General features: G+C 44.2%; 3 protein-coding genes and 1 long non-coding RNA gene across 8 annotated transcripts; all 4 read right to left on the reverse strand.

The window, feature by feature from the left end:
* Window positions 1-5,949: 5,949 nt before the first annotated feature.
* MTX2 (metaxin 2) lies at window positions 5,950-35,843 on the reverse strand. Its single transcript, XM_071434857.1, is given in 11 exon segments — window positions 5,950-6,439; window positions 8,421-8,497; window positions 9,095-9,220; window positions 9,621-9,659; window positions 10,317-10,409; window positions 11,143-11,219; window positions 12,496-12,568; window positions 21,690-21,736; window positions 22,729-22,776; window positions 35,707-35,770; window positions 35,772-35,843. Coding segments are annotated over 11 exon segments (909 nt in total). The 5' UTR covers window positions 35,829-35,843; the 3' UTR covers window positions 5,950-6,231.
* LOC139593418 (uncharacterized) lies at window positions 28,610-29,893 on the reverse strand. Its single transcript, XR_011680293.1, has 2 exons — window positions 29,802-29,893; window positions 28,610-28,971 (listed from the first exon to the last, which is right to left on the reverse strand). It is a non-coding gene; the product is annotated as an uncharacterized lncRNA (long non-coding RNA).
* A 13,157-nt stretch (window positions 35,844-49,000) lies between the features above and the next one.
* On the reverse strand, window positions 49,001-49,810 carry HOXD1 (homeobox D1). Its single transcript, XM_071434237.1, has 2 exons — window positions 49,384-49,810; window positions 49,001-49,263 (listed from the first exon to the last, which is right to left on the reverse strand). Exons 1-2 carry the CDS (start codon window positions 49,808-49,810, stop codon window positions 49,001-49,003), a joined length of 690 nt encoding a protein of 229 aa, XP_071290338.1.
* Window positions 49,811-58,429: 8,619 nt separating this feature from the next.
* Window positions 58,430-60,145, reverse strand: HOXD3 (homeobox D3). Of its 5 annotated transcripts, XM_071434241.1 has the most exons (3): window positions 59,860-60,097; window positions 59,650-59,766; window positions 58,430-59,227 (listed from the first exon to the last, which is right to left on the reverse strand). In XM_071434241.1, exons 1-3 carry the CDS (start codon window positions 60,095-60,097, stop codon window positions 58,476-58,478), a joined length of 1,107 nt encoding a protein of 368 aa, XP_071290342.1. In that variant the 3' UTR covers window positions 58,430-58,475. The 5 variants fall into 5 exon arrangements, with proteins under 5 accessions (XP_071290342.1, XP_071290339.1, XP_071290340.1 ...); XM_071434238.1 differs by having other exon boundaries at window positions 59,650-60,145; XM_071434239.1 differs by having other exon boundaries at window positions 58,430-59,250; window positions 59,658-60,097.
* Window positions 60,146-71,645: the final 11,500 nt, after the last annotated feature.

The following is a 71,645-nucleotide window of genomic DNA, read 5'->3' on the forward strand; positions in this document are numbered from 1 at the left end:
TTCATTCAAACACGTTCTGGTGATTCCTGCTTAGCCTCAGAAGATGCTCTATTGTTTGCAGCAAGCCGTTTGCTGCCATTTATATTTTCTATGAATGATCATCCTTTTCATTCTTGTTTCAAATCTTTCTGTGTGAACTGAGAACATAAACCCTGGAAGACTGATGATTTGAGCAGTGATTGTAGAGAAGGTGACCATTATACTCTATATTCCTAAGGTCCTTCATTTTCTTCTTAAGTGCAGAATAAACTTCCAGGTATAAAAAAAATCTGGATGAGAAAACATATATGTGACACAACACTTACATTAAAAATCTTTATTGACAAACTGGGTTACTGTCAGCCCAGTACTATCAACCCACAGCTACTGTCAGGAGAGGGGTGAGTTCATGTTGACCTCTCATGTCAGCTCATTGTTTCCAGTCAGCTTCTGAGCACACCAGCTTGTAGACAGGAGTTACTTTGGCTGCCATAGATGTCATGTGTGGCATGGATGGCAGTCCATCTGTGTCAACAATGTGAAGTTCTTTTTCTCAACTAGCACCATATTTGAGGTCTGAAGCAATAGATGGGAATGGTTGATATTCTCTATGGAAAAAGCCTGTCCTTTCTTTCTAGATAATGAATTACTTGAAGCCAAAAGGGGTCCCTAAAGCTCTCACTGTTTAAATTTTTTCTTGTAAGTCTCAACAAGCTAAGACTCAACAACCACTGCTTTCAGAGGTGAGGCATCTCCCCCAGGCTGAGTTCTTTGACCATAGTCAGGGCTAACACTCCATTTTTACATCTCATTTATGGACTCAGGAATTAGCACTTCTGTGGGCACACAGCAGCTCCTCAGCTGCCCACAATGGCCTGTCAGGGAGGGGATGTGGTGTCATGGTCATTTGGTGGCTTGGGGTTGTAGCAGCACACACAGACCTCACGCCAATGCAACCACTGCTGTGTAGGCCAACCCTTTCTGTGGGTGAGGTACATGTGAAACACACCTGATGAGGCAGCTGTCATTTGTGGGTCCCTTTAATCCCATGGGTGCCTAACGGCCCCAGTGTGGATCCAGGGTGTGAACTTCACTCCATTGATGTTGTGGATCTTGTTTCCTGCACGCCTCTTATTGCCTTCACACAATGGTATTTTACCAGGCTGGTAGCTGCTCCTGTGGCAAAACCTTCCAGCCTAGACAAGCCCTAGAAGCTTTAAGTCTTTCATTTCTTTCGAGGCAGTTACACAACAGGCCTCAAGCTCCCTGCCAAACACTGGTTTTTTACAAAGTTGGCACGGGGGATGTAAGCCAAGTATCACAAACCTGTGAAGCACGTGTTAGTCAGTGAATGACAGAGTAGATCAGCCAGGAAGTTTCAAACTGCATCAGGCTAGAGCCTGACTTTGCTAATGCTTTCTACTTCCTACTCCTACTTTTATCCTAAGATCAGATAACGAGTAGCAGTTTTTCTTTGTAACAATTCATTAATCAGAGAAATGATCCTTGCTGGTGTTTAGATGTTTTACTTAATTTGGTACTTCTGGCCTGCTGCCCCAGTAGTGCCAAAATTATTATTTCTCACCCAGCAGGTGATAAATAACAACTTCAGTCATGATTAATACCATGAATTTCTCAACCTGACTAATGCAAAAACTTCAAACCTGCAGAACAAGTGGGTGCTAATTGTTGTGAGAGCCATTGGAGCTGCACCCTGCTTATAAAGAAAGAAAGCCACAGGAAATGAAGTGTTTTTTAGCAGCACAGCTGATCCTAAGAGGCATCATTAAGTGCAGCTCAGCAGCATTCTCCATGTGTAAGGCTATGCTAGCCTCTTTTTTTCCACAACACTGAGCTTTAAGTACATTCAAGAGGCAGGAGATTGCCAGGTTGTTTTCCTTTCCCTGGGGAGGAAAAGGAGAAATAAAACAAAAGGCAGAGAAAACAGCAGTTTAATGTCTCATTAACACCATTCAGTACTAAAATTTTTATAACTGATATGTGAAAAGTGATAGGTCCTAGCAAAAACTGCTCGCACCAAAACCCTCTCACATGTCTCCCTTGAAATCTCATCACATAATAAAAGGTAGCATCAAGAGGCTACCCAGTCAAGGAGAACTTGCTTCAGAGAGGAAGAGGAAAACCAGAATATCAGGGAGGACTGTCAGCTGGAAACAAGGCTCCAATAATAGAAATCAGCCTGTGGCTGTCTGGCCACTCTCAAATCACCAGCTGGTTTGCTACAGCCTGTGGTGGAGTAGGGTGGTTGTTCCTTTTCCTGTGCTGTACTTAAGAGTGGCACAGGGCACACAGGATCCACAGTCTAGCTGTGTGTACAGAGCTGTGCTGGTCAGGCCAACGAGACCTTCACACCTGGAACTGGCACCCTGCATATTTCTGATAGGAGCAGACACCAAAATCCAACAAGAACATGAGCAGGTACCTGTGCTGAGGGGCGTCTGTGCTGAGCAAAATTAGCCCGCTCCACAGTCCCAAAGAAGCATCTAGGGAATGGAGAAGCAGTCCTGTTTTCACCAGGACTTCCCCAAATGTTTTAGCTCCATCAGGTGAAGAAAGTATCTGCTACTTTCCAACTTGAGCCTTGCCTCTGAAGCTAATTACTTGTAGAAAGAAAAGACTAGGAGAAGCAAACCACAATGGTCAGGTGATTTGTACTCAGACTCAATTATGTCTATTCACTTGTAGCTCTGAGAGCTTTTGTAACTTTGTGTGCTGTTTTGGTTGGGTAACTTCTGCACTTCCTGGTAAGGCATTTTTAGAAGGTGAATGACAATCCATGGTACAGTTGCTTCTGACATTTTTTTCTGTTGGAAACATAAATTTTGTCTTAATTTGGGGAAACTTTAGAAGTTCCACTATCTCTCTTCACTCAAAATCGCCTGTAAGAACTTTGTAATTTTGAGCCTGAAAAGCTAGGGAAGTAAACCATCATACCCACTGTCCTGCTATGTGAGACAAACCACAGGCCTTCCTGGCCTGATTCCTGTCTGGTGCAGCAGCTGTGCTTTAGGCATGGGAGATCTCCCAGAAACACCCACAACTCAAGAGTAAAATTCTCACAGACTGCACATGCACAGCCTTGTCTACCAGAGGGCCGCTCAGAGCAACAGAAAGCCCTTGCTACTACACCTGGGAGAAGGCAGCTCAGTGCCCTTGCTCAATCTCTTTGTGAGAAGGGTTCTTGGGTTTGGGTTGGTTTGGTTTCCTGCCAAACTGTGCACCCACAGAAGTGCTAATTCCTGAGTTCATAAAGGTTATTGGGTTTGGGTTGGTTTGGGGTTTTTTCTGCCTTTAATTTGTTTTATTGCTGGTGTTGTTAAAAGTTTTCATTTCCTTTCCTGAGCTGTGCCCAGCATTTCAGGAGCAATCCGCTTAAGTGTCCTTTGTAGGACTGCAGCTTCACGGAGTTAAAGCACAGCTTGCCAAGCAAGCCTTGGTCCCTGGAGCTCAGCCCAGTCTGCTCCACAGCACCAGTCATGCTACCAATGTCACTTTAAAAAGCATAATAGCTTCTTGTATTTATGAGGTACAAAGTCTGTCATTTGGCTAGGATTTTAACAGCTATTTTCAACATGGGTAGCAAAGCCAAGATTTTCCTTCTAAGTTTAGATATCACCTAGAATGAGCTGCAGCCTGAACTACAAACCAGCTCTGTAGCAAATATGCCATACAGAAAGAATCCTTTTCAGTCAAGGAAGTAAGGAATGCTCTTTTCCATTTAAATGAAATTATCAAAGTCACACACGAGGAATGAGGGGTGGTTAAACTTTCAGAAACTTCAGTGTAACTTGAGAGCTCAGTCTCTGCTTGTCCTCTCACTTCAATATTGAAAATTCGATGTGATTTGCCTGTCTCTGTATCCTTAAGTGGAGTCTGAGTAGCTCAGGTGGATTTACACAAACTTTGTTTGCAAGAGATCAGTATCTTTTGCCCAACCACTTCCACAGCATTTATTTTCTAGATGAGACATTCAAAGCAGGTTAATGCATATCGCTCTGTGGGGTTTTTTTACTACTCTGAAGTTATAAAGCTCACTGTATGCTACTGCACAAAATCTGCAATAACTTGCTGTTCAGCATTCAAGGTGTTGTATTATAAGAGCTTGCTCTGCCTCACCTTGCCAGAATACAAAAAGTTTCATTCAATGCTGTTTCAAAGCAATTGCTGAAATTCAGCTACAAGGTGGCTAATGGCCACTGAAGCCTTGAAAGAGGAGGAACACATGTCCACCTGCACTTTTTAAGACCAATAAAAATCAATAGGCAGGTTTAAATATCCATTAAGTAAATTAGTCCTGTAGTTTAGTCTACTGGTAGCAGAATTGTGAAAACAACAGAAGCTAGCTTAAAATCTTTCCTCGTGAATGGTGCTCTGCAAATAGCAAGAGGGTAAAAGACCAGTTTAATTACTCTGGATTAAGATACTTGAGTTTTCACACAGGATTTCCTCATCACCACAGCATGCTAACTTTAGTCTGAGTGCTCAAAGTAGCGTGTATCACAATATTCTCTCCAAACTTAAAAAAAAAAAAGCAAGTTTGAAAGAAATATCTGGGTTCTCAGCTACCAACTGATAGCTGATAGTGGTTTGATAGTGGAAATAGCCACTAAGCAATCAGCAGCTGATGGGGTTTAATTTCAAAAGGTATTCAACACAGAGACATGTGAAATTCTAAGACTGAAATGCAGGACAAGGGCAATCTGCCTCTCCTGGCAAGAGTGGTTTAATGAAATACCAAGACACCCTGATACACTGATACTTAGTGGATTTGGCTGCAGTAGGACTAGGACTGTTATATCAAAAAGCAGGCAGTAAGAATTCAGCTCTGTTTTCCATTCCAGCTGGCAAGAGCAATCCCCACAAAAGCAGTGAGTAAGCAGGAGTGGTTCAGGAGCCTGTCATGGGAGATGCAGCCAGTCCAAGGCATGCAGCTGCTTTCTGCTCAGTTTAAGAGAGAAGGAAATAGCAGCCAAAACCTCATGACCATTGTATAACCATTTATAACCAGTTCAAGCCATTAAGTGTTCTTACAGTGAAGCATATAGTCAAATGAACATATTTCAAAGTAAGAACACAATGGTTCCAACAAGCCAAACAGCCTGAGCTGGTTCCCAGTTGTGCCCATGACTTCCTGAATGCACAAGGTTTGTTTCTGCCACCAGCATGTTCCTGGTGGTGCTTTTGGAAAAGCATCAAGTACAACTGACACAGCAGAACAGAGCAGCACCATTTAATGCACTTGAAATAATACTAGTCAGATCAGTCCTTGCCTGCACACAAGAACTCTCCCTTGAAAAGTTCCAAGTTGCCAGGGTTTTTGGAACACCACAGTGATATTTCTTTGTTTACTCCTGTATCATTGTGGCTACATGTACCATGAATAATGTGGAGGCAGAAGGACCTAGACGTGCCAGCCACAGGCTCACAGTGACTCCTTTTTCTATGAGAACCACATCTGGTAGATAGATCAAAGTTCAGAAGCAATGTCAACATACTGGAAGTGGAAACAGTGAGGCAGACACTTACCTAGCAAATTAGTTTCTTAAACACATTGCAGGGCAAGCTGGGGATTAAAACTGGGAAACTACAGGATGAAAAAAAATTATAATCAAAAAACCAAAGGTGAATGAAAGATAAAAGCAGAGGCAAGACACACACAAGATGAAGGACTGACACCCAGAAGGTACTTTGACACAAAAACAGGAACTGACTGAATAAGATCACATTAATTGTGTGCTACAGAGCTCCAAGACATTTTTTTCACCCAATTTCTGATTAAGTTTTAGCTGAGGCAGACAAACATTAAGATCTCTAATGCATACTTTCATTCCCAGCCTAGTAATTGTAACTAGTTCACAACTTTCTTCCAAGTGTCCTGTCAAACGGATCCCATTCATGAACTACACAGAAATTAAATTTATTAAAAGAGGCATTTAGAAAGATCAGAAATCAACTTTCAGTGTTTTATTTTTTGAAACAGATATAATATTTTTCCGAGGTCACTTTACAGTAAGTGGCATACAGGCTATTAAAATGGAAACACTTGTACAGACATTTCAGCTTAAATGTGCACAGTATATTCTACAACACAAAAACTGTACTGAACATTTATTCTTGCTCCAGAATGACTTGGCAGCTTCAAAAAGCTAACACACATCTCCATTCTCAAAATCCATTTATAGAGCAATGATAAAACCAAAACTACAACATGATCCAGCCCAAGCACCACGCTTATCTCAGCAGGGACCTCTTGGAAGATCGGGCTGCAATTGCAGCGCTGTCTCTCTCCTGACCCTCAAAGTACTGCTGCTCTATTCGCCGACAAAATGCTGTGAGGTTACTGTAGTTCTTCACTTTTTCAGAGAGTTCATCAGTGATTAGCTGAGTAGTAAGGATTGTGAACAGATGTCCAAACACCAGAGCATCTAATTCAGTTGGTCTGGAAAAAAAAAAAGAAAGAAAAAAGAAGAAGAAAAAAAGAACAGGTATTTTGGAAGACAAGTCCTGATCAAGAAAAACCGTGCTGTTCTGAGTAACCTGTAGCTAGCCATACTGCCTAAGAACTGGGATGAAATCAAGCAAGGCTAAACCAAATGTATGAAATCTGTCTAAAGGGTGTATTAAGAACTCTGCTTGTTCTCAGGATGGCATTTTCCTTGCTTTAGGGAGCTTGGAAATGTGGAAATAACATCTCTTAGATCAGAGAGACTTACTGATCTAGTTTCAAACCATGCTCCACCTTTTAGTCCTGTAACAAGGGCAAGTGCTTATCAGGTGGTTTGTGCTCTTCTTTTTCTTCTGCAGATGTGTGTTGAAAAAATCCAACTATTATCTCACAAGGGGGGAAAAAAAAGGAGATGAGTGGAAGCTTATGACTCCCATTCCTTTTTTTGTGCTCTGCAACAGTTTGGAACTACTCGACCAACAAAAAAGGGAGTTCCATGGTGGCAGCTGCTGGAAACATCCCTCTTCTGAAAGGGGATTACACAGAAGAAAACAGGTGTTTTGGGAATGTTTTATGTATGATGACCTGTCTGAATTGTCACCTTGGACCTTTAAGTAGTCCATGTATGTAAGGAGTCCATTTTAAAATAATTAATTTTTTTCAAATCTATTAATAACTTCAGAGTCCCTCTCTACTAACCTTCAATGTATGCAGCATGAAGCTTTCCTAACTGGTAAAATTTTTCCCTTTTGATTTGTGGATCACTAAGCACTCTCCAGTGGAGATGTGGACCTCTGCATAACAAACTTTAATCTGTCAGAAACAGGCTGCTTTTCTTATTTACCTCCCAAAGACTCACAGAAGTCACAGACTGAAAACTACTGGACTAAAACCACAGATTTTCTTAGTAATATTTCAGACAGCTAAAAAATTTAAAGGTTGAAACTACCAAAAAAGTCTGGTTAACAACCAACCAACACAAATTCCCCAAGTTACAATTCTTTAGAAATACAGAAAGAAAAATTAATATACACTATGTTTAATAATCAAAGGAGAAGATGCACCTTAAAGTCATCTTCTGTAGGGCATATTTCTCTATACTCTGAATTAAGACTACCCAACTAGTCTCAATTTGGAATAGACTAAGGGGCAAAGCCACAATGCAGAGAAGTAACCAAATGCTGCCATTTGAAGACATCTCCCTGTTCAAATGCAGTAAACTGAAATCCAGACCTGAGCATTTCTAGACTGATCTGGGCACAGGGGACAAGGGGGAGCTAATGTGATGTTATTTAAGTGTGTAACTTAATTGCATATTGCAATTTCCAAAATTGTGAATTACTGGAGAGAAAAAAAAATTTAATGAGCATATTGCAATTAAAAGAAACTGGTGAGAACAGAGGACATTCCATGGAGGTCAGGTAATTTCTTTTTTCTCTCCTGGCAATGTGAATCCTGTTTTTTACTTTGCATTTAGTTCTTTGTGGATCAGCTAGCTTCTCCCCCAGTTGTTAGAACTCAGACACCCTCATGCTAATTCAGTTCATTCAGAACTGCTTCTCATGTTAAGCTGCCCTGATCAGGTTGGCACAACATACATTCACTCCTCTAGCAGAGAATGTTACCCAAGAAATTCAAGTAATGCTTTAAATGTATCATTCTTAATAAGAAACTAACTATATAAAAATGTACATTTGTAGCCTACATAAGTTGTGGTAGAATCTGCAGAGAAGACAAGCAGAAGTAAAATGAAATCATAAATACAACAAACTTACAGAGGCTTTCCCTTTAAAACCTTTAAATACTTATTCCTGAAATTTCATGTTTAGATTCCAGTCACACATTTGTATTTTTGCAACTACTCACACAGCATTAAAATAAAATAGGATTTTCATATAAATACATTTGTATGTATGTGGCTATATACCTATATCTCATATTGCTGGGTGCAGTATTTCAATGAAAAGTAACTTACTGCTTATTGAAGAAATATGGTTGTGTTCCTAATCTCTGGGAGAGAGCATGACAGCACTGATCTACATCTTCAAGCACCTATCAAAATACACAGGAAAGAAAGAAAAATCCATATTGTCAGGAAGTAACACCATTGCAAGAAATAACCTCCTTATTCTATTTGCACTGACAGTGGCAACAAGGAATGTAACATGTTGGAATACCAAAAGCAGTTAAAGTCAGTCAAACCTACACAGCAGGCAGGTAGCAAAGTGTTACTTAATCTAACATTTGATGTAAGGCAACTCTGATTAAGTGCTTCCCATAACATTTACAACTAAGCTTAATGAAAGGTACTGAGTTAAACCCCACAACCTGCCACGATCCCACAAAGAGTGCCTATCAGCATCATACAGGAAGCAGGGCACAGAACTCACAACCTATTTTCCAGACTATGGCCTAAACTAACACTGACAGAGTTGTACAGTCATGGCAAAACATCCTTCCTTGGACCCCATCAGGCTGCACATAATTTAAAATTTATTGCTGCTGGAGGCAAATACCTGACTCCTGATAATGTTTAAAGTACAGAACATACATTTCACTACATCTGTTTCAGAAACATACTACTCTCATATGCCTATTAAAAAAAAAAAGAAAGAAATTAAAGAAATAAGGTTCACTTTTCATAGTTACCTGTTCAAGTGTCTTCCCAGCCCATCCAATGGCTTTCATCTTCCTCCTAACCTCCCACTGCTTCTGATAGGACAAAATGCGGTTCAGAGGCCAGGGGTAAGGAGAGCCATACCTGGGGTGAGTAATCTGTGTTGAAAAACAGAAAGGTACTGTGTTATAATGCAAGAAATACAGATACCTCTTGAACAAAACAGCTGATATTTAAACATTTCTCTCAGAAAAGGAGCTGCAGAAGAGAAAAGCAGCTGTGTGTATGCTCTATTTGCACAGAACCCACTGTTTGCAGCATAACTATTTAAAGCTATTATTTCAGAAACATGAACAAAACCTGCATCTATTCTGCTGTCAGCTCCCTCCAGTAACACAGCTTCCCTAAAATGTGTATGAAAGTGAAATTAAAGTGAAAAGACTTTATCATTAATGGTATAAACCCCCATGTTTCATTTATGAGTAGGGACTTGCAGTTGTGAGCAAAAGTGTTTTCTCATTAAATTTTAATTAAGATGAATGCTGCGGAACCACTCACCTCCTCTACTGTAACATCATCACACCACTGGAGATAGAGCTAGGAAAAGAAAGAACACTTACTAAAACTCCCTAATAAAGGAGAATACAGAGACAATCATTTTTCACTAGTAGAATTTTCTTTTCTAAATTAGATTAAAACTTCCATTTCATTTCTTCTCATAGACCTTTGATGTACAAAAGAAATTAAAACTGGAAGGCAAAAGCCCAGCTGCTATTCCTTACTTTACCAGCACCAAAACTAGGCTGAGACCAAAAGTCTGTTCCTGTTGCCCACACCACACCCAGCCCCAGGCACAGGTGACCACCCCTCACTCCTCAGCCATCTGCATCCTCCCAGTGCTTCCCACACTGCTCCCACACCAGCACTGAGGCACCTGAACTGGCCACAGACAGGCAGCACAGAGGACCCCAGTGGGACAGGGGGTGGCTGGCCAGCCAGGGGATGCAGTAGGACCCCAGGAACCACTGGCATTTTCTGTCAGTTACTTCAACAGCTGTGTGCCACACTTGACATAGGGGAGGGGAAACCCACAGGAACAGGTCAGCAAGCAATCCACAGTGTAGGAGAATTTGTTCCTGTCATTTCACCTCAAAAGCTGATGACCTAATTTAGGAACAACGCTTTTTCCACTACAGGGAAAAATCCTAAAGCTTTCTTGCCTACAGTGTGTGGAGTTACTAGGGTTTGCTGTACCTCTGCTGTCAAGAGCATATTATTGACCAATTCCATATAGGCTTTCATCTCAGCTTTTTGGACTTCATCCAACCCATCACTGAGAGAATGGCCCTAATGGGGAAAGAAAAAAGACACACATGTAAGAATGGGTATTGGAATATTCAGCAACATATGACCCAAGGACCTTAAACATCAATGAGCTTTGGCTCAGATCCTATTCTCTTGCATAGTTCAATAAAAAATTACATGTAAAATTTTTACATACAGTATCCTTTACAATTAAAACCAAATCATCATTATGTAACTAATCTAATCCATAAGGAATCTAAGCTAATCTACAAAAAATTTAGACTGTTATCAGTTATAGATGAGCACACTTTGAGCACACAACCTCCTGGTTAGTGTATCCCTATAGCACAAAGTAAACACAAATTTACATCCGTGATACAGATTCAACTTCAGCATTTTTTAAAATAGAGGGGAGGGCTGGGGGTGGGAGAATAAAGGCAAAGTTGAACAGTATCTGACATTTCAGGATTTAAAACAGTCAATTCTAAGCTTAAGACCTTGAGACCCAGAGATAAAGCATGTAGGAAAACAGTCTCAGAAACTGGCACTGGAATGCAGCTATTCTGCATAGAATTTACTGGGAGAATTTGAGGAAATTACAAAGAAAAACATTTTCACCTCACAAACTCCTGTTCCATAATATCTGTCTTTTAAAAGAGTACTAGATTCCTATATTGTTTTAACAAATTTAGTAAGATTCCAGAAAAGCACACTAAATCAGTGCAATGCTAAACAGGATTAACATTCATAATTAATGAAAACAATGTACTTTTACCTTGGCTTTTACAAACTGGACTATGGGTCCAAGTTCAGATACTACTTGATTTCCCACATGAATAAATGGTACTTTGCCTGCAAAAGGAGAAATGTATTGGAGTAATGAGACAGAGGTGGTGGGGCGAGAGAAGGGAACAGATGTAAACCTTCTCTGAATTATCATTAAACCAATATAAAGAAAGGAAACAAGGTAAGTGAGTAAAAGTGAGTAAAAACAGTAAAGGACTCCAGGAGTAAAGAAAGGGCAAAAAGAATACATGTAATTCTGCCTACATTTAAAATTGAAGCAGAATCATTTTCCCTCTTGTGCTCCTTGTTTTTAGGACCTAAATTACAGCAAGTGTGGACATGAGATGTGAGTGGCAGAGAAGCCATAGCATGTAAGTGTCACCAGTCCTAGTCCTGCACATGCAAGATGTTCCTGTGTGCCTTGATTCAGCATTTCAAAGCTCTATTTACTAACAAATAATTCATATACCTGCATATTTTGCTTTTGCATGGGTTTCACTCCTCCCAAGCAACTGCTGGTTTTGGGTATTTTTTAAATCACCTAATTTCACTGCTTTAACCAAAAATATCAGTACCAGCAGTAGAACCCATATAGCTGGCAGACATATACTGACAGGCACTTCCATATGGCAGTCACAGCCAGAGCCAGGTAACCACTAAATATGGACCTCCTCACATAACAAAAATCTGGGACAGAGCGCGAGGATTTTGGCACTTGTGTTCTGTAATTCTTTCTGATTTTTAGGCAATTTTCTGAAGCTGGTGTCTGGGCATTTTTAGGCAGTCACTTCCAACAAAAACAGGCTGTGTACCCTTCTAATACTTAACTTTTTGGTGGTGGATTTGAATTTTTTTCTAGACAGTCTCATGGATCTGAGGAAGATTTAAAATCACCTGTCACCATTTACAGTGAAAATGCACCATTTGGTCTCCTGCATCCTGGCAATCAACTCCCACACAGAGAAACAAAAGAGAACCTTTCTCCTGTATTGTTCCATTCCAGCAACAGGAAAATATAACAGCATTTCCTGGAATATTCCCTGGATGCAGAATAAAGCCATTTTAGGACACATATGTCTTTCTGCTTTAGGGCATTTGAGAGAAGGTTTCCACCAGGCACTGAGCTGTGTGAACACTTTACACAGGTACTGTTACACATGGTGCCAATGTTATTTTGCATTTCACTGTTTTGATTGCTTGCAGAGGAGAAACTGCTCTGGAGAGGAGGGGGAAAGGCAACCCACACACAGCAGCACTGCCTGTTATCAGCAAGACAGGGCCTAGTTGCCATGGTATCAAAATGGAGGTGTAACACAGTAATCTAAATGAAGGCCACACTTACCAGATGGGGACATGTACTCGGCGTTTGCCCTGCAAATCACCCGGATTGGCAGATTGCACATTTGCAAAAAGGCCTGGAAACAAAGAGTCGCATTTGAAAAGCATTCATACACCAGTGGCAAACAAATGTGGTGTTCTCCATGCATTTGCCTGTGTTAGCTGGCTCCCAGCACACACTTAGGAAGTATAGCTCCTTGCATACTGTTCTTAGGAAGAAAGAAGAAGGGTAAGTAAAAGAAAAACAAAGGAATTTTGACTTCTTTAGACAACTATTTATCATTCAAATGCTGACTGGAATTCTTCTAATGCAGTTTCATCTATTTTTATTGTTTTTTCAAGATGGGCAAAGAAGCAGTATCTGACAGACACAATTAGTGCTGTGGCTGAACAAAACTGAGTGGCATTTTGCCCCTTTTAAAAACCACAATACTCATTTCTCCTGGCTAAAGCTGGCTAGTCAAGGCAATGTTATGTAACATGGCAAACACATATGGCACCTTTCCACATTATAATTACAATTTTGCTCTGTGATACTGTCAAAGCACAAGTCTGGTTTGGGACAAAGTATTATTTTTAATTTACGGGATTCATGGAGAGCATAAGTGATCAATTTGCCATTTCCTTCTATCTGTGTTCTTAGATTCAAAGCTTTCTCAGGAGGGTAACAATTTCTGTCAGCACCTGCCACTACCACAAAATCCATAGGCTGTTTCTGTTGAAATACCAAAATGTCAAGACAATTATTTGCAGTTTGGACAGAACACGGCAAATAAGGAATCTCTTACTTGCCAGAGATTCTCACAGCTCAGCTCACTCCTATCATTCATTTTGTCTCTGCAATTAGAGAAGTCACGAGTCCAGATTCCAAAATTATTCTATTAACTATTTATACAATGTGACTTGAGGTAAAAAAGGCCTAGAGCAACAAGGCTCCCACCACGAAGAAAAAGAGTGCTGTAACACAGCACTTTGTACACAAGCCTCCTCCCTGCTCTTCAGAGAGCAGGATCTGGCAGTAAACCACATTCTCACAGCTTTAGCTGCCAGACTCTAATCACACACATGAAAGCAAACTAAACCCTAACTTTAGGATTTGCTACTCTTCATAATAGAGCACAGATTCTAGTAATGTTAGAAATCATTTAGTCTACCCTCAGCTAAAAAATTAAAAATTAAAAATAAATATAAGTCCCTAAAGTAAACACCAAATCAAAAACCTGAGAAAACTTTCTTGGAATAGTCATCTTCAGTTCTGATGAATGCTTCATTAGGACTGACACTAAAAGAATGATTCGTGCTTAAAACTGGATAAACCCATCCAGATAAACCCATCTGAATTTACCAGATCAGTCTTCCTGCGAGGTTCTGAAGCAGTGACCACTGACCACTGGAGCTGCCCCTTCAGCAGCTTTACAAGGCTTCTTCCAGCACCCCCTTCAGCATCCCCATGCCAAGACCTGTTCCACTTCAGTCTTTGTCTATATTTAGGATTGGCTTTAAGATGAGTGATGAAATACACCTAAATACGTAATGTACTCTGTAATATTAATAGTATAATCTAAATATAAAATACAATCAACCCAAGAAACTAATTTTTAACAAACCCTGCTATTACATCTTTTAAAAGATAGAAACCCAGGTAATACAAAGACCAGTATATCTGTTTATTATGAGCTGTGACTTGTATCCAAAGCATGACCTGCTCAATTTTAGGTGCTCCTTACAAAATGTTCTGCAGCAAAATGAAGGAAAGGTCCACAGTATAAGACAATTTTAATCCTTATTGAATCTACACTGCTTAACTAATCATTAACTAGAGAAGTAGGCCAGTATCTACTTCTTGCTTCAGCTTAAACTAATGGTCCACTGGACACCCTTCATGTCAACTAAAATATTCATGTGAATCAGTAAAAGACAGCAGTATTATCCCAAATTAGGAGGACTCAGTCTAAGAAACAAGCCTTGCAATTTGCATTACTATGAGTACTTACATTCTTTCACTGATGTAACTGACAGGCTTTGGAAATTATTAGCTTAACAAGTCAGGTGGTTTTGACTTTTCAAGCACAGTGAATGCATTCCATATTTATGGAAATTATAGTTTCTTTTAGAAAAAAAAACATGGACAAAGATCATGACCAATGCATCCCTATAAATATTCACAGCCAGAAATTTTTTTTCTGATGCATTCAACTAGGTATGCTAGATATTAGACAATAACTGATATTAGATAGTAAGTGGCATGAACTATTACCAAAATAGTTGAAACTGGAACAGATCAAAGAAATCTTAGAGAGAGAATATAGAACAAAGCAGCAATTTCTCTGAGTCTTTATCTCATTACACGCTTTAGCCCAGTGATCAAGGGAGGATTTGTTCCCTTTTTGACCACTCACACAGAATGTCAAGAACCAGCACATTTGGTGTGCAGATGGTATGAGACCACCATGGCTTCCAACTCTGATAAAAGATGCCACGGAACACTGATTACTTCAGCTCAGAACATCTTGTTTCCCTTTGGGTATCTCACATACACAGTTTGAGCAGGCAAGTTACCCTTGCTTTTCTTGTGAGAGAAATCTTTTTGTGTGAGCAAATGGGAGTGTACTCAGCTCCTCTGAGTGCTTTTGGGCAAGAGACTGAAGGCTGAAACCACCCCAGTGCAGTTTCACTGAGATTTATGAAGATTTATGAAGATATCAACACCCCTTCAAAGACAAGGCATCAAAAGTTGAGAAATCTGAAAGACCAAGGGCCCAGGCTCATTCTAGTACATCAGAGATTATTGTTAACAACCTAAATTTGGCTGATCAACTTAAAAAAGGACTGAAAAGGGCCAACTGAATTCCAAGTAACACACAATCTAGTTAATGACACCCTTGTGAAAATTCACCAGAAAATGGCAAGCAAGACAGTAACAGCAAAACTAGAAACAAGATATTTAACTGAGCACAGCCTGTCCCACCTCACAAAGATGCCTGTAGTTCCAACAGCATTACACTTCCAGCTCCCTTCTCCTCTGGAAAAAAAAAAGTGTACTACCAAAGAACAAAGAGGGTGACCCTACAGGCCTCAAGCTGGATGTCCTCCAGCATCAGAGGAACAGAATGTATCCTTTCTTTGGATGAGGTTAATGTAAGAAACAGATAAAGCCGTTAAAAAATAAAGATTTGGCTTAATAGGGTCTGTCAGTTTCTCTCCCACACATGCTCTCTGCCTTTTTCCTGCAGTCTAACAATCTCCTCTCTCACACTCTTCCAGCCTCTCGAGCTGTAGCATTACCTAACACCCAGAAAGTGAAGGAAGAAATATGAAAAAAAAAACATTTTTAGCAATGATACCTCTCTTTTTCCAGGCTGAAACCATTGCATCTACAGTGCTGCTACTGCCCCTGTACACCTTGTTTTTAATGGGAGACTTTGCTGTAGACAGAGATGGAAGGTTTCTGCACATCCATGAGGAGAAAGGGATGAGAGCAAGGCAAACAGAAGCAACCAGATGAATAATGTCTGTCCTCCCCTATGGTCCCAATATTTACTCTTACAGAGTAGGGAAGAAAGAGTTGTGGGCAATGAATTGAAGAAAAGTATGGGGAAGCATCTCAGTGCCTTTCCTGCCCACTGCACACTGCCTGTGGTTTGTACTGAACTTGCAATCACAGAGAGGAGCATGAGCCACTCTGTTTTCAAAATACGGTGGAACAACCAAGTTGGTATTTTTGCTGTGAGAGAATGAGGTATTGGCAACTATGTGAACAGGGCTGATAGGAAGCTTTGGGATGACACTTGTTACAAAATTAATCAAATATTTTATGCCTATCATTCATTTCAATCATGGCAGGTGACACCTCCTGCCAGAATTATGAAGTATATTTACAACAGCACTGCTTAAAGGACACAATCCATGTAAAGCTTGCTTCTTATAGCCCACCCAATTTAAAATTCAAAATGTAAGTAGGATGTTTGATTTCAATTATCTAGAAAAACAATCAGAGCAATCACCTTTGCACTGATTTGGCACAGTTCAAAAGCCCAGAAACCACAGCCAGACACAGGACAACTCAGCCCACCTTTCCCTTCCTCCTGCCTCCCCACCCTCCTCTTCTCACAGGACTGACATTCTCATCTCTGCTGCTGCCACCCTCAGAACAATGCAAGAAAGGGGTTCCATTGTGTCCTCCTCTGATGACAAGTATGGGAAGTGGCTGTATGTGAAATACAATGGGAAGGCACAGGAGAAGAGAAAGAGGAGTTTTTTTAATTTCTTACTACAGTTGATTGGTTTAGGAGTGATTTTCACTCTTGCTCTCCCTTCCTCTCTGCCCTGCCAGCTAAGGACACCGTCAGCCGGGCACACGACACGCGCTGGGCAGCCAATCACCCTGTCACAGCTCCACCACAATGCTCTCCTCTTCCCCTACAGCTTCCTCCCAGAAAAACACATATGAGCAAACACATACACTCATTAAAAATGAGTTACAACTTGAAGTAAATCATATCCAGATTGCAGTTTCTGAGATCAGAGGCAAGAATGAAATTACTTATGCCAAGACTCAAATAGCTCACAATTTACGTCGCCACATGAGGAACACTATTTTCAGATGGCACAGTCCAGGCTTCATTTGAAGAAGATATATTCATGGTTAGTTTTTAATAAAGAACGAGCCATTCCAAACCATCTCTTACTCAGCAGCCCTTCTAAAGGCACTCACACAACATACTGTTAGGAAGAAGGAGTGAAATGCATTTTCTGTTTTCATTTTATGTTATTTCATGAGCATACAATGGACAGTATGTGATGACAACTAAAGAGTTATTCTCTACTTTACTGCAGGAACACATTTTAAAATTAAAACCTATGAAAAAATCTACAGAATAATTCAGTTTTCATATCAAACAGCTGCAGTCCCTGTAACTGAAATAGTGTGTCTAAGGTTATAAATGAAAACTGTTCAGTATCATTGCTTGAGTGACAGATTAAATTCCTAATCCAGTTATGGTAATGGCCACATGTGTAGTTTAACATAAATTAAGATCTTAATTATATTTGTGACTATTTTAAACAAAATAACAAATTCCTCTGTACCTGTGAGTGTAATTTATAGCAAAGCCACGTTCATTCTCCAAAACAATCTATTTTATACTGCATCATGGCACTGCCTCTAATGGTATAATGTAATTCTTGTTGTAGAATGTACAAAGAGTGGATTCACTGGTAGCACAGAGGTTTTGAAGATAAATGAAGATTCTATTCATTCAGAGGTAATTTCATCTTAGAACTATATGAAAGATGTTTCACTCACAAACAGTACCTGTATAGCTTGGGATTTAAGAATGTTTTCAGCAACAACACAATGCTGCTAGATTGATTATGTTGATACTGCATTCCTCATCATGAAAAATTCCAGCTTTTATTCTCTTTAAAAAAAAAGGGATTGGCAGATTTTCATTTCAGTATCAAGCTTTTGTTTAAGACTCAGCAACAAGTTCAAATTTCTGCTAATGTTTTGTCTAGAGAAAAACCAAACCACAATTCATAGACACACAGAGAAAAAAAATCACAAATCTGTCAAGGGCAATTAATCATGTCTGATTTACACATTTATTTGATTACTTGTTGAAGTAAATAAGCCAATTGGTCTGTGTAACACAATTTTAAATTGCTCAAACTTCCTTCTGTCCTTCAGGCCTAAGAACAGACAATTTTAAAAGCACTTTCCTGGAATATGTTAAGACCACTTACAAGGACATTGAGTGCACAAGCAATTAATACATATCTTAACCAAATGAGCTGCAGGCTCTGTAACCTCAGGACAGCTGTCAGAATTTCCAGAATTCTGAACATTTTAGACAGCCTTTTGAGCAAGACTATGAGACTAACTGCATAAAGATTCCAGAAGAACCTGTAATAAAAGAGACAGTCTCAACATCCACATTCCTCTTCTTGACAAGTTGGAACAGTGCAAAAGATGCTTTGAGCTGCCATTTGAGGCAAGAGGCCTGGCAGAGTGCAGCTGTATTAACCCCCTCCCTCCTACTTGGCCAGGCACTAAATAAAATGGCTTTACCTGCACCAGGCATCAATAAGGAGACAGAGCCTGGACAGACCCTCTGCTTCAGACTGAAATACACTCTCCTATGGTGATTCAGTTTTAATCTACTTCAAACTCCATTTTTCCCTCTTTAAAGTTGTAGCATTGTTTTGTTATGGAGATATATCTGTGTATTGCTTTTGGTGGCTTTTTTTCACTGTGATAAGCCAGATAAGCAGGAATGCTGTATAATGATAGTTGCACATGGAGAATGGTTTTAACCATGTGTCATGTCACCCAGGAGGTGTGTTTTCACTAACATTGATGGGAAGAGGGCTGAGTGTCCACAAGAGCAGAGCCTTCATTCTGTTACATTCTCCTTTCAATAGCTCGATATTCATTACTGATTAGTATTTTCCCTTAATTTTAATTAATTTTCAGTGAAAATAAAATTTCATTCAATATCAAGGCTTTGCAGCCCAAGATCAAGTGAACTTGGCTGTATAATACACTACTTCAAGTTAACAAACAAAAAGTGCAAACACCAAGATGTACCAGAGATAATCCACTTGCTACTTGAAGTTATGTTGTATTTTCAGAAAACACAAAGAATCTGAACCCATAAAAGCCAAAGAAATTGCTAAATTAGTCTGATCCCAAAATAAACAATGAGCAGAAGAGGAATTAAAAAACAAAAAAACAAAAATAAACAACCCTACCAGAGAAGTTCCACAAGATGAGAACAATTTTTGTGTTTGGTTGGTTTTTAACTACTATAGGCACCAGCACAGTTACTCAGCAATTCCCAGAAGACTGTCATCCCTTCTCTCATCTGACATGTGGTTATTAAGAGTCCAGACTTTATTGCACAATGAGAAGTTGTAAGTCCAATCATTATTAAAACAGCAAGACTCAATCAACTTCCTATATTCAACCTGCAGCCCCCTCTCCTCATTAATTACATCTGCAGTGAGAGCAGCTTGCTCTGCTGTGTGCTTGCTCTGCTCCCTCAACCAGCAGTACCTGAAACGCCATCTGTGTTGCAGGGTTGGCAACTGTGAAACAGTCAAGTTTTACTCTGACTATTACTTACTATGGCACATGGATTGCATGTGTTATTTATGTGTAGATATCAGTGTGTGTGTCCCTCTGAGACCTGAGAGCAGCTTTACAAAGAGGTGCTACAAGGAGATTTTATAAAATACCTGAAAGACTGGCTACAACACATTCAGAGTCTAGCAGTTAAACCGTGTTTCTTAAAGATTTGGTGGTGGCTGATTCCACATGCTCTTTTGACTCAAATTGCTGATGTTTTCACCACATGGAAGTTCAACAACCTCAAACAAGTTATGCATCTGCTGTGGTGATATTGATGTGCCCCAAATCAGTAACAGGGGGAAAAAGAATGACAGTAGTAGGAAAGAAGTCCCAGGTACCAGGCTCCTGTTTCTCCTCCTATCCCTCATTCCCAAATTTTCCTTTGAGAAAGACACATATCCCCCAACTCCCACCACCCCCTTAAAAAAAACCCAAACCAATAAACAGACAAACAAGCTCTCATCAAAATAAAAAGCAAATTCCTTATGCAAAACACACTGATGTATTTAAACCTCTCTGATCACTACATATCCTACTATCGTTTCAAAATGGATCAAAGACATCCTTTCCCTGTCACAACCATGTTACACAGATTCTTCAAAATTGATACAATTCCTCAATACAGAATTATTCTATAAAGTTTAAGATCAGATATCCACCAGAGCCATATTTATAGTCATGGCTACTATCAGCTGTCCAGCTAGAGAATATTGAAGAAAAACAAGGATTTTTAATATATTATAGTTAATTTATCATCTAAGTGACATGTGTAGGATAACAATGTACTAGAAACAGTAAAGAAAAATGATGCATTAGAAAAGGAAATTTTAGGGTTATTTTGTTGGTGAGATGGGGGGGGGGGGGGGGGGGTTGTGTTTTAAATACAAACCACATATACATGTATTGCTAGATGGGAAGAAAATTCATGAGAACCCCCAAAAATACAATTGTTGGGATAAAAAGGAACACTGAGATCAATATAAAACATACTACTCAAACCAATAAACACTGCCCCATTTATTAGGTGTATCAGAGGTGATTCCTCTTTCCAGCAAAGGATAAAGCTATCTTCTTCCTGTGATCGAATTTACTCTTAGAGCTATCTCCTAGAGTGCCAGACTGGAAGGAAAAGTTAAGAGATCCTGGAAGTAGTTACCATGATCAAGTGATCCTAACCTTTTCACCAGTAATATCAGTTACAATCTCCACGTGTCCCATTTTTGGTAATGAAATGTGACCTCTTTGGACAGCCCTCAAAGACTGCCTGCTGAAGCTTCTCTGAGCTAGACCACACACAGAAAGCAAGATACAGGAGAACAGTGCAACTCCCTGCTAAGCAAAGCAGCCACAAAACTGCTTTGAAGGACAAGAACCTTACAGACATCCTGCTCCCCACCACTCTGACAGCCAGGCCTTTGCTACTAACAGGGAAAACGTCCCCTTGAGATTTGGGGTTACTGAACCTAACAGGTTAATGGAGATTACATGGACTTCACAGCCACAGAGGTGCTATTAAGTCAATTAGAGGTGCAAGTTTGTCAATTATATGGACTATTTCTAAAAACCACATTGGAGCTCCAGTCTGTACACATGATGAAATTGAAAAAAAACCTACCAGACACACAGAAAGATGTGACACTCACAGCTTGAAGCAAATATGCCCTGAGTTTGGGCATATTTGGGCATAGTATGAGCTGTGAGAATTAAATGACTGGCAAACATCATGAAAGATGCTACAAGACAAACGTGCACAGCAAGTGACAAAAGGTATGAACCATGCAGTTCCCAGAGTAAGTAGGCAAGCAGATACTATACACAGACCAATATAAACAAGAATACAAGGAGCAGAAGTCTACAGAGGACTTTCAAAATCCTCAAACCATTTAGGCTCTGGCACTTCAATGACAACATAAAGCAAATCAGAGGCAGGAAGTAAGTCATTCATTTTGGCACAAATAATTCTTAAATTAATCTTTTAGATAAATATAGTTATGTTACCTAGATAATAATTTAAAAACTAAAATTGCATCTTTAACATCTTTAGTTTAGAAAATATGATATTTTACCTGAACAGCAAGGGAAGATGCATTATCAGAAAGCAAAATTTGGTCCTCTGTTGAAAGAAAAAAAAAAAAAGAAAAAATAAACCACACAGCTACAAAAGAAACAGTGCCCCTTTAGCTACTGACCTGTAACTGTAAATGATGCTGGGTTGCATTTCTTATGCATAAAACAAGGAGCACATATATAATTATTATGCAGCAGGACTAGAAAATCTATAATATAAATATTAAAAAACAGGAAAAAAATACCAGGAATTTTTCTCCCACAAATGCAATTGCACTTATCATATATTATCACCAATGTTCAATTAAAAAAAAATAAAAAACACTACAAGAAAAAAAGCAAATGCCTGACTTTTATGCCAATTACTCTCCTTCTAATCAAAGTTAAATAAAATCGCATCTTCATACCTCCTCTGGCTAAAAAGTAGAAGTATTCAGAAACCTATAAAAGCAGCTTGCAGCTAATATTGCACACTGTGTCTAGGTCTGTCACACAAAAGAAAGATGACAAGTTCACTGCAATAAAAATTCCATGCTTAGAAGACTAGAGCTGCTACCTATTAGTCTTCATTACTTTGCAGTCTTCTGACAACTGTAGCAGGCTGCTGAGCCCCAAATGGGGGCCATAATGTGATCTGATGATATATGAAGAGCTGCTAAAGGGAGAGTGAACCATCCTAGCCTATACATTTTAACAGTTCCTTTTTACTGAGAGCCCACTTTACCACAAGACTTCAAAAATCTGCTGCCTCAGCTATTGGTGCAGTAAATCTGCCAACTGTGCCTGCAACCACATCATTTTACACTGGCTACAGCAGCCAATATAATGAGTCAATAATAAACCAAGGACCTTATAGGCCATGAATAGCTGGTTTATATTGGCAGATGCAAGCATAACTAAAACTTCTGACCAAACAAAAAAACACAAAGGACTACCTTAACAGTTCCTGTGCTTCCTTCCAGTTAATTATCATAGTGCATATTTAATGTGTTTTCTAAAAATAAGGTAATTATTAATTGCCCAAACCAGGGTACCTACCCTTCAGTTGCTGATACAATGCAGCATTTTCAGGCCAAGGCTCTGCGGCTGTGGAAAGAGAAGAAATTAATTAAGCAAGCTGAATACCAATGTGCTTATAAATGCTAACTGAACACGAGTGTTACCCAGAGCAAGAATTTAGACTGCAAAGACAATGATGCAATATTTAGCCTGCCCTAAAAATGTCCCACTGACAAGCTCTCCTGCTGTACTTCTCTCCTGCTCACAGGGGTACAGCATGGAGAAGCAAGTCCCAGAATGTAATGTTGCAGGAAGAGCTAAAATTCAAGCTACATTACAGAATGGTCCTGTAATTCTGAAGCAATTGATGCAGCTATTTTCCCTTCGTCATAAAGATATCCTTGTGCACATTCCCATCCTAATTCTGGCCACTCCCAAGAGCAACTATTTATTAAGATACTAAATGAAGAATTCTGGAGAGAACAGAAGAAGACACAGAGGAAAGAAACACAAACCTCCAACGTGTGAAGAATGCTTTGGGGAAATGGAAAAGCTTTCTGCCTTTTGAAGTTGCGTCCTCACAATCCTATGTAATACCCACAGAGCCAGGAGCCCAGGCATGTCAGAACCCTGCCCACCACGATGACCAGAGCTGCCTACAGCTTTAAGTCATGTACTGCTCAACCCTAAAATGGGAATGTCAATATGCATTCAAGAAACTGAATCATCAGTTCAAAACAGTTGAGCAGTTGTTAAAAAAAAAAAGGCAAGGAAATAAAAGACAATCACATCCTCTAGTTAAGAACCATTGCATGTAATCAATCATACACCATATGAATGTAAGGGAAGGCAAAAATAATAATCAGTACCAATTTACTGTTAATGGTAGCATTAAGGTAACAGTTCATCACATTTTTTGTATCCATTACATTCCTTATTAATGTCTGATTAAAAATCTGTTTTTAAATATTGGTTCAAACCTTGCATTCTACCCAAAATAGCCATTTGTAAATAAAATTTATGTTCTAATCATGTAAATAATTTTTTAAAGCAATAGTGTATATAAATAGCTATGCGTGGATCAAGCATAAATATGTCACCAGATTAAGTAAGGTTTTGCATCTTTGCCTTTAGAACTCAAACTGAAAAAGTGCACAATTTTCTAACTACCATTCCTTTTGGATATTCATGAAGTATTAACTTTTGTGGGAGTCACACAAAATGTAAAGCTTAAAACACTGTACACAGTTTTGTGAAGGTCACTGCCTCTAACATTAAGGCATAGAGCCTATCAGAGTGATACTAGTACGGGCATGAGAAAGCAACTAATCACATTTAAGTGTCATGGAAAAATGTTTTATGTTTTATTGTAGCAGTTATTGGTTTTACACCCTGCCATTAAAGTTTTGCCCTGAAGTAAAAATTCTTGAGGTGGAAGTACATCTACATCTTTAAATAAAAAGAAACTAAGATAGTGTCTGCAGTACTACAACCTTAAGCATTTAAGATAATTTATCTAATATACATTTCCTCAAGTCCACTGAAGTCTTCCAGGAGCAAATGAAAGGAGGAAAATAAGAATGTTATTACTATATTTTAGCAAAATTATCAGTTCTGGACTCGGAGATACTTACAGAAGTAACTAAGTGACAAAGTTACAATGATCTTCTAAATGCTCCGGGCAAACAGTGAAAACATCCTTTTTACAGGCCCAAAAGGGTACAGAGAGCTTCAATTGCATGCACCCATTCCTACTGAAACTTTTTGCCTGATCCTCTTCTGACTGAAATGTCAGATTTATAACTAATTCTTGGATTCCAGCCTAAACTGGAGGTCGCCTATTTTTTACACATGGCTGAAATATTTCTGGACCGCAAAAATCAAGCAAACTTTTCCTTCTCAAACAAAAGAGCTAGGCACATTCCAAGAAATTCAGATTCTAATTCCAGTCTGATTTTGGCACTCAGCTATACACAGCCATGGAGATACAGAGATATAATACACACACGCACACACCCCACCAGCTTCTTGGCACACAGAATCCAAAACCACACTGCTGCCAAGGCATGCCATATCCATGCTATAAACTAAAATACAAGTAGAAGATTGTTGTATATTTTTTGCCCTTTTCAGCTTAAATCTTACTTCCACAATCTACTGATCACATACTTATTTTCATTAACCAAATCTGCTGACCCTAATTTTGTTAGTGATGATACAAAGTCTTTATCTCACAGTCCTAGTACACAAGAGCAGACACCCAACTTGAGGGAAGGAAAGGACAAGGAAAGTTTAAAGCCTTTGCATTCACTTACACACAGTTTAGTTGTGTACTAATATGTTTCTGATGAGTAAATGAAACAAGGACAAACAGCCAAATGAAAATCCCAGCCTTCATTACGAGTACACCTGGAACTCCAAATTTCAGCTGTTGTAAGAAAATGCATAATACACCCTGCACTTGGCACCTGACAGTCTCCAGAGTGAGGTCACAATTCTGACCATGTTTGGATGAGGTAAACACATTCTCACAAGCCTTGAACCAAAGTCTTCAGTTCTTTGTATGCAAAGAAGATCAAAGGTAACTGATTTCACTGTTTCTACACAGATTGGATTTTAAAATTATCAGTTTCACATTAAGATTCACATGTAATTACCTATATCCTAGAAAATAAACAAATTCTGCAGTATGCATTCAGAATTGCACGCAGATCATGTTCCACAATACCAGATGTACAAATACCTGTGCAATACTCTGGAAATCAAATAATTAAACACCCATTCACTATCTGTCCCATACCTTACAATTTCTACTCATTCACCCTCTTCCAAGATGTTTAGAATATGAAACATTTCTTTCAGATGAAGCAAGAAGTTTAAATACACACTGCTAGGTAAGGGGTGCAGGCTCATCAGGTCCAAGCTAAATTCAAGTAGGAGCTCCCATGCTGCCTGTGGTTAGTTCCAAGGTGCAAACATGCAGCCAAGGGACACCAGAGCCCTGCTGGGGAAGAGAGGAGCAGGAATCACTGAAGGCTTGTCACATGTCTGCACAAGAGGAGAGAGTGTGTAACATCTTTAATGTGCAGCAATGACTCTTGCCTTATGAATGTAGGTGAAGACATAATTTGTAGAATAATAGGCACTAATATTACACGCTGCTTCAGTTCTGTCATATTTCCAATCCATCAAGTTGATTAATGCTATAATAACTCCTCACAAACTTATCATTTGTGCACTAATGAAGTCAAATCCAGTTTATCCTTCGGCAACTATAATCTTCTGGTCTGTAGATGTTCATTTCCCTGCTAACCATGACTACTGTGGCACTCAGTATATAAAGAGAAAATTAACAAATGTGATGTCAATTCAGCTTCAGAAGCTTTCAACACAGAATCACATTTACGTGTTAGATCCTACGCAACAGACATTTTTATCATTACTTGCTCACAGGATGAAATAACTGCCTGGAAGCATGCCTTACAGGAATAGCTTCTCTACATTTCTTAGAAATAAGGAACTATTTCATTCTTCCTTCTGCCTCCATAATCAGAGGAATTACTATTGTGTGGTTTTCAATGGGTCTGTCTCGCAGGCTTGCAGTCTTTAGTAAAAATTGTTTTCCCACCCTACTGAAACTTTTCCCATGATTAACAAATTCAAATATTTAGTCTTTCATGTGGATTGACTGCTGTTCAGGACAATCAAATCTCATACTATTGTCTTTCCCTACTTCTCTACCACACTGCTAGTTGATTAAAACAATAATGCCAGTTATAGGAAACAGCCTATGGGAAACAATCTGTGGGATTATTCCCCCCTCTTCTACCCCCCCTGCACCTTAACAATGTCTGAAAAGGGCTTGAGTTCAAAAGTAACAGGGAAATAAGAATTAAAAGGATGTGGACACAGAAAACATCACTACATTAGCCTTGTAATCCTGGGTGCTGAGAATTCAGCAGACACAGCACCCCAATAAATGGGGAAGTCAAACAGCAAGCAAACCTACTCCAAATCTTCTTTGGTTTTGTGGTTGACTAAAAATGCATGAAAATTTCACTAAGCTAAATGAATTTGTTAGTCTAAGTGTTTTACTTATTAACAGTTTAGCATAGAAAATGCTGAAGATTTCAAAGTGATAACAGGGTTCTTAGTTGTCAAATTAAAAGAAAATTCTGTGAACTGGTGCACTGCACATTCCCAGTAGAGTCTGTAACTATTGAAACAGATTCCTAACTCCTCACCTGTCATATCGGAGAATGACTCAGAAAAAACATAAATTTTGCTCTTAAAAAACAACTTCCAAAGCACAGAATGAATCATGATAGTCACATCAAATTCTTTGCCACCGAAGGCATATTGCATTAGGTGCACTTTTCAGATTTTCACATAGTGTGAAATGTTTTACTTGAGCAACATTAAGACCAGAGACAGACATTCAAATAACAATCTGATTTCAATGTTTCCAGATGTTTCAGACTGACATTTCAACAATAGGACTTTACCTACCCAAATACTTTTGGGACAGTAAGAGAAAAGAACACAAATATGTGTAAGAAGACTCAAGAGCACTGAACCCCACTACCAGCAGGAGATCAGCAGCTCACCTGAAGCCTACACATCTCAGCTCCAACTAGAGCTTTCAAAACAGGACATAATACACTTGCAAACTGGTGAACCTTAATTCAAAGAATGAGAGGCAGCACTAACATTCCCCCAGTGAAGTCTGCTCAAGAGGAAGCACCATATCACTAAGATGCTCTACAGTGCCTCAGCCCCACCAATTCCTTGGCTGGGCTGCTCAGAATCTATTTATGAGAGCACAAAACTTGATTTCTACTTCTACACTCTGAATTACTGGGAAACTCTTCATCCTGTGTCAGTGCTGCCAGGATGTATGGGGGAAACAAACATTTTTATCCACCTTCCCCCAGCAGCTTCACGATGATGAAAGAGATGTAATGAAATAAATGGTTTACAGTTATGCCTTTAATCCTCTTACTTAAAAAATAAGACTCTGACTGTGAAAATGAGAAGACAAAATACTTTGCATGTTAAATTGTGGAATATGCTAAACAACATTTTAGCCACTTCAGAGGTCTAGTAAGAATAGCCAGTTTCAGCAGTAGGGCAGGCAGGCAGTGTGATTTGCCCTGTAGTCTGCCACTAGTTCAGCTTGCTGGCAAGCTGTGGCATTCTTGAACACCAGCCACAGACAAAAGCCACAGAGCTCTAGACCCAGGCATCAAGATGTTCCCTCCTGAATGAGACATGAAGTCATCAACAAGTTAAAAGTTTTTAGGAAAATACTCAACTTGAAATTAAGTCTGTTCCCAGCTCTCAGCAATACCATGGAATTCTTTTGGGACAAGAATATTTTTGGAAGGCAATGCAGATAGAAATATTTTTCTGTTATAAAAGCAACCTATGCCTAATAGGAATCAAGGCTAATAAACAGTAAATCAAGATAATTACTACCCCAAATCTCCTCCAAACTAAAGTTTACTATATTCTCAGTTTGTCACCAGTATATGCTGTGATACCTTCTGTTTCTGTAAATGCAGTATTCAGCTGACTAACAATCTCTTCCACACAGTTCACTGTGTGCTGTTGTGTAGGCAAGGCTAGGACCTGGCCTAGGAATATCTGACTTTCTTTAACACAGCAACTTCATGAAATATTATGAACTTGTTACGGATCATATAAAAGTAAAGACTACTCCTCTAAAATCACCATATTTGCATGGATCACTTTCCTTTTTGTTACATTTTTCTTAAATACTTTGATACTTAACTTACATTAAAAAAAGAGGAAAGCTAAAACATCTGTATTTACCAGTTTGGTTCACATGGCATTAAAGGCCTGCTGTAAGAGCCAAGAGGCAAGATACCCTCTATTAAAAACAAGCAAACAAAAATACTTGGCATTAATCTGAATCACTGTATTGCAGTATTACAGCTGGAGAGATTAACTTACATATTATTTTCACACAGTTTCCTTTAGCCTCTCCCTAGGTACAGATTTGATTAAAATATAATGAGGATTCTCAAAACTGCTTTTTCACAAGAGTAAACACTAAAAAGAAATTTAGTCTTACATCTGGGCAATATCTATATCCAGCAATATTATTTACAAGTCTCTAAATGTCATGAAGCAAACATTACAACAATCAGGAGGAAAAGTTACCCTTTTTGGTTTCCAAAGACTGGTGACATGGTGGGGACCTGCTGCTCAATACCAAAGAATCACAGAATATTCTGAGTTGGAAGGGACCACAACGTTCTAAATTTAGTAACCAAAAGAAAAACACATGGAAAGCTATTCCTCAGACTGCAGAAACAAGGAAGATTTATAAGACACTTGATGTTAAAATGCATCAAAGAAACAGTTCATACTCTTTTAACATAAATCTGTATTTTCAAGCAACAATACATTGTTTAAAAAGAAAATGCCAGGAACTGATGTGTTTCTAGTATTCAGGAAATAAGTGGAGGGGTACATTTTGCCTAATACAGTGAAGCTGCAGCCACTTTGGAACCAAAGCAGTTAAATGTCTACATCTCATACATTAAGAGTGACCAATAAAGGAAGTACAAGAAAGTTGTGAATAAGCTTCCTTAAGACCTACCAGTTCAACCCACCCACACTGAGTACACATCAATTTCATGTAATTGCCTGATCCTGTAAACTAACAAGGGCCAAGAAAAAACAAAAGCATCAGCAACTCCCTGTCTCTGCTGAAAAAGGACCAAAACATGTTTCATAGTGCCTAGCCAAATGAAAACCAACTTTCACACTAGTTAAACACTTTGCATTAAATCATGTATCAAAGAATTACATCATTTGCTTAAATCTGTCTCTGGTCTCCTCTGTAGAGATATTACAGTTCAGATAAAACATGACTGTCCAGTAATTATTGATTGAGCAGATATTCGATGTAAAGACTCAATCTCAGCAGCAATTCTCAAACTTGAGTTTCCTGTAGCTGTACCAGTATGAGAGTCAGCATGAGACACTACTGCAGCAGCCATTTCACATGACATAATCTACTTCTTCACCCTCCAAGAAAGCTATTAATTGCGTGTATTTAAGCAATAGTCCAATTCTGTTACTGTCTTTGAGTTGACTTTCAAGAGTGTACACATCTGTGGTTCAATCCTCCAGGGTGCTTTGCACTCTTGCTGCTCAGGCAGGCCACAGGAGGGAGATCCTGTCAGGAGACAAGGCCAAAAAGATCTCAACAAAATCAAGTCCATAAATAAAAGTTCTTCCTAAATCAACATCTGGATTTCTTCAGAAAAAATCAGACAGCGTGCCAGCTAAATGATCTCAAGAGATTTATTTATAAAGTCCTGACAAGCTGGAGTTATTTTACTTATTTCTGATATTAAGCATAAGTGCTTCATCTCAAAGAAGTTCTGTAATTCTTAAAATTAGCTTTTTATAGATCTCTAAATCAATCCCTTCCCTTTGTGCTACTTAACTCCCTTGCTCCTCTTTGGTCCTGACCCAAGAAGTCAAACTTCAAGCACAGAAGCTGTGCAGAGCAGGACAGTGGAGATATGATACTTATTAATGCCTTATTGGACTGGAACATTTCTTAGCCATGATATCTACATTTGTAGATATGTACATTTTTAAATCAGTCCTTTGAAAGCTCTCCTAGCCTGTGACCCCTCTTTTCTGTGGTAGTCTGAACTCTTCCTCCCCTAAAGATGTCTGGCAGGCAGTCTGACCCCCACTTCTGTGGAGTGCCCCCAGGAGCTCCCAGCTCCCTCGTTCACAGCACCCCTGCTCTGGTCCACACACACCTGTCCCACCAGACAGGACCCAAGCATCCCATAGCTGCTCCAAAAGCTGCTTCCCACACACAGTTCCAGCTCACCCAGCCCTGGCCCCTCTGGCCTTTCATTAAGGCTCCCCTCCACTGTCTCATTCCCATAACCCTGAGCACAGCAGCACCAGTCTTGCAAAGTGCCAGACGAGCTGAGCTCTGCAGGCAGGAGAGCTCTGCAGGGTACAAGTGCAGACAGTCAGCACTGTGCAGCCAGCCAGGGGTTGCTGCCAGCAAGGGGAAGATGCTGCCTTAGGCCCCTGGGCCTTTAAACCAGCCACAGCAGACAGTGGCATTTGCCATAGCACCTCTCACACTCTCCCTCACCTCCGGGAAACACTGCACACTCCCTGCTTCAGAACCTGAAAACATTATCCTATTCTCTTAATCATACCCTCACAGTCTCCCTCATTTCTTTTCCAAGGCTTTCAGTGAGAACACTCCAGTGCATCCAGAGTTTCTCTAATACAGCATTCAAATGCCAAAAAAAACACACATGCAGTTGAGCTTTGGAAGTTCTTGCTAGGAATGCAAACACTACATTGGCTTCACTGTCATTATACCACAGCTAGAAGGCAGAACTGCTAAAAATTCCCACCTCTCAGCATTTTTACTTTCCAATTCAGTATGTACAAACCAATTTTTTTAGTTGAGCTCCCATCCTCCCCAATGAGACTTGTCCTGCATTCTCTGCAGCATCATTGGAATTTTTTCCTTTGATGTTTCCAATACTTCCTGAGCATTTCATGGGTTTTATTACTACATATAACTTCTTAAGGTTTGTGTTAAAACATCCATGTTCATGTGATATCTATGTCATCTTCTTAATAACTAAAGACCAGAGAGTAAAAGTAATAATAAGAAAAATTTGAGAGCATGGTGTGTACTTTCTCTCTGTCCTCACCATGGCTTGCATGCAGCTGCAGTTTCTCACTCCCTTTCAAAAGGGACAGCTGAAAATGCCCAGCAGCGTACAACATGTGATGCCTGCTCAACTAGAGCAAAGAACAGCAACCAAGCTCTTTCATTTATTCTTGTTTTGAAAAAAAGGTGACTCAGCTGGTCCAAACCTACAGGAACAGACCAGGTTAATGCCTCAGGACAGTCAGAGAACAGAGCATCCAAGGAACAGAAAGAAAAAAGGAGTGAGAAAGAGAAGAAAAATCTGATTCCTCTCCAAAGTTGCTCCCATTATTTGCTTTTTTTTCTATGACCTCTTGAGCTGAGGCTCCAAAACAGCACTCCCATCCAAACCACTTGCCATGGTTTCATCAGCCAAGGAAAGTTTACTTTCAAATTCAAACTAGACAATATCAAAATAGGTGCTATATTTGGTTTACTGATTTTGTTACCATTATTTCTAGAGCAATCTCATTTCTGGAATGAGAAAAGAAGACATTGCTTTAACAGAAAACATGTAACAATAAAATGCTGATTAGAGAAAGACTGCTTAGTCTTAATGGAGACAGAAACAATTATAGAAGCATGCTCTATTATAAACTGTAATTATGCTGCTGCTTAAAAACAAGAAATAACAACATTTCAAAATGAAATATGTAGTATACTACAATAATTGTGAAAGTAATGTTTTCCCCGACCTAAAAAAATAGATTGGATTCACTCAAAGGATTGGTGGAAACCAAGTCATGAAACATGTCTGAGCATAAATTGGCAGGAGAGACATAAGAAACTTGCTTATTGAAACTGAACAGGAGTTAAAAGGGATTCCTTTCAGCTTGATTACCAAATGAAAAGCACACATGTAAAAAACTCTGTAAGATAAAATCATGTAGCCTGACAGATTTGGTATTTTCAAATAAACTCGAATTTTTCATTACAAGAACCTCTGCAGCAGGCTTAAACAATCTCTGCTGACAACAACCTATTTTAAGCAAGAATAACTATTTTTTTCACCTCACACATGGAGGAAGTGCTAACACTTACCTATGTGCATTTTGATGCAAAAAATGCATACTCAGTTTAAATATCGTGCCTTCGTGTATGGGAACAATTTAGGTGGTCAGGTTTTACTCCCAATGAATTTTTTCTCACTCAGATTGAAGCTTGTCTCAATACACAAAACATGCATGTCAAAGATTTATTTGTACTCTGGCATGCCACACTGGAGGCAGACTCGCTATGAACATAAAATACCTTAAGGCAGGAGGGCACCTGCTTTTCACACTGCATTCATTTCCCTTAGTATTAAAACCAGCCTAAGACCCTTGGACAAAACAGCAATAAATAGGAGTCGTTTTCCAGAGATCAAAGGACAAGCAACAATTATTATTTTCTCTCTTTTGAAGACTGACCTAAAACTAATGTATTTTGGGGGAAAAAATAAAGCATATTGAGTAATTCAGTGATCAATTAAATGTATGCTCAACAATCATTTAGAGATTATTTGAGCAGTCATCTTCTCAAAACTACTAGAGTTAGATTAATGTTGTAGACCACTTGAAAGCTGGCACTCTAATTCTTCTTACAGCATAAACATTCATTTCCCATCCTGTTAATATGTGATTGATGCTGAGCTACTCTAAATAAATTCTCTACCATATTATTCAATTAATATTTTCTACAGTTTAGAAATGGATGATTTAAACTGTGATGCCTCTTTCTCACGAATGCTTACAACTCATGAGGCTACGGAAATACATGTTTATTATTCCTTGAGACATCATATCAACCTCTTTGTATTTCTGAATGAGCAAATGGCTGAATGCCACTAATGCAAGCATGACACTCCACGCAGGTGATTCAGTCATTGCCTTGTGTTTAATCATTAAGGCATTAGAGCAGGAGGCTGTGCTCAGCATGGTCAGGTGAATGCTTGTTGCTCAGAGAGGATGCAGAATTACTGCAGCACTGCAAGTAGCTGAGAACTGATGGGCACAGAACCACCGAGGCTGGAAGGCGCTTCTGGGATGTCCAGAGGAAGCCACAGCAGGTTGCCCACCTCCACTCTCCTCCAGGGATGGAGACTCCACAACTGCACTGAGCAATCTGCTCCAATGTTAAATCATCCTCACACTGAAAGAAGGTTTTCTTACATTCAGAAGGTGTTTTCTGGGTTTCAGTTTGTGCTGAGATGGTGAAGTGAATGCACAAGGCACACGCAAAGTGAAGAGAGGTATTACTTTAAAAAAAAAATCCAAATACCTACACAAAAAGTTGGTGTGCAAAATAAAGTTACAACCCTCTTGTCTACTAAAACCCTCCCCTAAGCTTTTAAAACATTTCTAGAAAACAAATTACGCTGAGCTGATTGTCTTAAATACCTGTATGTAAGGACTCATGCATTATAGCTGTTATATGCTAAGAGCAGCTGCAGCTCATTGCACCTGCTGTGATAAAGGGACATCTTCATGAATAGGAACCCAATGAAAAGCCAATGAAATCTCATTTTTAGGAACATGGAAAACATTCTCAATCATTCACAACCACAGATATGGGATAAGATGCTATTAAAACAAGTGTCGTTGTTAAGCAGTATTCTTTCCTTGCAGACACACCATTTTTCTTCCTCACAAATATTCCTAGATCTGGGGGATATCTTCTTAGTACCAGAATTAAATACTCCCTATGTCTGTGTTAACATCTCAGGAAATCCAGCTGTGTGGTGGGCATTGGCCAAGATCCTGGTTAACCTTTAAATCTGAAAATTCTTTCATATGAACAAATTGAGCAATGTTGCCATTATTTACTTTCAATCTGGTGTCTAATACAGACAAGCTACAAAGGTCACAACCCACTGGCAAATGTATCTTTTCTTTTTAAGGCAGATAACTGCTTTTGAAACGGTGAAACAACAGCTTTTTGAATAACAGAGCAATGAGATGCCTACACACAGTATAGTCTTGAGTTTGTGTTTATAATTCCAGAAAAAATAAGTATTAGCAAGCTGTCACTCTAGAATATTCATAAAGGTTACAGAGCATACAGGAAAATCAAGATTCAGTCATGTACACCATTATTCTTGTATTTCACAATATAAATAAAATATACTAAAGAGATCACAAAGGCAAGTAAGTGCCCTATTCTCCACATCCCAAGGATCCAGAGCTCTGGCCCTCAACATAAGCATGGCTTGTGCTAGCATCTGAGTATTAGCAAGTGCCAACTCAAGAGGCCAGCACAACTTTCAAGCTTGTCTATGGGTACCTCTACAGACCCAGACTGAAGACCCACCACCTTCACATGACCTACAAGTCAGGGCACACTCATAATAGAGATTCCTATGTGGAGGCCTCTATCAAGTGGCAGAAGACCCAGCTCCTGAGACAAAACTCAGCATCCTTCTCAACAGGTCCGTATTAATCAACATGCTGCTCCCTTGCAGTATTTATTGTCTGGCAGCTTGCATAGCAGCAAAAATTCCAAAACAGGGAATAAGAAGAAAGGAGAAACTGACCAAGGCACTTATTTTAAGCATGCAACACACTAACTGGCTTTTGAACTTCCTAGCCAGGCATTATTTAAGGTTTATGTTTTGGTTTTTTCCTTGAGAGCATATAATTTTAATGTTTTGCTAAACAGCTCCACAGTGACACACACTTCTTGCTGTTTTAGCTCAAGGTCACGTTCGGCGCAGACGGCGCAGCTGCAGCGGCTCCCGAGAGCACTGACAGGTAGCAAAGGTCCCGCCACACGCCCGAGCCGCCCCGCACAGGGGACACCGGGGACACCGGGGCACAGCGCGCACCGCGGGGCACGGGCCGGGCACGGCGCCGCACCGAGCTCTCCCACGCAGCGCGGCTCAGCGCCAGCTGCCGCAATTAGAAACACGGTTTGCTGGACCACTGAGGAAAGTGAATCCGTTTCACAGAAGTTATTAAATTAAAGTAACGATGCGCCCCGGCACAGCCGGAGTTGGGGAGCCCATAGAGGAGGGGACCTGGTGGCCGCGCACGGCTGCGCTCGCAGAGGAGCCGTGCGGACGGACCTGGCCCCGTGCTCCGGACCGGGCTCCGTGCGGCCCCGCTCCGTGCGGCACCGCTCCGTACGGCCCCACTCCGTGCGGCCGCCCCCCGCCCGCCACAGTCCCGTCCCCGCGGCCCCATCCCGAGGGGTCACCCCGGCACCGAGGCCGCGGGAACCCGGCGCCGCCGCCGCCCTCACCCCGCGGCTCGGAGCGCGGCGCCCGGCGCGGCCCCGGAGTCCCGCCCGCCCCCGCCCCTCACCGGCCAGCTGAGTCACGAAGGCCTCGGCCACCAGCGACATGTCGCGGAGGGAGGGAGGGCGGGCGGGCCGAGGGCACGCACAGGAACTGGGCGCCGCGCCGCCGGCGGGGCAGCGACTGCATCCGGGGCCGGGGCGGGGCCCGCGGCTCCCCCGCCCGCGGGGCGCCGGGCCGGGCCGGCCGGGCGGGAGCGCCCAGGGATGCTCCCGGGGGAATCTCCGAGCACCCCGGCCTGCGAGCGACAGTCACTGCCCTCCGCTATCCCAGCCCGAGGGCAAACCCCGGGAGCTCCCGGCGGGGCACTGCCTGCTCGGCCTCTGCCCCCTTAGCTTGGACATGGGGCAGAAGGGAACGGAGCCCCAAATGCTTCCCGAAGCGTCTCGGGGACAATAGGTTAGAAATAAAGGGTGTAGCTCCCTTTTCTTCGTCCCAGGTTGGGAGTCTTAATTCCAGAAGACAAACTCTGCTTTTTGGAACGTACACCTTGCCTTGAAGCAACCATAAATTTGTTGGTCTTAATTCTGTAATATAAAGACTACTTAAGTGTTGGAAAATGCTATAAAATTAAATACTCAGTGTGTTGATTGCAGAGAAGATAAAGGATATGTGAATTACTTGTTTCATTATCTCACAGTCCCTCTTGATCCTCATTTCTTTAGCCACACTTTAATAAGAATTAGAATATCTCATTTTATCAAGTATGACTTACACTACTGTGAAAGACAGCACAACATTTCAGTCTTGTAAAATCTTAAATATTTTATGTACAAAGGACATGGGACACAAACATGTATTAATGTTTGTAAAGTATGTGAAACTGCCCTGGTGACACTTACTCTTGAATCATTCTTCACATGAATATATTGAATATATTCTTCACATGATAGTGGAAGCATGCTATTAGAGCAGTAGCAAAAGCAGAAGAGCCAGTAGATACATTGGAACAATGGACTGAGGACTTAGAACAGTGAAGTTTAAGAGAACTGATTATTTTTAAATGATGATGAAAGCTTCATTTCTAATTACAGCTGTAAGTTGAATAGCATTGAAATGACAGAAACTCTGAGCAGTCTTGAGAAGCTGAGTGGCTTTGCATTAAGAGATTGCAAGAGTCTAAATTAAGCTGGTTTGTGCTGTTTGAGTCCTTTCATCATCAGAACTACTTAGAAGGATAAAAACACAAGCCATGGGGCAAAAGGCCGAGCTTGAACTAAGGGGCTAGGCCAAATCCATATCTTAGCAGCCAATTAAAAAATAATGTTTCTTTGAAGAGCTCAGTTTGATACAAAGATGTCATCTGCAGTAATGGAGGCAGATGATGCAAAATAAATCAGGGTACAAAAATCAGGAAGTAATCTAGCAAGTATGAACAAATAAATATCAACAGAAATCTGCTGTCAAATCCAAATAATTAGCCAAAACAGGAGGAAAACTGAGTGGTGCCCAGGCCATGCCTCCAACAAGTGGCAGAACACAGACACTCGGGCTTCTGTCTCTGGGACAGGAGATTGGGGCAGTAGTTTTGTTTCTGCATTCCCAGTCCTTCTCCCTGCTCCAAATGAAAGGACTGTTTTAGCAGAGCACCTTGTAGGAAATCCTACAGGGAGGTCTCCAGGGACAATAGATGGGAGCAATGAAACTGGCTGCATCCCCACCTTCAACTTTATTCAGTATGCCTCTCTCCTCCAGCTTTTCAGGGAAATGCATCAGTCTCATGATGAAGCCTGGCTTCCTGCAGGATCTGCATGTCAGTTGTTTCTTCAGCTGGCCTCACCATTAACAAACTTTTCTGGTAATTCTTGCTCCATGCCATAGAAAGCTCCCTAGCTTCCATAGGTTTCAAAGGCTTCACAGTAGATCTCAAGGTGCAGGTACCTCTGATTTCAGTGCAGAGAAGGATGAGCTTTCAGCTGGGTTTTCAAGGGAAGCTAAAAGCAGAATCACACTGTCCCTTGGGCTTCACATTTCAGAAGGTCAGCCCTCAATGAGGGATGCTTACACAGGCACACCAAAAAGATGGAGTTCAGTTTTCTCATAGCCCATCTCTCCACTGGGCTGCCTTTATCCTGTAAGGTATTAGTTGCTAGGGTAAACTGACTGCAAGTGAAACAGGACTAGGACACATTGCATTTTAAATAGTGTGGAACTTGAACAGGATTAATATTCTGCCTAGGAAAAAGCAACTGTTCGTATTAGTTCCCTTAATATTATTTAGACAATTTTTAACATCTCTTTTTCTCTCTTAATATTTTACAAAATGTATGGCAAACAATAACAATACCTTTATCTGCAGAATGAGTCCTTTGCAGATACAATTGTTAGGAATATTTTACAAAAGGAATTGTGACAGAGATGACAACAAAAGACTTTTGGTCTTGTGCATTTTCTCAAGCTGTTTGCTTTATAACACTATTTTTGGCCATTCAAATTACAGTCTAGCTAGCCATATGGATGACAGTAGATAAGATTAAACAAATCACGAGAAAATTAAGGCATTTAAATTACTTTCTCCAAAACTGAGAATGCTGCTAGGTGTCACGTGCAGTTCTCAAGTTCATGAAGCACATTATGGGCTAAGTCCAGTTTAAGGTGGATACAAGAGTATTGTATCAGCCCAACACCAATTGGAAATATTCCTCTTCAGAGAACTGTTGAGGTGGTAGAGGACACTGCAGAGTTGATCTGTGTTGCAGTATAACCTTTCTTCATCCCAAGACAGCAAGTTTGGGCCACGTGCTGCTCAGCAGGCCTCATCAGAGCACTTTCTCAGTGCACAGCTGGGGATGTCTGCCCAAAACCCTGCTCTGCATTTCCACAGAGCAGGTCTCTAACAAGCCAGGCCTTTCCAAGACACAGGAGGAATGGTGACAGTCACAGATTCAATTAGCAATGGATCTGTCAAAGAGAACTGTGCAGAAATTTTGTGCATGGGTGAAGTGTCTGAAGACTACTTGTGTGGTACAGCTGGAGTTTTGAGAAAAGGCCAAGAAGTAGACAGACATAGGGAGAAAGAAACAGTACTGAAATGCCTTCTCCTTGCCTGGCCCACAGTCAGGCAGCCCCTCTGGTGTAACTTTAGGGCATCCTGGGGCCTGCTCAGCATTATGGTGCCTGTCAGTGTCTTTAAAGAGCTATTATGGCTGCTGGAAATCTCTACAATGAAGGAAGACTTGAGTGAGTCCTTCCCTGCCAACACATCTAGTGCCAGGCAGCAGCAGGAGGGTGTTTGTAGCATGACTTCATGCCAGAGGTTCTCTGTACACTAAACAGTCTGGCAAGGTACACAGACCAACAGAAACAGATGAATCTGGACCAGCATGATCAAATGGATCTAATAGGGCATTTGGTATATTTTTAAGGCAAGCATTTGCCTATCAGCCATTTCATGCAATCCACTGTTCAGTATCAGGAATGGTGCCAAAACTACTCAAGCATGAGCCAAGTTGCAAATTTTTCAGTTACACACACAGTCCTGTGAGTTTACTAAGGAGATACCATTATATGGAACCTGAATTCAAAATTGAGAGCAAACTCACCTCTGTAGCTCTAATGCACTTTCTTGGGAAGTTGGTGTAAACGTTTTGTGGTAGTGTCCCTGATGGAGTAAGAAATAAAGTTGGGTTTGTGAAAGTTCAGGTGTACCTTACAATTGATTTTCATACTAATAAAATTAATTGCATGCTGCTGACAGTATTCTCTTATTTTCATAATCAGATAGGCTCAAAAGGGTTTCATTGTTGTGTAAACAAGATAAGATATGATTTCTAGGAACATGTGTCTATAAAAATGCAATAGTCAGAGCACTAACATTAATCACTTCACACTTAAGGAAGATATTGCGTTCTTAATTGACAAACAAAATAATGCTGATGCATTTTCCAGCAACCTACATGAAGGTAGAAGGGGTTTATTAGAGTTTTAAGAGATACAAGAACAGCATTTCTGAAAGCAAACAGGGAATCACAAACTGTATGAATGCCATTAGATTAATCATTTTCTTCTTCTTTTCTCACCTCCTTTTCTGCATTTTTTTATTCAGCAGGGTGAGATTTTCAGGGTGCCAGGCCTACTTTAGCACATCTGTCATCCCTGCAGCTGCACTGAGTGGACATCAAAGCAGCTGTGCAGAAACCCAAACTTCACTATGTTATTCACTGAAGGTGTTACCAGCCCCCAGGCTCTTGCATATCCCTGTCATTCCCAGCAGCTGCTGAGGAATCTGTGCTCTGAAATAGTTAAGATCTTGAAGTCAGACCTTGATCTTCCCAGCTTTACCTGAGCTTTCCAGAGGAGCTCTGCAGGTGGGCAGGGCACAGCCTCTACAGCCCATCCCAGTGCGCTCAGCCCAGGGCATCAGGCACTTCCACAGGGACAGGGACATCAGCTCACAGGTCAGAGTCTAAATAAGGAGGAGCCATGGCTAGGCAAAGAGGGCAATGACCTGGACTGAGCTTTGAATAGACCCACTGGGTCACTGGAGGGGAGGCTGTCCCAGCTGGGGCCCAGGACCATGACAGTGTCTCAGCTGCCCATGGAGCTTATTTCTCCATGCCAGTGGTGGATTTAGAGCAACAGGTATCACACAGCTTATGCTTTATGGGGTCAGGATTTGACTTTTAAACAAAATCTCAGATCAGAGGGACCTGCAAGCAGGAGCTTCCAGAAGGGAGGCAATAGGTTTGTCCTGGTTTCCCTGCCTGTGCTACTGCACAGTCCACCCTGCCTTCGTCTGCTCTTCTTGCCAAACTCTGCCTTTGGTTTCCTTGGATCCAACCTCTGTTAACAGGCTTCTTCCATATTTGTCTATCTTTTTTTTTAATCCCTAGTAGACCAGACACCAAGAAGTCTTTTTTTTTTAAGCATGGATCTGGACTACATTGTCGAAATGGCACAAATGTCAAAGCAGCAATCATGACTCTAGCTTGCAGTAGCAATGTCTGTAAAGGTTCATCCTGATATTTGTGTAGCTCATACTGTAGCAAAATCCAGATCCATCTTGTTAATGAAAATAAGAATAATGATTCAGTTTGACTGTAGGCACTGGTTAGGCAAGTCTTCTCAAACTCTACAGATGTTATCTGGAAAATTAAGGAGCTGCAATTGAATTCATTTTCTGGACAAGCATGGTAAATACTGAGGAGGTTTATTAATTCATCAAAGCTCCTTGTGAGAGGGTCTAAATCCTTTTCTGAAGGCCAGCCTAGAAATAAAGTACTTTCTTCTTCTTGATCAAAACTGCCTACCCTGCATGGAGGGAAGACAGGTGTAGTGAAATATTTATCTGCAACACACTGTAAGAGGGATGTGCTGTGAATTATTGTAGAGCTGGGCAGGAAATAGTTGCCTAGTTCCAAAAGATTTTTTTTATTAAGAATGTGTTGCTATGCCACACCAGGATAAAACCAAAATCCTTTGAATGATCTAAGAAAGGGAGAGGGAGCAAGACCCACCTACAAAACCCTTCATCAGTCATATATGTGGAGCTCTTGGAACACCTGAGAAGAAAGTTTGGTCGAGAATTCATCAGATCCAAGCCATCCCATTCAACCTCCACAGCCCTGGGGATTGCTTTAGGGAGACCAACATGCAGGAGCAGGGACATAAGCCTTGCTGACCTTGCATGAATGCTGTCTCTGCTGAGCCAGGATGGGGCTTAGGTCTTGGCTTTTCATGCTGTTCATCTCACTTCAGCAAAAGAGTTGTGACTGCTTCTGCCTGATTACTTTGTCCTCGTAGAAGCAACCCATTGTTTATAGGGGCTTTTCCATTTTTACAGCTAAATGCTGCAGAGCTGAATGGTCTTGTATAAAATTTTTACCTCTAGATGGGAAATCTCCTCTTTTAAAAAGCTTACATGGAAGTGACTTTATTTTCTGAATCATTTCCCCCATGTATCTCATAAATAAGAAGTTTTCTCTAGTGGGGTTTGTGGGGGATTTTTTCCAACACCTCCACCTTAGACACATAGCCTGATCATCAGAGTGCCATTCTATATTTTTAAGGGAGGCTGAGAACTGATTCAGTCGATACAACATAGCAGAAACTTCAGAAGCTGAATCTATTCCATCTAAAATCATTGTCTTGTTCCATAAAAGGAACAAGAAAAGCTTTGCCATATCTTCATTACAGCTGTAGAAGTTCATACTTGACATAGTTTCTCCCCAGGGTACAACTGTGGTAAGGAAAAAAAAATATGCTGACTGAAATAACTTGGATGTATATACATTAAAAACACATGGTCTTTCTGGTTGTAGGTATGAGTTGGTGAGGCTGGGCACCTCCTGAGATTTGTGAGGAGATGTGGCAGATCAGATTGATCCTTTTCCTGGCACCAGGAGAAAGATGTGAGAAAAGCACCAGGTGTTTTCTTTGGTCTTTGTAGAGACAGAGCAAGCAGAAATAAAAAGTTGTGCAGCAATGATTTCAGAACATTTTGCAAATAAGATGCACTTTTATCTTTTTGAGCACTGGGACATGGAAAAGGAATGCCTGGTTGAGAAATATTTTGAGCCACGTGAGCCATATTCAGTTTACGTAAGTGTACAGGGAGCACAGGCTAGCTAAATTTCAACTTAATCCAGCTAAATTCCAGCCTTGTCCAGCTAGCAGCCATGTGTATGCATGATGTTCCAAATCCCTTACTTCCTCTCAGTTCCCTGGAGGCTGGCAAAAGTTACAAGAGTAATGCTGCCAGGATCTGAAACCCTCTTAGTCAGATGTTTGGAACTAATTGTGTTTAGTTGAATTAATGCTGGTATAGAGGACTTGCAGTGATGAGTCAGATGGCTGGTCTGCCTGAACACTCAGCAGAGCTGGATGCAAAGAGGACCAATGCAGAACGAGCCCTGAGACTGACAAATCCAGCAAATGTGAGTGATTGGTGATACTGCTGGTACATCATGTGGCCACTGGTGGGGCTCAGGCTGCAGCTGATGAAGACTTCAGGACACAAATTGCAGGCTGGCATTGACCACAGATCTGGGTGTCTCTGTCTGGATGTGACTGCTGCCAACAACATCTGGTTATGCCATCACACCATCATCTTTTTATTAAATACAATGAAATTCAAATTTAGGACATTTTTCTTCAGAAAAACAGACCAAAGCCATGTTCTTCCAATTCTTGAAAGCATGGCCATCTGCCTCTGGGATGGGTGAGCTCTGTTGCAGGCCTTAGATTACTGGTGATGGACAGAACACCATCACAGATGAATGACACTGGCAACCTGCAGACAGGATGTAAAGGTTTTATTCTTGTTTGGGTGTGTCTTTATTTTTTCCTTTCAAATTTATTCTTACACCAGATTTGTGAGAGCCCTTTTCTTGTATAGCTCTTGCTGTAACAATTGGCACATGTAAAGTCACAAATCAGATTAACAAATCTATTTGATTTAGTGCTACATTTGAAAAGCAACCAGAGCACCAGGTGGTCCATTTCTTAAGTGAGACGTGACATTAAGAGTGTTCAGCCAGTCCTGTCCTATTTTTTTTTTAACTTTCTGCCTGGTCACATTGAAGTCACAGTTCTCACAGTGCTGGTTACAATTACAAAATTTTACAAAATCTTGGACCTATTAGAAGAAGTCACCCTGTTTACATGCACTGTTGGGGGCTGCTCTCTCCAGCATGAGAAAATGGGGTTGATAGCTCATTGATGTCATGTACCTACTACACATTTCCTCAGCTGCATTTCTAAAGGGAAAGATAGATTATTTTATTGATAGGCTTTTAACACTGTTTGATAATTATCATTGGATTTGATACACTTGGATGTTGAAGAAAATGTCACTCCACATAAATTGGGTAATTTATAAATCTATAAATGTCTGTGTATTAAAAATAATTATACCAATATCTATGCTTAAGATATGGATCAAATACTAGAGGTTGCCAGGATTAGAAACTGTTTCCATTATCTGAACAGTAACTGGGCAAAATCGGATCTGAGTAGTCATTAAAAAATTTACTGATATTTTTATCTGTTTTCAAATACCACTCTAAACTTTATAGTGGTTAATCTAGCTTACTTGTTAAAGGAACATAAAAAGAGGCATTAGGAATGTAGATTTAGTGTAGCACAGCCATTAAGATGAAGAGTAATGGCAGGAAAGCCTTAGCTGTCAGATTCTCCTGCTATGCTAATATCACCAAAATCATATTACTGGGTTACAGGTGTTTTCCATTGGCTGTATGGGCAGAAGGAATGGTTCTTTTTGCCCCACAGAAGCAGGTCTCCTGATCCACTGAATTCACACATGGGTGGCATTTTATGCTCACCCACAGCAGCATGGATTGATGCATTGCTGAGGTCCTTGTTCTCTCTAACCCAGGTTAGAGTGTCCCCCGTGCTGGCAGTGTAGGGGTCTCACTCTAATGTTAGGGCCATAGGCCAAACTGATTGAGTTAGACCTGTTAAACACTTTCATAAGGCATGATACACCATCCTGCTTAAAAATGCCACATTTTTCAGAACAAAATGAACATTTTTTGAGCTATTATTTGCAGCATTATGCTTTCTGGTGAAGCATAGTAAAAAAGATCTATTTTCCAGGTGGTGCGAAGTTTGCTAGGCTAGTAGAAAAGAAACTGACTGGATTTATTCCTGTGTCTGTTTGTTTACTTAAACTAGTGGTTTTCAATCTGCTAATCACCAGTGGCTGTTGTCTTTTGAAGAAACAAAAACACAAGAGTACCAAAATTGTTTATGAAAAGCTCTTTCATGGACCAGCGGTCTAAATTTTTTCAGTATAAAGGAAGCCTTGTCCAGTTTGCAAAAAGTTCTCAGGACTGTATCTCCAGCAGAGATTTTAACACTCTATGTAAGAGTAAATTGGCTTAAACAGCCTAGGAAGATTTACAGCTGAGGGTTACTTTGTTCACTTGGCTGATGATCAAGAACAGCAAAAGACTTCCAGATAAAGCTAAACTACAGTAAGACATTGGCTCTGTGAAGCATCTTTTCCCTACATATTTCCCAGAATTATTTGGGGGCATTTTAGAGATGTGGTTAAGTAGACATGTGAATAACAGATATTGTTATGATAGGGAGAAGAATGATTTGTCATTTGGTTCACCTTCCTTTATCAGGGTGACTTTCCTTTGCCAAAGACTCCTTAGCTCACTGACATTAGGAAAAGTTATAAATAAACAAGATTGAGATTGAGTGAATCACATAAACACATAGCTGTATGTAACCATATATTGCAAATAGAACAGAATGTGTGTCCCCTAAACTTCAGTCACCTCTTAATGACAAACTGATAACAGCCATGTCTCATCTGGGATTTCTCTCCATACCTATTTCTCTTCAGTTGTCAGGGATTTGCAAGCATTCTTGTGGCTTCCTTGGCGCTTAGGCTAACAGTGTGGTGCAGGACAAATTCTAGAGACAAGTTCTTGGAACTCCAAGGAGGTGCTTGCAATTTGTAATTTTGTCTGCAAAGATTTTTCTTAGAAGAAATAATAGTCTGTTTTCCTCTGCTAGCAATCTGTACCATTATTTGCATAAACCACAGTTCCGGGTTGTACCGATAAATAATGGAGAGGGACACTTTCAAAAGGAGATTAAAATGTGGGGGTTGGGTTGCGTATTTTTGTTTTCTAGCTTACTGCTGACTACTTGCATGGTCAAAATAAACCTGGATATGCAGCTCATAGCATAAAACAGAGTCATTGGTTTGACCCTCAACAAAGTGTTCCCTGTGCTGTAATTCCAGGCAGTAACATACTAAATCTGGTCCTCTTGGGAAGACAAGATACCCAGGCAAGCCTGGGTTCTTGCCTAAACTTGGTTTTCAAAGAGGTCCATTCTTCTGTTATCATTTACCTATCCAAAAGATATTAAATCTCTACATTCACATATACCACTTAGGAACAGTAATTTTACAACTTTTTTTCCTCTTGGAAGCCTTCCAAATCAATATTTTTGTTCTGTTTGAGGCAAAATGGGAACACATAAAAAATTACTTTGTTCATATCCCTTTGTAGCCTGGGGCCCTTTGAGCAACAGTCAGTAGGCAAAAATTAATATATGACTGAGAGAGAATGGTCTTTCTGTGGTTTCTGATGATGGCTGAGGAAAAATAAAGCCAGGAAATAGTGATTTCATAATTTGTGAAAAATTATATGGTGGTGAGTATCTATTGAGTCCAGTCTGGAATATTGTGTTCCGATTGCAGTGAAAACTGCGGCTTGTGCTCTTACAACTAGCTGCCAAATCTAAAATTTGTTTCCAACTGCTAGGCATCAAATTGGGCATGTGTGAGACACAACTCTTGGGATTAAGTTTAAGTGAGTGAATCTTAGACCTTATCTATCATTTATTTGTCTCATGTGTGCACCCACAGGTATCATAGGCATTTTTATTTAATTATTTAAGAATTGGCATGTGACTAGCATTAGCTCCTTCCTTTGGGTAGCTTGCTGACAGAATAGTGCAAAGGAGCAATATCTAATCCTCATACAGCTAGAACTGTTTGTGAAGAGAAGGATCCTATTAAACTGGTCCTGTCATGTGAGCAGAAATCAATTAATACAAAGTACTGGTTCTTAAGACAGAATATAGTTGTGCTCATACCACCAAATTCAGACTGCCATAAGAGAGTCATAAGGTTTCATCTTAATTTTGGAGTAAATCTCTGGTCTGTGTCATTTTGATGGATACAGAACTGTGCACTGCTACAAGGCCAGGACATGTATTTATTTATTCAGGAAAATATATGTCACAAAAACATTCATTGTAAAAGACTTAGTGTGCTCTAATTGTCTGATCCAGCACCATGAAATCAATGAGAATCTTTCTTTCCATGCTGGTAGTGCAGGAGTGTGCCAGCAGTACAGAAAGCACTCCTCTGGCCTGAAGTGCCTGGCACAAATGTCAAAATCATTAGGAAAATAAAAGGCTGACAAACAAGCAACCCCATAGACATGCAACAAATTTGGAGGCAACTGAAAATACAGCTGTTTTCTAAAGTTTGTATGTGAAATGTGTTCTGAGAAAAATGGGTTATTCCAGCTGTATGTCGATGCTCACTTGTACTATTAAAAAAAAAACAAATGGAAGAGTAATAACAGAGTAGTTCATAAAAATGGACCTTTAAAACAGCTGCAGAAAAGAGCTGGTTAGTAGTGTACTTGCCTTTAAAATTCAACTTGCAAAACAAATTTGATTTATTCAAATTTTCATTAATTTTACCAGATTTTGCTTTATTCTGCTTTAAGTAGCACCTTCAAAAAAATAAAAAAAGGTGGGAGAAATATTATTTCCTGGTTTTTAATGAATGATCAGCCTGCAGTATAAACACTTGTTTGGTGTCATTACTTTAATGAAGAACTGCAAACCACACATTTTGGTTGCAGCTAGTTTCACACGAGTACTTCAGTCCTGGGAATTTTTAGGGCTATGCCATGAAGTGAAGCAGCCCAAGGGACATGAACCATAACTCTATGTACAGAACAAAAATGTACCTCTGTGCATGCACAACCGTGAGCCTCTAGCAGCGTTGTCCTTTGCTGGTACAGTCAGGATATGATGTGTGACAACTCCTCTGTCTTGGGAAGTCCCTTCCTTTGGATGTTCACTATGGGGAACATCCATCTCCTTGCCTAGGAGGCTCCTTGCCCTGTTTAGCCATGGATTTGTTGCCACAACATCATCATAACTTGCCTGCCCAGCTTTTGGGAGTAACTTCCCAAGGTTCCCACCAACCTCCGCTGAAGCTTCCATCAGCAGTGGCTTCCCAGTCCCTCAGCAGAATCTTCAGAAGAAAGTCTTAAGCAGAAGGGCACCTGGGGGGATGGAAAGTATTACAGAGAGTAAGAATCTTCTTCATTGCTGACTTTTGGACTTGAGACATCCATCTTCATCTTCCCTCTGTGGTCGTTTTACCCAGCAAGCATCCAACAAAGACAAATAGTTGTTGGTGTCTGGGGCTGGCTTCCAGACAGGGACCCAGTGCATTCCACAGGTCTCCTTGAAGTCTGTCTCCCCTAGTCCCATAATTGGGTTTTCACCCCAAAGTCCAACACTCAGCAGAAATCCAGGGCAGAAAGAGGCTTGTCCAAAACAAAAGTCCTGTCCACAAATAAATAAAATTACCTTCATGTAAATCCAGATGTGATTCCTCTCCACATTGCTGTTTTGCTTTCCCACGCAGAAATGGGAAAAAAGTCTAAGCTTGGTTCCTTTGCCCACTTTGATACTGTTATTTTATCTATGGGAATATTGCCAGTCTTTTCTATGCAGCAATCCAAGCAAAAGACCCAGGAATCCTTTGGCCTTTTGCCAGAATTAGTCTTTGGTCAAATCCAAGCATCTTTCTGAGCTTCAACAGGTCTTGAGGTTTTGCATGTGGTGAGATTTGTTGCAAACAGATTTATAACGATGCAATTTTTTAACCATGAGATACAATCAAGACTGAGAGGGCTAAATGAACTGATTCTGGCCTTAGATGTTGCAAGAGGCTTTATATTGTCTACGGACATGTGAGGGGAGCTGGGAGTCAGCAGAATGGCCATTGGCCCATCCTGGGCTGCCCAGAGCCTCTGCGAGGGAAATCCCAGCACCTCTGCAGTTCAAAAGGGAACAGTTGCTCCTCTTAAGACTTTATTTCTTTTTACATTTTACCTCGCAGTTTTTTCTGTCAAAAACAGACTTTTTACTAAATCAGTCACATCAGGAAAATAAATAGAAATGGATGAATGAATGAATGAATGAATGAATGAATGAATACAAGCAAAACCAGCCTCTTTTTTGCAGCAATTTTGCAAAGGGCAGGGCAGAAGACAAGGACACTTCTTTCAAAAGGGGATCTTGGATTCATGCCATGACCATCCCTGACCCTTCCTCTAAGAGGAAGTTTCCCTGTTCTCTGCTCTGCCTTCTCGGGGTGTCTCCCCTTCTGTACCAACGCTGTCTGAGCCCATGGATCTGTCTTTTAAATGCAAAACGGAGAAAGGCTCGGGAGCATGGGGCAGCCCCTCCACGCACCCACCTCCGCCCGAACCCGGGGCAGTTGGCAGAGCCGCTCGCTGCGCTGCCTTGGGGGAGCGGCGCTCTCCGCTAACTCCCGTCTGCACCCGCCCGCTGCCTCGGCCCGCTCCGACCCCGAGCAGCGGCGCTCCGGGCCGGCGGTTTTCCCTGAATCCTCATAAATAAAACTGTACATAAAGTTGCAACAGAAAAAGCAGCGGAACAGCACGGCCGCGGTCCGCGTGAAGGCACACCCGCGCCCGCCGGCCGCAGCTTCCCGCCCAGCCCCGACGTCCCCCGGCTCCCTCCGTGGGAGCGGCGGAGCCTCAGGCGGGGCCGCCCGGGACAGCGGCGGCGGGGGCGGCCAGCGCCTCCCGCTCCCGCTTCTTCTGCTTCATGCGGCGGTTCTGGAACCAGACCTTCACCTGGGCGTCGCGGAGGCGCAGCGAGCGGGCCACCTCGAGGCGGCGGGCCCGCGACAGGTACCGGCTGAAGTGAAACTCCTTCTCCAGCTCCGTGAGCTGCCGGGTGCTGAAGCTGGTGCGTGCGGAGCAGGCGGGCGCTTCCCCCCCGCACGGCGCCGCGCCGCCTGCAACGCCGAAAAACACCGCGCTTCAGCCGGGGCAAAGGCAGGGGGTGGAGGCAGGAGAAGGGCAGAGGGGAGCCGGGATGGGAGCAGCCCCCGCCCGCTCCCCGCCGCCCCACTCACTTCTCCCGGGCGGGCTCCGCTTCGCTCGCATCCACTCGAAGGTGCGGGGCGCCGCCGGGGCCGCCGCGGAAGCCGGGCAGCCGGGCGCGGGGGCGGCCCCGGGACAGGGCGAGAGGTGCCGGAGCCCCCCGCCGCCCGCGCCCAGGCAGGGGCAGGGGCGCTCGGGGTCGGGCGGCGGCGAGCGGCCGCTCCCGGGAGGGATGGACGTGGCGTAGGCCGGCGGTCCGGCTCCCCGGGACGGGCGGCAGCCGGGGCCCAGCGCCGCCGGGGCAGCGGCCGCGTAGCCCAATGCCTGCGGCGGGGACGCGGCGCTGGCCGTGGTGCCCAGCGCCAGGAAGGCGCCGTCCCCTCGCTGCGGGTACGGGGCCTGCGGGGCACCGCGGCACAGCCCCGACGGAAAGGCGAGAGCAAAGTACCCCAGCTCCATGACCCACGGGGCAGCACCGCGCCCCGCCGGGGCAATATTGCCCTAATATAGGCCCTGGAGCGGGGCACGTCCCGCCCCGCGGCCAATGGGAGCCCGGAGGGGCGAGCCCGAGCCGAGGGTCCCGGGCGCCCCCAGCTCCCCTGCCCGCGGCCGGCTGCCGGGGCTGGAGCGGGGCTGCAGGTGGGCAATCCTGCCGCGCCGCACCGGGATTCCCTCGGGACAGGCCGTCCCCCTGGGCTCGACGGAGTCTCCGCACACTTGGGACGTTTGCCGGGAGTTTCGAAGGTGAGCGAGCTGGCGCTTTCCCGCTATCCGGGCGCCCGTCTGCGCTCTCCCTTGCCCTGCAGCCGGCCAGACTCCTGGGGGCCCCCACGGGAGCCCACGCGGGCACAGCCCGGCCTCCCCACCCGGAGGCTGGGGCGAGGGGCGGGGTGCTGCTGCACCTCATGGCGCTTAATGGTCTCGTTCCATCAGATAAGTGCTCTGCAGCCTCTCAAAAATGAATCTCCTCACCGTTAGCAGGCTCACACCGTTAATGGACTTTTATTTTTCCCTTGGCGATTCGGCATTGTTTACTGAGTGTTTACAGCTGGCAGAGAGCAGCAAGTTGCTCTACCCAGCCAAATCGTCCAACTCTCTCTTGGTTTTCAATCCCCCAGAATGGCAGGAAACAGCAACAAGGTGAAGGAGGTGAAATCTGGACTCCCGAAGTGATCATCTTTCCCTAAACGTCTCCAAGTGACATTTGACCATCCAGTCTGAGCCACGCTGATGTTTGATTTGGGTAATGATCAGTTTCATCCAATGTCTCAGCCAATAACCATGTGTCAGTGCAGTTCAGAAGAGCAGAAGGGTGTGCTGGGCAGAGTACACCTGGGCTTTGGTGACTTGGGACTGGACCTACAAAGAACATGAAGAAGGGCTACATCATGCTGCTTTGAATTAGACTTGCAACCTTCTAATTCTTAGTAGGTGGATGTGGAGTCAGCTGGGAAATGCAAGGGTTGTACTTTATTTAAAAATATATTTTATTTCTAAACAAAAGCATGAAATTTGTATGCCTTCATCCATCATCCAGTGCCTTCCACTCAACAGCTCAAGAAGCTCTACAAGCTCTTGGCAAAAGTGCCATTTGCTGTGGTCAGGAAGAGGCCACAAATTTTGCAAGGACCAAGCATGATGCCAACGTCATGAAGGCAACCAGAATTCCCAGAGAAGGAAACATTTCACTGGATCCCCTGTGGATTTCAGAGGGCCAGACTGGTGACAGGAAAAGGATATAATGGGGTGACATAATCAGACCATTTCACTGACTCAGTATCAACTCTTTCCATGGAGATTGTGCTCTGCAGTTCAGCTCCACCATTATGCCCAGCTGATGAATTCAGAGCAGATCTGGTGGGTTTTTCCTGCAGGGGCCCAGAGAGGACACATTGCTAGGACAGGCATGCACATCCTGCAGAGGTGCAGGAGCATTTCCCTGCACAAGGACTCTGATCAGTGACATGGCCTCCTATCAGCCCCTCTTTCTCCCCAGCTAATATTGTTCATCTACTATAAACCAACTCTTGTAGAGCAAAGGCTGGCTTTGTACAGATTATGTCTTAAGGGTGCTTGAACTTCAAGTCTACAGACACAGCAGTCACTGAAATCTCAGAGTCCTGACACTTGGTGTTCTCCTGGCACAGACTTGTTCACTCTGATGGGCTGTGCTGCCCTTATACTCCAATAATAGAGTATCACCTAAATTTCTGTTTTCAGGGGGTGCAAGTATAAATCAGAAGAACAGTTTAAATCAAATACACTTTGTCAGGAAACACACATTTGGAGGAAGGGGTTAAATTCTGGATGATGCAAACTTTCTCAGCATTCCCATGGCAATCAGAGCAGTTTGGAAAGCATTATCTTCTGAAAAATCAGAAGCCTGGGAACACCAGGTTTTCTCTTTAGCAGAGAATGGCTGTCCATGCAGCAGAGCACCTGCGCTCTTCAGTCTCCTCTGCTGTAAAAATTCCTGCCTGCAGTGAAGGAAAGAAAATTGGCTTCAGAACAGGGCTGCTGCTTTATTTGGGTCTTGTGTTTGCAGAATGCAACTGGTTTAATTACACCTAAGACTGTTCTAAATGCTAGAAAAGCTGTCTGTGTTCACACCAACATACGATCTTTCCATTTACCCAGCTGGATGCTGTTATGAGTTTCCTGTTCATTACCTGTTTGTTTTGGCAGGACTGTTCAAGGGTGACAAAAGCAGAAATCAGTGGCTAAATACAGGACAAACATCTCTTGTTGATATTCTGGCTTCTGAGGGAGGGCTTTATCTACATGCAGGAATTTCAGTATTCAGACTTAAAAAGTTAACTTCCAGTGATAGAGAATAGAGTGACTGAAGCTGTTTTTTTTACAAGGAGTCTAATGGGAAAGATGAAGGACTCGTTGGATGCCAAAAGAAGGAAGAAGAAAAGTGGGGGGAAAAAGAATGTGAAGAACATGGTGCTGTCAGAGACAATTTGAGAATGGCTGGGAGGTTTAGGGATGCCTGTGTGAGTAGTCAAGTGATGGCAAGACAGGGGACCTGCTGGGGCAAAAACTCTGTAACAACAATGGACCAAATGAGTCCTTGTGTCACTGTGTTTCTGGGAGTATGTGGGCCTCTACAAAGCCTGAGAAAGCCACTGTGGAGCCCAGACATGATGTAGGAGCAAGTCCAGCCAAAAGCCCTGAGTCCCGTTGGGTGCAGACACCAGCCCCTCACCCTAGGGAGGCTGCTTGAGCAGCCTGTGTTGAAGACAATGGCAGCCTGAGCCACAGACACTGCTTTGAGGCTGGGACATGTGGCCTGCCTCCCTAGAGCAGGAGCCCACCCTCTGTGCTTGTAGCTGACCCCCAGGAGATCCAAGAGATCCCTCCCCAGCCCCCAGCCTGGAAGGTGTGCATTACCTTGTCCTTACCCCTCTGCTGCTGCTGCAGCAGTGCCAGCTGGGCAAAGCTGCTTCTCAGTGCTAAGGGGGACATCCATGGTGTGGAGACAGCTAGGGTGGGGATGGGCATCCTCAGGGGAGATAAGCAAATACTGGGAATTTAAGGAGTGGCCCTGTTAGCTCAAACAAACCACTAAAGGCTCCTGTGAGAAAGGCTGTTACAGAAGGAGGGGAAGCTTTTGGGAGTTTATTTTGTAAAATGGAAATATACCCAGGGATGAACAGACACTTCAGGGCAGAGATGGGGAGTTGTGCTGGCACTCTAGGGAAGCCATCCTCAGCTCCTGCACTAGCACAGGCAGCCACAGCAACCCTCAGGAAGGGGTGTTTCCCTCTGCCATCAATGTATCCCTGCCACCAGTTCCTCTTTCCCGGTCGACTCCTGGGACAGGAACCTCTGTTTTCCCAATATGTGAGATTAACAACAAAGATCCTCTATATGAACACAGAGAAGAGGATACTCTATCCCTTCTTCTGTAAAGATTTGCTCTGAAGAGTGATTCCATGCTGGCCCCTTGCAATGTAAAGCCCTGTTTCCAGTCCCATGGCTGTGAATTTGTTGGGACAGAAATATTACACATCTTGATAACCCAGAGGTGTCAAGGTAAGCCATGCTGCTGTGTGCAAAATGGGTGCCAATGAGTTTGCAGCCAAGATTTCTGTCTTCTCTTGCCTTTCTTGCTCCCAAAGATCCTAAAATGTTTCTTAGAGGAAAGATTGAGGCTGTGTACCTCAATGAGCACGGGATTGCCTACCGCTCCCAAAACTTCAGCTGTTGCAAAAAAACTGCATGTCAGCAAATAAAAATTGAAGTGTTCAAATCCTACATTCATGAGTATTTTTATCCAGAAGACGTCCATCCTGTCTAGTATAAATTCCTTGCTGTTTTCACTCTGCTTTGTGCTTATTGTCATTGCAGCTGAGCCTTTCTGTAATTCATCCCAGAACGTTCTGAAAGCTTCAGGACCCTGGGCTCCAAAAGGAGAGACAAAGACTCACCTCTGCTCCTGAGCAGCATCTGCAGAGGCTTAGGGATGTGCAGGCACAGGTACCTCACTGAGTCCCATTTTGTGTCTTAGCCTATGTGACCAAAGGGGTTCAGTCCTGCCCTGTTACTCCATGGCTCTCAGGCTCTGGAACTGTGTTCTGCTTCTGCTGGATGGGGTTTCTGCTCCAGTCCCAGCTGGCTCAGGTCCAAGCAGAAGTAGGAGGACCCACTGTCGAGTAAAAAGTGCTCTTGGTGTGATTGCTGACCCTTAATAGAGCCAGCCCTGTCACTCCCCTGGCAGCCCCACTCCAAGCAAGCAGCACGGGGTACCCACTGCTGCCTCTCACGTGGGAGCAGAGAGCCATTGCCCATTCAGGGATTAACTTGCCATTCAATCCCTGGAAAGTGGCTGCAGCCAACAGACCTCTGGCCCAGCTTACCTTGCACCTTTCAAAAGCAGAGGTATGTTGTTCATCAGTGTATAAGATGACATGACACCCAGCCACCACCACGGCCCTAACTGCCCTGGCAGCACCAGCCCCTGTGCTGTGTGCTGCCCACCCAGCTCCAGCCTGTGTTGCCAGGCAGGTGTGCAGTGCAGTGCTGGACACCTTTGCCAGGCTGCCATGGTGTGTGGCACTGGGCACGCACAGCAGGCTGGCATGTAGAAGATGGCATCACAACCTGCAGCTCCTTTCCTCTCTCCTCAGCTGACAGCTATCAGCAAGGCACCCTCCCAGAGGTAGACCAGCAGCCCCATCCCCTTTACCCTGTTTTTTCCCCTGGTCAAGTAGTCCTTTTAGTGCCTGGATGTCCCTGCAGGCTCTTTCAAAGGGCTTCCCATGCGGCTGGAGGGGTGCAGACACCCCAGTGGTGGATCCTGCCTTCAGACTTTTTGCCATGGAGCCCAAAAGACCCAGCTGGCCCTCAAGAAAGTCAGGGGACTTCTAGTTGATGTTGGTGGGCTCCCCTTTCTTAGCCAGCCTCCTCCCTGCATTCCCTTGCCTCCTGGGTGTGCAGCCAGCTGCATCCTCTTCATCTTTGGACAAGGTTGCCTGCAGCCCCAGATGACCCTGGTGTGGTCTCATAGTGGAAGCCATGGGGGTGCCCCTGAGTCCCTGGCCTGCCCATGGAGCAGGGCTGTGAGCCTGCAGTGTCTGCTCAGGAAGCACTTGCTAATGGAGCAGGAGGCATTTGGCTTTGTTTTTCCAGCCAAACACAAGTGGCACCTACAAAACTGTGGCATCCCTGCCCTGGTGCTGCTAACCAGGCCATGTACAGTGGGACACTGATGGGCCCCTCCTCCAAAAGAAACAGGATGCAAAAGGGTGGCTCAGCCCTGCACTCACTGCATGGAGATAACACAAAGCCTCAGCTCCTTTTTGCACTGGGAAACTGCTGGAATGCCATTAAATGGTGGGTTACTGTAAAGGCCAAACCAGAAAGTGGAGACCCAAACCCCACTGGTCTGAACAAAATAACTTGCATGGCCTCACTGAAGCTCCGTGCACCCCTGACACCTCTCAGCCAGTGCTCTCAGCAGCTGCCTATCCCAAATAGTGCAACATCACTGTCAGCATTTAGAGGGCCTGGCTCACTGACCCTTTTATGGGTCTGGAGCAGATGGAGGGAGCAGGGAAGGAGAGGAAGGGTGCTGTGCCTTCTATTTGTAAAGAAAGGCAAAGGGAAGATCAGACCCAGGCCTGGCCTTGGCTGACTAGTTGTGTTTTAAATAGGTGACTGGAGTTCATCACATCAGATGCTCTTGCAAAGGAGCTGAGCTCCTGATGAGTGTAAAAGGGGGTTGTTTATAATTTATGGGTTTTAAACGATGGGCCAAGAAAAAGTCTGGCTTGTGCCAAAGAGTATCTCTCCTCTAGATTGCTGATGCTTGTACAAACATTGTAAAAATGCCAGCAATCTTGCTAAAGTTACATTACTTCTAATAATTAGGTTATCATCATGGACTTCTACTGCATTACAAAGAAGACACCTCTGCCAGAGTCACGGAGAAGAAAGTGAGTTTATTTACAAGAAGATTCTCCCTCACACAAGCTCCTCCTCCCCCCCTGGAAACCATGGCTGCTGGCCCTGTCTTCCTGCAACATGAAAGGAATTCAGGGCAGTGGGCCTCAGTAACACCGTGTTTGTGGTCAGGGCTCCTCTGAACTCCCTTCCTTCCCCAGATCTCTAAACAGCCTTTTCTTTCTTACGAGATTTAATGAAGGACTAATAGTGTAAGGACTTAATGAAGGACTAATAGTGTAAGTCAGGGCAGACAGTGTTTGACTAACAGCCTACAGAGCACAAAGCAAAAGGGAGAAGGACACTGGGTGTCCTGCAGAAATGGTGGTGCCTTGCTGTTTCACAGATAGAAGCAGGTGAAGCAAAATATATGGTGTTTCAAGAACACACAAAAAAACCTACATGGAGAATTTTGTTTGTGGGCACACTGATGGCAGAAAGTTTTGGAGAGACAAACATATGTATATATTTATGGCATATTACAGAAGTATAAATCACAAGTGGTGTCTAGCATTACTTTTTGTGTTGTTTGTATGTTTTATTTACTCCTGGGTGGTGCTTCCATAGAATACAATTTTATGGCTTAAAAGGGTTAAAATATGTCTCCAAACAAAGAATTTTATTCTGTTCTGTTTTGCTTACAGATCTGTAACACATATATCCAAATTTGCTTGGTTAAAAGTGGAATTTAACAAAAGATACACTTTTCACTGTAGCACAGCATTGTTGAAACCTCACAGAGGGGAAAACAAAACCCTAAGTAATATTTTGAATCATTAGTGCTCAGCTGAACAAAAATACCAAATGGCAAGGAAGAAAGCAGGGATGGGAAAGAAAAGAAGAATAAATAAAAGAAAACTTCTCTGTCTTGACCAGAATGGGAGGTGGCAAAATATTTCTCACAATAGGAATGCCAGGTCTGTCATTAGAGGATGGAGTAGGAGCTGCAGTGTTTGTCAAACTGGAAAGCGATGCATCAGAAGCTTTGGTGGGGAATATAGAAGTTTGGATTAATATTTAACTCGACACTTTTAGAAAGAGACAAGAATAGTCTTCTCAGAGCAATATGTACTGTCAGGAAGAGACTTTAATCACAGCGTTTACAAAAGAAGTATCTCTGTAAATCCAGCGAGTTCAATACAGCCATGTAACTAGAGAGGAGGAAACACGAGGGTTCAGAGCACCGTTCCCTTTCTTTTTCCTATTTTTTAATCTTCTCGTTACTTTATTTTTTCCTTCCCCGTGTTAACTGTCCTGTTGGTGGCAGGGGGAGGTGGCGGTGCCCGCTGCCGCGGTCAGGCCGGGTGGGACTGTCCTTGCCGGGCACCGGGGGAGCGCGGCGGCACCGCCCAGCCCCTGCCCGCGCCCCGTCTCAGCGTCTCCCTTCGGCTGTGTGTATCTGATTGTCAATTTTCTTTCAAAGTTTACATTTATGAAAAAAAAAAAAAAAACAAACCAAGAGGAAAAGCTCGGCCCTCCAAAGATGTCTAAAAATTGATTTATGGTTAGTAAAAGACAACAGTATAAAAATAACAAAGGAGGTGGCAGCTGCTGCACAGATTGCTATGGAGACCCTAATGAAATTAGCACTATCAGAGGGTTTCTAATTTTTTTGCCTTCTAAGCTTCTAATTTCTTTTCTATTTTGGATAGCCAGAGTGTAATTAAAAAAAAAAAAGAAAAAAAAAAAAGAAAAGAAAACAGCCCACCGAAATAATATGCGCTATACATATCCAGCCAATAAATAAATGTTAACCTCACCGAGGTTTTTATACACAGGATTTGATCTGAAACAAGATGGCCAAGAGCCCCTCTTTGTAGATCGCCTCCTCAAAGCGGCTGCGCCTCCATCTAAAGGTGGCTTCACGCGGCCGAGCCAGCTGCCGGCCAAGCCACCGAGGCGCTCGAGTGGGGCCAGCCGATTAGAAATAAATACTTTAAAAATACTTTCAATATTTTTTTAAAGTGTAACGGCTCTTTGTGTGATGCCACAGTTTGTTTTACTCTATTAATGATTTACGACTTGCTGTCTTAATTAATCCTTACATAAACTACAAACACCAGCCACTGTTACAACTGTTCAAGACTACTCTCTCAACTAGCTCAGACCGATTATACTAAATAGGTGAAACGTAAGTCACCACGGACCTGAATCCCTCTCCCGAAGTATTGGTGAAGAAACTCTACAAATACCCACATAAATACATTAAGACGAGGATAAATAATCAGTGATACAAAAAATGTCTCGCTTAAAATAATAAATACATATCATTTAGTCCAATGCGATCCTTACGTTACGGAAGAACTCATAAATTAACTTCTCTGAAATAAGCTTACGCGCGGGCGAGTTCCGACGGCTCACGACTGGTCTAAAACACCTCAGCATGACGCGCTGCTAACACTACAGCATCTCTAAGACTTACCTTCAAGTACATCATTACCAGCTTATCAGTCCCTCGGTTGGCAGTATATTGCACTGTCATGCTTAAAACAGCTCTAAGAGAAAGGCTCCTGCTCACGGACCTACTCGGGGCTGCGGAAGAAAGAAGGGAGCTGGGAGCTGCTAAGGGAGACAAATCCACTAATACTGTTGGCACTCGAGAGCACAGTAACACTGTCCCGTCAGAAAAGTGAGGTAATGGAGAGGGGAGCGGGGCCCGCTGGCCGCCGCCCCGCTACAGATGCGTGAGCTTGGGCGCCTCCTGCATCCGTCCCTGAGAGGTGTGGTGAGAGGAAAGGTCCGTGTAGGTAGGGTGGGGGTCGCAAGGTCCGTGGTGGTGGCCGCCGGGGATCTGGGCGGCGCAGCTGTAGTCCACGCTGGCGGAGGAGGGGTGCTGCAGGTGCCCCAGGTTGAACATGGGGCCCGAGGCCGGCATGGAGTCCACGAAGTTGCCCCCCACGTAGACGGGGCTGCCCTGCAGGCTGGGGTTGGCGAAGCCGCCGCCGCCGCTCTGCATGGGGTGGGGGTCGTACTCCGCGCCCGCGTAGCGCTTCTGCTGCGGCAGGCAGCTGCTGAGCGGCGCCGTGTAGGCGGCCAGCCCGTACATGCTCTGCTGGGACTTGGCGAACGAGGTGGGCGAGGGCGCGTCGTAGCTGAGGCTGTTGACGCCGGTGAGCTGGCTGGAGTAGCCGACGTGGTTTGGGCCGCTTAGAGGGGGGCTGCGGTCCGGGGACTGTCCGACGGGGGAGTGCATGATGCCTTTGGCTTTTTGGTCCTTTTTGTACTTCATCCGGCGGTTCTGGAACCAGATCTTGATCTGCCGCTCGGTCAGGTTCAGGAGGTTGGCCATCTCCACGCGGCGCGGCCGGCACAGGTAGCGATTGAAGTGAAACTCCTTCTCCAGCTCCACCAGCTGCGCGCTCGTGTAGGCTGTTCGCACCCTCTTGGAGGCCGGCCCGGGGGGGCTCTTGTCCTCACAGCTCTCTCCTGCGGGGAAGAGGCACAAAGAGACATTGGTTCTCCCCACGAAAGACAGCCCCCCCTTCCTCCCGGGGTCCCTTGGAAACCTGCTATACCCTCTCGCTCTGTCGGCGCCCGGGGAGGGGGTGCAGAGGGCCCGGGGGCGGCCTCCCCCTCCTCCCTGCCCCATACACACCCTCCCGCAGCTGCCTCCCCCCAGAGACACCGACCAGGCGTCCCCGGCACCCCGCCCCCCGCCTGTCCCACCTGCAGCGCCCGGCAGGGCTGGGACCCCTCAGCGGGGTGGGGTGGGGGGATAGGAGGGAGATGGCAGCTAGAGGAGTAGCAGACAAGGCCCGGAGCCGGAGCTCAGCCCGAGGGGTTCAGCCCGAGGGACTCAGCCCTGCTCTCCGGGCGAGCAGTGGGTCGGGGCGGGGGTTTTGGGCTACCTGGGGGGGCGCAGGTGCTTTTCTGCTTGGAGTTCTGCCGGGACTCCTTCATCCAAGGAAATATCTGCTTGCTGAGGGTGGCGCTGGCCGAGCCCGAGGAGTTGGGGCCCCCCTTGGCTTTCTTCGGAGGGGGCACACTGGGAGGGGGGTTGGGCGGCGAGGAGGGCGGCAGGGCCGGGGGCTGATGCTCGCCGATCCCCGGGGGCTGGCTGCCCCCAGGGCCGCCCCCGCCCGGCCGCATGCAGCTCCCGCTCAGCTCGCTGCCCTTGTGGGCCGGAGCGCGGCCGGGCGCCGAGCCCTGGACGGAGCAGGCGGAGCCGGGGTACTCGCCGTCCAGGCCGGCCTGGCCGTAGGGCTGGTGGGCCGCGCCGTAGGGGTAGGCGTCGGCCTTGCTGTAGGTGTAGCCCCCGAAGAGCCCCGCGTTGTCGTAGTAGGCGGCTTTCTGCATCCTCTGCTCTGCGATCGCCGAGGCCCGCGGCCCCCGCTCAAATAACATTGACCGCCGCCCCGCGCCTCACGTCCTCGGCCCGGGCCACTCGCAGCCACCTGGGCAGGGAAACAGCGGGGACACAAAAAAAAGACTTTTAAAGGGGGAAACCGGCTGGTAGCGGCTGGCACGGGCCGGTCCCAGCACCCCCCCGCACCCCGGCACCTTCGGCCTCGGCCTCCCATCCAGGGGAGGGCTGGGGGACATCAAGGAAGGAGCAGGGGACCCAAAGAAGGACCAGGGGACGAAAAGGGAGGAGCAGGGTCACCAGGCAGGAGTCAGAGCAAACTGGGCCACACCAGGTAGAGAGCAGAGCACAGCAGGGAAGGACCCGAGCCACTGCAGGGGAAGAGCCACCCGAGAGCCATGGTGCGGGGGGAACGGAGCACATGGGCGGGACATCCTACAGGCCACCTTTTGAAGCATTTTGGGGGATGTTTTATTTGCTTTGTTTTGCCTTTGGACCATTCCCGCTCGAGTTTGGCTGGATCGGGTTGTAGGCAAGCTCTCTCAGTGACAACTGTGCTGGGTGGTGTCCCCAAAGACCCAGTGGCCCATTTCGGCCGAGAGCATCGCGCCCCCCGCCCGGCACGCGTGCGCACGGCCCTGCACGGCTGACATGATGGATGGAGCCCGGGCTGCGGCCGGGCAGAGGCAGAAAAATCCCGTCCCCTTTGTAAGCCCGCCCTTCTTCTTTCCCCGGATTCCTCCAGAGTTAAAGTATAACCGGCGCCATTCACTCCCTTTACTTTGCACTATAAAGGAAGTCGCAGGTCAGCTCCCCTATTTTAATTCTGTAATGAATTAAATTCCCTCACCCAACGTTTCTCGTCCCTTTTATTTGTACCCAGTAGAAAGAACCTGAGACATTTGAGATAATTTTTAGAGGGTTCTTTTCTTTTTTCGGCCTGCAAACTTACCGCTCTCCCCTCCCCGCCCCCCGGCTGCCACATGAGGCTGCTCCCACCGAAAGCGCACGGTCCCCTTAGGGCAGATGTTTTGAGGCAGGGTGCTGTTACCTTTCTCCTTGCTGCTCCCAAAACTTCTCTGTGCTTAGTACAAGATGGAAAATGTTCTGCAATTTTGGTGCGGCTTTTTAATATTCCCTGCTCCTATTTTTCTTGTGGGATAGGGGTTTTCTCTGACACTATTGGTAATTTTGTAAATTAGCACATACTTCACCTGACAATATAAGTCTGTAAATCAACATATCTTGATACTTCCTTGTATTTCTGCAGGATTTAAGCCTACTAATATACCAGAGAAAAGTAGCTAGAAATCTTTAAAAGATGTCCGACAATTATAGTTCTCCTGCCTATACTTATGCAATATTAGGAGAGTACTCTTCCTTCTCTCGCAAGTACCGTTGGTCCCGCCAAATATCGTTGATATGTTCTCTAAAATTCACCGGGAAACACATCTCTGTAAGTGAAAATAACCTCAGCGAGCTGCGATTCACAGCCGCTCTCGGCGGTTTATCCCGTGTCACAGACCGCCGGGGTCCTTTTCTTTCCTAAACAAAAGCTTGAGATGATCTGTGGAGCTGACAGAACGGGAACTGTTTTTCTCTCCTGGAAATTTTTTGTTTAAAAAGTCTGCAGAAATGGACGGTGGCAATAAAAATGAGTTTTAATACGATGCAATAATCTTGACGAGTCTTGGACGTATTTTTGTCCAAATAACTCTGTCTCTCTTTTCCCACTTCTGTCTTCTACATTTTCGGGACCGGTCTGGACTGAGGACTTTTGTTAGCACAACACTGCCTTAAGCGTAGGCTTTTATATGCCTTGTGAAATATAGTTCCCAAAAGAATACACAGAATCTTAAGAAAGAATATTGCTGTTAAGCTGTTAAAAGCCTTATTTCTTTTCTGAAATACCAACTGCTTGTGAACTCTGCTTGAACCTAAAAAGGAGGCTATGGGCCATAAATCACATGGACAATGCTCAACTGTTTGGTGGCTCATCTTTAGATCTTAAAAAGAGAGAGAGGGAGAGAAAGAGGGAGAGGGAGACCTATCCAGGGTTTGATTTTCCACGAGTAAAAGGCCCGGGGTGATGTTTTTATAGGTAACACCAAAGCAAGGGCTCAACACTTGGTGGTTTGGCCAGAAAGAGCCTACAGGGGAAAAAAAAAAAAAAAAAATAGTGACATCCAAATGGTGAGGCCGAGCCGTGGGAGGTGGGCTTGGAGGCACCCAGGGTAGGAAACCGCAAAGTATCCATGTCTGTGTTTCAGATTTCCCTTCTTCCTCTCCAGAAAGGTTAACCTCATCTGAACTGTTAGGCGTCGCACATGATAATGGGACTTTTTGTCCTGCCACTGGTTCCAGTGCTTTTGCGGGATGCCGAGCCTCTCACGGCTGTGCCCGGAGAGCAGCTGGGAGCCCCGGCGTCCCCGGCTGGCCCAGGCTGACACCGGCCCGCCGCTGCCAGCCGCTCTCCTCCCGACACTTTCATATTAAGCAGTTCTCTACTAAAACTTCCACTACACTTAATTCTGCTTCGGATCGATATCTAATATGATACCGAATAAATAAGAGGCGGTGAGAGCGGCCAGCGAAGCGGTTATTAAAGCAGCCGGAGCTCTCAGGGTGCATATCAATGCACCTGTCATTGCGGTTGTAGCAAAATTTATGACTGCTAGCGCCGTGGCAGTAAACGCTCCGGCCAGGAATGAAAAGGAAAACACTTCCCAAGCCCCGGCACTTTCAGAAGTGCAAAGCAGCCGGCGCGTAGGAGGGAGCCCGGCAAAAGAATCCCCCGCTCGGCACGTTTCCCGGCCGCCGGCCCGGGGCAGCCCTGTATATAAGGAAAGCGCCGGGGCCGCCGCCGGGCCCGGCCGCAAGCAGGGCACCGGGCACCCACCGCTGGGGCTGCGCCCGAGCCGGGCATGTCCCGTCTCTGAGAGCTCTGGGGAGCGCGAACGGGCCCTGCGAGACACGGAGCGGTGGCCGCCGTGGGGCCTCTTAAACCAGCTATGGAGCCCCCCGGGATCCACCCGCTCCCCGCGGCTGGGTCCGGGCCTTGGCTGCTCCCCAGCCGGGCCCGACTTCGCGGAGCAGGGGCGGCTTTGAGCGGGGCTTTCTGCGGGCCGCTCTTTATCTGACGGGGCGCCGCCGCCGCCCGGGTTCCGCCGAGCAGCTCTCCCCGTTCGGCGGGCACGGGCCGGGGCAGGGCCGGGGCCGGGCTGTGCTCCCTGCGACGGGCCTGTCGCGATAGGGAAAGCGAGAGATGGATGGAAAAGGAAATTTAGAGAACTCACCAAACTTACGTTTTTTCTTGATTTTTGACTTTAACTGTGTGAGTAGGATCTTCAGGTTCCTTTGGATAATCCGTGGGCACGGACCTGCAACAGAAGTGATAACTCTCAGCGGAAACTGCTTTGTTTTGGACTTTCTTCCTTAGGACTTTGTTAATAAATGCACATCTCGTCCGCAGCCCCTCACCGTGTCTTTCCGTCCGCGTCAGATCTTTTACCAGACAAAGGGTAGATGTTTCTCTTCATTTATTAATAGAGCTTTGAGAGAGGCGGGGAGCAAACAAACGTGCAAAATGCTCCGGTTGCGGGTGGGAGCCGGGCAGGGCGGCCTGCGGCAGCCGCTCCGACGGGCCCCGCACACCCATGCCTGCCTTCCCGAGCAGCCAGCCCGGCCAGCGCACGGGGGAAAGGGAGCGCCTTTGCGGGGCAGCTGCGGGCACCTTCGAGGGTCGCAAGCACCTCTCCGGCCGCCCGCACCCACGGCCCGCGAGGAGTTCCGCGGAAACGAAGCTAGCGCGGGTCTCTCTCCATTTCTCCCCCCAGATACCGAATAAGACCGAGAGAAAGATAAGCGAAGAAGTCCCAGCATTGAAAATGCGCTGCAAACATTTGCGTCTCGAAATTAGTATTTTGCCTTTGTCTGTGCAATGTGTCGATTCAGGACTTTAAGAACTTAAGAGTGCTAGAAAATCCCCCACAAAGAAGCCTAGGTCATTATAAAGACGATATCTAGCCACCATAAGCCTTTGAAATGACCTTTGGCTCGTATAGCAATAACTCACCACTTAATGAACAACCAACGGAAGCGCCTCCGATAGCTCACACCACAACAGATCTTACAACTTTCCACCAAGTCTTCTCTCTCCCTAACCAAACTCAGTAGGATGCTACATTCCCCTTCCAAATCACCTTAATTTATGCTGGCAAACTGGAGTTAGGGAAGTGGAGCTTCATGATTACACATGATGCTCGCTCAGGTTCCTGGCCCAGGCCTGTCCCGGTAACGTCTTATATAATGTATTCACGTGGGCGTACGTCAACTTTAAGTGCTTTATTTTTTTTAAAGAGAATTCATTAGAAATAGCACTTTACACGGTGTATGAAGGCAACCTAAAGTGGGTTGCACCTTAGCCCCTGAGCGGAGAGATCATAATATTGCAAACCGAGTCATTGTTAGCCGCTGTTGATTAACACGGTAAGTTTTCATTTTGTGCCTAATTAATTATCGACTTCTCATCCCTTTCTGAAGCAGCTTCTCAGCCTCACAAGCGATAGCCTTCTAGCTCTAGACATGCTTTATTTAGCCAGAGCGTGGCCAAATACCAAGACTTCCATGGCCACAGGAATAACCCCCAAAGTTTGTACTGTGGAGAGAGGAGTCTGGGCACGCTGGAGTTGTGCTCGTCTCCCAGCGCTCGGAGAAGACGTTCCCAGAGCTGAACTCAGGGAAATCTTTAGAATTATTCAGGCGTGGGACCAATATAGGTATTATTGAAATTTTAGGTGAAGTTATAAGTGAGTGCTTCCATCGAGCCAAATGAAATGCTGCTTGCAGTAATTGGATTCAGCTGACTAACTTGGCAGGCCAGCAGCTTGGAGGCATACAGCTAAGAAAAATGTTCAGTGCTTTTAACTTCTGATCGAGCAGAGCAACGCGCAACAGAAAATAATAAATAAATAAATAAATAAATAAACGAACACCCTAACTTTCTCCTTCTTCCCTGGCCTCCCACCCTATTTCCTTCGGGGCACTCCGACCCCCGCCGAGGACTCGCCCGGGTGACTCGGGGAGGGCAGGGTCCGTTCCAACCTTACACACGCTCTTGCTCGACAGCACAACGCTGGGCTTCACAACAGCCACAACCGAGAGTTCACCCGGGCTCCAGGCAAGCCACCAGTCAGTAGAAACAGGCGTTCCTGGGAGAGTCGGGCTAGTTGCAGCAGCCCAAGCGGGAGCTGAGCTGTAAGTGTCTGCGGGGAGGCTGTGTGGCCGCTTCCAGACCCCCAGTCTGCCCAGAGAGGCACCGGTCCCCCCCAGGCATCTTCCCACCGCCTTATTGATCAAACCACACAAATGCAGGGCAAGAAACTTCTCGGTAGATAAATATCAAGCCGTGCTTCAAATCGCATGTGTAACTCGAAGGCATGAGCACACTGGTAACAGCAGTACTAAAACAACTGCGGAAGGAACACAACAGCCACTAAGGAACACGAATGCGCTGCCAGGGAAAAAGGTTCGGGAAGACACTTGGCACGAACATTTGAGAGATCCTATGTAGGGGCTACATTACCGATGAGCCTATTTTAAATCGCCCTTTGCAAATCAACACGGCTACCCCCTGCCCGGCTAACCACGGCAACAGCATTAACGTGATGCTGAATCTCACTTTGGCAATGGGAGCATCTAGCAAAGTTACCTCCCTCGTTTGTTTGCTTGTTTGTAATTCCCTTCCACCGAAAACTGGGGAAAGGATAGGGTTAAACTTATTCCCCTAGCTTTTGGAAATGAGTTCACTTTTTATTTAAAGAACATAATAAAAAGAAGATACAGCTTAAAACGTTCAAGTAGGTGGAGACCACTCCATACATTTGCAGCCACTATGGGCAGAGATTGCAAACAAATTCCAGACCGTCTCTGAGCAAAGGAGATAATACAGCCCCTGCGGTTAAACGTCCCATTTTGTCATGCAGTTGCTTACCTGTGTATCAATTTATCATAAACCTGGGTTCCTCACTTTTCAGGATCTGCGCTTGCAGTTCTTAGAATATATCCTTCACCCTTTGTCTGCAGACAATACTCTCCTAAACCTGATCTTGCGGTTTTACAAATATTTCCATACACCAGAATTCCCGATAGAACAAAAACAGGCTTAGGCTCAACTACCAATAAAAGAGAGCGAGTGGAAATCGGAATTTGTTGGGCTTAAAAAAAAAAAAAATCAACACACAACCCTTTAGCCATCAGCCTCCTGGAACCAACGACAGCAATTGGCCGGCTCTTGTTTTGTTTTGGTTTTAAATCGTGCGGCCATTGATGAATTTTGGGGGCGAGCAGGAGAAATCCCTTTATAATCAGAAATATAGGCACTGCCTTAAAATACAGGCATATTGGCCCACGTGATCGCCGAGCAGCGCGCCGGGGCCGAGGCTGGCGCGCTCCCCGCGCCCCCGCTCAGCGGGGCAGCCGCGCCGGGCCCCGTGGGGCGGGCAGGCGGCCCCCAGAGCCCTGCGCGCCCGCCCGCGCTGCCCAGCCCAGCCCGCTCCGCACCGCGGCCCCCGCACTTACGCGCCCCGCGGGGCTGGCGGAGCAGGGGAAAAAGGTGAATTCCGCGGGATGATCCCAGCGCGCAGAAATTCCCAGCGGAGACAGAGGAGGTATTTGGAACCAGCTGCGGCCGGGAGCCTGTGCCGGGGGCAGCTCCGCAGCCACGCTGCTCTGGCGGACAGGCGCCGGGGCCCACTGGCGTGCGCGACTTTTTGCTTTTCCTTCTCCGGACCGGGAAGATGCGGGGCAGCGGGACTATCCCTGTCTGGAGGCTAAATAAACGCTGGGGGAAAAAACCCTCACGACATTTGTGCGTGTGTGTGTCTGCCCTGAGCCTGCCTCCCTGCTCTGTGTGTATGAAGAGGCATGGAGTAAACCCTGTGTGTATCTGTCATGCGTGCCCACAAAGCTCCCCAACAACACCAGTTAGGCAAAAGAAAAAAAAAATATATGTATTAGCTTCTCTGTTTGACTTTTTGTAACATATCTGTAGCTATAAATACACCACACCTAATCTAACATCTGCTATGATTTCATTACCATCCAAAGCATGGGGATGTGACAGTAACGTATTACCTTACAATACTAACCGTAAGTGCATTGTAACATTTATCTAAATTACATTGCTTTTCCTGACTTTGCAAACCAGTTATAAAAAGATTGGAGTCCAGTGATGGAAACATAAGTTCAATGTAAATTATTGTGTATGGCTTCGGATTTATAATCCTATATTTCTTCGAAACGATGCACTTAAATCTCGCCTCAAGTAAGAGGTAATGGTTCTTTATATCCTTTGCAGTCAGCCATATATTTTGGTGTCTGGGTAGTTTTGCCGAGCCCCCCGCGCTCGCGTGTCTGTGTGTACATACAGAACCCCTACACGCACAGCGTGTTCTGCATACTTGTGTACATGCACACAAAGCCGAACATAATTCTGGCCGCTGTTTAGACATTTTGGATGACGGAGAGGTCTTTAGCTTCCTACACAAAAGTGAGAGGGGAAAAGCTGGACACGAGCAAAGAACACGAAGAGGATTCAGAAGAAAATGCCTTTTTGGAGGGCAGTTCGGAACCCCTCGGAGAAAACCTCACAGCCCTTTGGTGCCTTTTCAGAGTCTAGTGAAAAAGAAAAAGAAAAAGAAAAAGAAAAAGAAAAAGAAAAAGAAAAAGAAAAAGAAAAAGAAAAAGAAAAAGAAAACACAGGCACATTTAACTTGAAAATGGAGGACGGCTGAAAGAAAGGAGCACCTTTGCCACCAACGCCAGAATTAAGATATGGTAAAGGGGACTGAAAAAGTATTAAGGAACTGTTAATCCTTTGGCTGGTGGGACTCCAGCTTTGCGCGAATTTGTCTCCAGTAAAGGATCTAAGACTTCTTCAATCGGAGCATATGTTCATAGAGCAATAAAACAGAAAGATTTACAGTCTCCGCCCGCCCCCCAGCAGCCTCGCACCCTTTCAGGAATTACTTATGATGATTTATAACAACAACTCCGGCAATTGTCAAACTGATAAAATAGCCCGGGCTATATGCGAGAATAAACGCTCTTATGAAAGGGTTGCGATTTATGTTCAGGTCCATTTTACTGCGTGTCTTGGTGGAGTTTGGTTTCTTTCCCGGCCCAATAGGATAATATAAAACTTCATTGATAAAAATGTAGGAGTTCTCGTGAAGTAGCGAATCTGTTCCTTAGTCACTACCACAGCACATAAACATTTGTCATTTTTGAATAATTGAATTAATGTGTTATTGTTTGAATGTATAATTCATAACATAGGAAACTTTGTCTCTGTCCTGCCACCGAAACGGAAGCAATAAAAAGCTACAATCTAGGGTTTTTAGAAATTACTCCAGCAAGGGATAATAAAGAATATCCTGTTTGCAGGAGGCATTTCCAGCTGACTGGGATTTCACAGAGAAATCTCACACTCGCCCGTATCCTATGGACTTTATCGAGAGTGGCTTTGTATAAAAACAAAAATGCTATTTTTCCCCAGTCCGAGCTATTGATCGGGGACTTGCAAGCCGGCGTGTCCGCTCCGGGGGCTGGATGCGGCCGGGCTCCGCTGCAGCCCCGCGCCGGGGCAGCGGGGCCGGGGCAGGAGCGGCGGGGGCAGCGGGGCCGGGGCAGCGGGGCCGGAACCGGAGCCGGCCTTTGTGCGGGCGGCGGGGGAAGGCGCGCCCGGCCCCGGCTCCGGCCCCGCTGTCACAGACCCACGGCAAAATTTACGACCCTGCTTGCGAGGGAGCCGAGGGCCTTTCCCCGCCGCTGGGACCGGGCAGCGCTGCCCTGACAGCCGCATTGTTTCCTCCGCGGCGCTCCGCGCCTCCCCGCGCAGGCAGCCGCGGCCGAGCCGCCGCTCCGGGAGGCGGTGTGGCCATCAGCCTCTCTGCTCCGCGGCGCTCCGCGCTCGTCCCCTTTCCCCCGCTCCCTGGGAAGCAAAGGTCATCGCTTGCGCCCGGTCCGGTTCCCGGCCGCTGCCGCGCTGGAAATCAGGAAGCAGCGTGCCCTATTTGTCAAGTGTTTGACAGCTGAGTTCATTAAGGCTTAAATAAGGAGGAATAAAAGTAAAAAATATTTACGTACCGGGCGTCTCTTTTTCAGCAGCTGCCCAAGAGCTAGGTGTGCAGGGAGAGGGACGGCACCCTTTGTATATTATATTCTTGGGATCTCTTCAGTTTTCAAGTCTGATAGAGTCCTTTGCTTGGCAGATTAATGACGACTCCGTGTTTCTTAAGGGACGTGCTGAATTAATTATTTCGCAAATCACGTGGTCAGGACTTGTAGAAATCTATTCTTATCATCTTCCTTGCACTTTGAAATTCTGCCTGTTATGACTGTTCCTAGCAAGATTATTTTGGTCTCTAGGCTTGGGGGGAAGGAGGGGAAAAAAAAAAAAAAAAAGGAAAAAAGAATCAGGGGAAAGGGCTAACAAACATGGCCGTTGGAAGCGGTGTGGCTGTGCACCGAGAGGTCCCTATTTACTGTACTGTACAGTGAGTGGGGTTTGCTATTGACTCTGCCTTTCCTCTTCATTCTTACCTTAACGACTAGTGGTGATATAATATACAGAACTGTATTGATGTATCGGGAGTAACAGGAGGAGCCATTAAACAGCACAGAGAGAAAGTATAATCACAAGATGTGCCTCAATATTTAAACTTAGCGAGTGTGTGTTTGGAAAGGCAACCCCAGCCTCCCCTGGGCACGCTTGGGCTGTAAGGGCACATGGTTTCTGCTGGGCACCCTGCTCCCTGCCCGGCCTGAGCCAGAGACTGGATTTTTGGACTCGTGCCTTGACCACGCTCCAGGAGAGGACAAGCCCTCACTGACAAGCACTTATGACAAAAATAGTGCAATCGACTTCTCCTGGCTGTGTTATCGTCTGAGACACGCTGGGAAGAAAAAAAAAATAATAATGCTTGCCATAGGTGCATGGCAAAGTTTAAAGTCTCCAAGTTGTGTTTTCTTGTGATCTTTCTTTTGTATCCGCTGTCAAAGTGAGAGTTACTGCTCAGGAAAAACTACTGTCTGCATTGCAATTTCGAATTTCCATTTCTTTATTTAATTGATTCTTTCTAGGACTCACCTAAAAGAGACACATCTGTGTGGGCATCGAGGTGACTTCAGGTGTGGCTCCTCACCTCCTACCACACATGCAGAAATCCACGAGTCATTCTAGGAGGGCTTGTTAAATGCAAAGCAGCAGCAAATGGATGACAGGCACTTTTAACTGTAGCCCAAAAGTAAATATAGACTCCAGCTTGGCCTAGAGTCACACCATTATGGCTGAGGCAAACAGCAAACCTGTTCAAAGGGACATTTGGAAGGATGCTATGCAGAGTCACTCATCTTTTAACACTGTAATGATGGGAGGGACCAGCATTTTCACAGAAGAGAGACCCACCTTGTAAGGACTGATTGTTCAAGGTACAAACCAGAATCTATTTCTCTACACCTTTTATTATTTCAGAAGTACGTGGAGGGCTTACATCAAAACTACAGGCGACAGTTAGTATAAATAACGCTTTAATCAATGGCAGCAAAACATCAGCAAAGTCTATAAAAAGCATCACACTTTAACAGAGATGAGAGCGGTGCTGGACAATGCGACCGTTTAACAAAGGCTCCAATGCACAACGTTTACCCGCGATAAACAAAAATAATCAGTTTCCCTTCATACAAAAAATAACTCTGGACGAGGGTTACAACCATTGAAAGAAAAAAAAAAACCAACCCAGGTTCGTTTAGCATGGGAGATGGTGGGTGACCAGTGGGTGCTGCTGGTCACTGTTACAGACATTCCCGACCATTCAGAGCAATGGCAGCTGAAACTATTTCTGTTTGGTACTCTCTGCCTCCACTTCACATATTGTCCTGTCTTAGGGTGCAATCACACCTATGGAAACCTACAGTGCTCCAGCCCCGCTCAAAGGGGACGTGCAAACAGGGCTGTAAGAGCTGTGCCTGCTGAAGCCAACACTCGTCCTGGAGTTATTACCATTTCAAAAGACAATGAGACAAATTCTGCTCGCAGCTACATGCCTGTTTGACTTCAGTGGGCGGGGGAAGGAAATCTGGGAGCAGAAGTTGGTCCTTTAACTTCGGGAGCCATCTCGGTTGATTAGAAGCACAAAGCAAGGATTTGCTTATCCAAGGCCAGTATTTTCCAGGACTGTACCACAGATGCCAAAGTTGGTAGCTCTCTCTCGAATAACACTTTTGCCCTGCTCGCAGCCAACTTATCGGACTTTAGGAAAACAGCGGGGGTCCGGGAGGAGGATTTTCAAGAGTAGCTAGAGGGATTTTACTTCCCCACACCCCTTTTTTCTTCTTTATTTTAATAGCTACGTATGAAGAGCAAAAGGATGGCTTTGAGCAGCTCTGCAGAGGAAAGGCCACTACTGCAGGAACCTGGTGTAACAAAACTTGAAAACTTGGCTCAGGAATTCCCTCCTCAAGCGCTGCTGCTAGCTGCTC

Source organism: Agelaius tricolor, unplaced genomic scaffold (genome assembly GCF_023055355.1).
Source record: "Agelaius tricolor isolate 1412-34295 unplaced genomic scaffold, bAgeTri1.0.p SCAF_10, whole genome shotgun sequence".
Classification (NCBI taxonomy): Eukaryota; Metazoa; Chordata; class Aves; order Passeriformes; family Icteridae; genus Agelaius; species Agelaius tricolor.

Bases quoted from the DNA above. Each gene is read 5' to 3' on its own strand.
- HOXD1 (XM_071434237.1), bottom strand. From the start codon at position 49,810: ATGGAGCTGGGGTACTTTGCTCTCGCCTTTCCGTCGGGGCTGTGCCGC. The intron at 49,264-49,383 runs GTGAGTGGGGCG...TCGGCGTTGCAG, and splicing joins GCGGAGCCCGCCCGGGAGAA to GCGGCGCGGCGCCGTGCGGG.
- HOXD3 (XM_071434238.1), bottom strand. From the start codon at position 60,145: ATGTTATTTGAGCGGGGGCCGCGGGCCTCGGCGATCGCAGAGCAGAGG. The intron at 59,228-59,649 runs GTAGCCCAAAAC...TCTTCCCCGCAG, and splicing joins AAGCACCTGCGCCCCCCCAG to GAGAGAGCTGTGAGGACAAG.